The 65,815-nt window shown below is 40.6% G+C and overlaps 3 protein-coding genes across 7 annotated transcripts; all 3 read left to right on the plus strand.

Moving 5' to 3' along the window:
• The first annotated feature begins 6,892 nt into the window (after positions 1-6,892).
• mast3b (microtubule associated serine/threonine kinase 3b) lies at positions 6,893-38,253 on the plus strand. Of its 5 annotated transcripts, XM_034530188.1 has the most exons (29): positions 6,893-7,012; positions 7,578-7,717; positions 10,213-10,302; positions 17,687-17,775; positions 19,766-19,838; positions 21,643-21,663; positions 22,249-22,327; positions 23,212-23,369; positions 24,652-24,727; positions 24,900-25,109; positions 27,705-27,806; positions 28,375-28,507; positions 28,782-28,849; positions 29,322-29,413; positions 30,291-30,499; positions 30,653-30,791; positions 30,953-31,085; positions 31,194-31,359; positions 31,666-31,767; positions 32,135-32,257; positions 32,475-32,587; positions 33,046-33,212; positions 33,445-33,566; positions 33,750-33,950; positions 34,245-34,471; positions 34,665-34,787; positions 34,912-35,048; positions 35,480-35,664; positions 35,858-36,936. In XM_034530188.1, exons 2-29 carry the CDS (start codon positions 7,671-7,673, stop codon positions 36,934-36,936), a joined length of 4,464 nt encoding a protein of 1,487 aa, XP_034386079.1. In that variant the 5' UTR covers positions 6,893-7,012; positions 7,578-7,670. The 5 variants fall into 5 exon arrangements, with proteins under 5 accessions (XP_034386079.1, XP_034386080.1, XP_034386081.1 ...); XM_034530189.1 differs by lacking the exon at positions 6,893-7,012 and having other exon boundaries at positions 7,342-7,717; positions 35,858-38,253; XM_034530190.1 differs by lacking the exons at positions 6,893-7,012; positions 21,643-21,663 and having other exon boundaries at positions 7,342-7,717; positions 35,858-38,253.
• A 2,245-nt stretch (positions 38,254-40,498) lies between these two features.
• ndufa7 (NADH:ubiquinone oxidoreductase subunit A7) lies at positions 40,499-42,911 on the plus strand. The gene is made up of 4 exons (XM_034530913.1): positions 40,499-40,583; positions 40,833-40,882; positions 41,783-41,920; positions 42,714-42,911. The coding sequence occupies exons 1-4, from the start codon at positions 40,533-40,535 to the stop codon at positions 42,799-42,801; spliced, it is 327 nt and encodes a 108-aa protein (XP_034386804.1). The 5' UTR covers positions 40,499-40,532; the 3' UTR covers positions 42,802-42,911.
• A 1,229-nt stretch (positions 42,912-44,140) lies between these two features.
• LOC117729971 (low-density lipoprotein receptor 2-like) lies at positions 44,141-60,221 on the plus strand. The gene is made up of 13 exons (XM_034531396.1): positions 44,141-44,237; positions 44,839-44,973; positions 46,341-46,721; positions 48,809-48,928; positions 49,108-49,233; positions 50,112-50,277; positions 51,917-52,132; positions 52,641-52,759; positions 53,057-53,196; positions 54,294-54,435; positions 54,566-54,694; positions 55,468-55,628; positions 58,272-60,221. The coding sequence occupies exons 1-13, from the start codon at positions 44,153-44,155 to the stop codon at positions 58,299-58,301; spliced, it is 1,950 nt and encodes a 649-aa protein (XP_034387287.1). The 5' UTR covers positions 44,141-44,152; the 3' UTR covers positions 58,302-60,221.
• The last annotated feature ends 5,594 nt before the right edge of the window (positions 60,222-65,815 follow it).

Here is a 65,815-nt window from a genome sequence, read left to right on the forward strand (position 1 = left end):
TCCAAGTTTCAGACTCAAAGACGACATAAAAAGCAACTTGTCTTTCAAGAAACAAAGTCCCTAATATTATAAATTATCCAATTTTTACAAAAACAATAAACAGCCCAACAACGTTTAATAACGCCTACAGTTATTGCTATGCAAATGGTTATAGTATAAGTATACTAATGCACATGCACACAAACACACACACAAACACACACACAAACACACACACAAACACAAGGCAACACTTTAACCATAAAAGAGCAAGTAGGTGTCTTTGAAGTCACAATTTGATGACTTTAAGACAACACATCGATATTGCTGGTTGCAAGTTTTGGTTTCAGTGGTTGATGGAGGTGGTCATTTCCTTGCACTTTCTGTTCTCACACTTCGCACTGCACAGGAAGACCCCATGCCCTAAAACCACTAAAGTGTAATGTTAGCCTCTCCACCGCTCTCAACATGGCTGGTTTGACAACAAAAAAGCACAGAAACATGTCCATGTTCAAAAAACGGCTTGCTGTCCAGACCAGGTGTTATTGAGCAAGACCTTAGGTGTTGGCAGCTAACCTCTGTAACCAAGATAGCAGCTTTTCCTGTTGCTGCTACAATCAAAGCAGTGGTTTGTCAGTAGAGGGCATTGTAGATGAAGTAGCATCAGATGGAAAACGTTGGTTTGTGTTAGCAGTATGAACAGCTTTCCTCCCAAGTATGAACAAAGAAATCCTGTGAAAATCAACAGTCAAACAAGCTTAGGTGAGCTACAGTGGGCAGCATTGGCCTATAGCAGCTCTTCTTTATACCGCTTAGCTAACCATCATCTAAAATAAAATCCAGGACTAATGCTTCTATAGAAGAGAGCCTCTTCTCACATTATACTTCAATCAGGAGATACTTGTTAAGTGATCAAAAACATTTATTGACAAGGTGCTAAAGTTGTTTAAATGTAAAAGGTATTTGTCAGTTAGACCCCATTGTGCCGTTATCATTTTAAAGGTGTGTGCCATGACTGGAACAATAATATTTTCCGGATGGAGTCGAGACTGACTGTGCGTGAGATGCGGAGCAGAGCTTCTGATGAGCTCAGTGGAAGGAAACACTGAAATGACCACTGACAGCAGCAGAGAAAGGAGCAGTTTGACAGCAACAATATGATTGGCTCAGGACAGGTAGTCCGTGGACACATGGTGGTTTTAACTGAGAGTGAACGCCTGGAGTCTGCTGATTGAGTAAAAGAGAGAGAGAGAGAGAGAGAGAGAGAGAGAAAGCATAAAGAGTAATTCTTACTAAACTTCCATTTGTCAGTTAATCAGGCATTTTTTGCATTTCTATTTTGTTGGATTCATCTCGTTGTTGAAGTTTTATTGTCCCCAGTTTCACCTCTAAAACTTAATTTAACTGCCTTATTTGCACCAAGTAATTTATTTAATTAATTAATAAATTTATTCAATGCATCATAGAAAGTATCAAACTTAAAGCTGCAGTATTATGATTCCGAAGGCCACATATTAGATTCCTCTCCATCAACGTGTCTATTAAGGGCCAATGTGTCCTTGAGTAAAAAAGAGTTTTCTCTCTTACGTTTAGTTGGAATGTACATTTTAGATACCTCAAACTCTAGATGTAGATGATGATGGTATTTTGCCGCTGTCAGTATTGTATTTCTGCGCCACCTTGTGGACTGAATAGTACAATGCAAGTCACTTGCAAAGCCCCAGAACAGTGATCACACACACACAGGGGTGGGCTGGTCGACAGGGTTGGGTTGGTCCAATACCGGCCCACCTCCATCACCATCACATCCCTCTGACATCGCCTGCCCCGACTATATTCTATGCTTCACAGAACAAGTTCAATTTACTCTAATAACTAAAGTCAATAATCACTGACTGACATTTACTCCTCGCGATCTGTATTCACAGTCATGGTTTCCATCTTCTTTACTCGTCTAATCTCTTCCATCAGTCTAACTTTGTTTTCGGTGTTATTAAATGACAATCACTCTTGCCTACTCAACACAGACAAAGAAGTTTTTGAGCGCGAGCCGGCAGTATGGCACCGGCACCAAAACGTAAATTCTTTAAAAAGGTGGAGCTGAAAAGCTCAGGGAGAAAAAGAAGAGATGTCTGGAGGAAGGTGCATCAAAATATTTACAAATCTCTGACTTATTTGGGAAACCACTGACTGGTGACAGTGATATGATGGTAAGTTGTGGCGTTGACTTGGCCAATGTTAGCTTGCTTTTCACAGATGAGGTAACATTCCCTACAAGCTAGCCTAGCTAACGTTATACATAAATGTCCACAATTGAGACCGTTATGATCTGGTCAAATAAGCAAGCTGGCGCTGTTGTCATCATTGAGATGATGTAATTTAACATGTTAGCCGTAGTCACTTGCTTACAATCGATGAGCAAGCTCTACATGGTGGTAGTTGTAAAGAGGGCAATCTTATCATTTATAATAACTTATGTCAAATAACACTTAAGTTAACCAGCGAGTATGACGTCTGTCTCAAGGAACACCTCACTCTCTGCATCGAAAAGAGCAAGCAGATACACCAGTCTAGTTCAAGAGGAGGTAGAGGTGCCCTTGTCACTCTCCTATCCAAAACGACCATTGACTACATCATCACCACCATACAACGCCTAATGAAAACTACCATCACTGCTGAAGTCCGGGAATCTGGAACGTACTCGGTCCAGATCAGTGCTCTGTTGTCATACTGTATGTGAGCGACTAGTTGCTGTGATCAGATGTGAGTCATCCACTGGGTAGTACATTGCCCAACTTGTGAATGACGTGCCGGGGACCATGGATCTGGATGTGAAGCGGTGTATTGGAAATTCCACTGATGGGGCCTCCAATATGGAAGGCCAATATAAAGGCGTCTCTGCACTGCTCTCCGAAAGTAATGTATGTTGATGTACTCCACACCCTCTCAGCCATTCAAGATGGAGAGACCATCAATGCCACGGCACGAGTCAATGCACAGGGATACATCAGCCAGCTTCTGAAGTATGAGACTATACTTACAGCTCAGATCTTCCTGCGAATTTGCCAGGTCACGTCACCAGCCTCTAAATACCTTCAGACAAGTGGAATGGACATCCTGACAGCTCATCAGATGGTTGTGGCTGCAGAAGCAGAGCTGAAGGATATGAACAGAGATTGTCAAGACAGTGGCCGACAAATTTGTCCAGTGGGCCAACAATCAACTACAGGAGCAAAGCTAGGAGACTGAGCTGGAGGTGTAGACCACTCTGTTACAGAAACAGGGAAGAAGGAAGAAATCCTTGCCTGCAGAGATGGCCCGAGATGAGGCTGTGACTGATGCCGAAGCATCATACAAGATTGAGGTCCACAATCGAATCATGGACACAGTCGCAGGAAGCATTCAACAGCGTTTCCTCAAGAATAGCAGTTTGTATGCCGATCTAGCAAAAAAACTTCAGCCAGTTAACATCGTACGGCAATAGTTTCCCAGAGGAAGCACTCCAAGAGTTGAACAAGTGGTTGCTGCCATTTGATGACAGAGCAACAATGGCCGAGTTACAAAGCGAGCTCAAAAGTCTGGCACGACAGTGGGATAGACTGAAGGCATCAGTATTTGAGGAGTACACAACCAAGACAACAGAACCCTGGCCGGAGGATGCTGAAGATGAAGCAGAAATGCTTTACAAAAAGTGTTCATCTTGCAAGGACTGTCCAATCTGTTGCTACCGAGTTTTGAAGCAGTACAACCTCCTGACAGGCCTTGCATACAGGTTCCAGCTTACCCTCTCTGTCACACAGGTAGCATGCGAGCAAAGCTTTTTGACGCTGAAATATATCAAAAACAGACTCAGGAGCTCACTCTCTCAACAGCACCTGAAGGCTGTTATGTTGATGGTTACTCAGACAGATGTTTTGCAGATGCTGGACAGTGAGAAAATCTAAGTGAGCTGCTGCATAAACTACTTGTGTAGTGAGGTAATAATAACACATGAATATACAGATATTGTTTTCTTATTACCATGTGACTATAATGCACCTGGGCCGGCAGAGTTAGTTTAGGTTCTGTTACTTCACTTATTTTTTTATTATGCACCTTCAACACCCCTACACACACACACACACACACACACACACACACACACACAGCATGCACCACTACTAATACCACTGATGTTCACACCCCATCCTTTTTTCTCTCATAGAGAAACACACATGACGAACATGCCACTCACTTCCCCTGTGATGTTATTTTCTCATTTCCTCATTTCCTGCATCACAGTTTATTGAAATAATTTCCCTTTTGCAATTCTTACACTATGTTGTGTGTTAAAATCACTTCTGTTTATATTATCCAGCAACAAGTGTATAACCTGTTGTGATATTCTTTGAGTTCCATTACTGTGGTGAATGTTTCTCTTGCTCAATTTACAACAATTGTTCAAATTCTCATACATTTTCTTTCACGTTGTTTATCGTTAAATACAATGTTTGTGAACATCCTTTTCATCCGCTCTCAATCTTACCAATATCCTGTTGCAGCATCTATTTGCAAACTCACTCTACGGTGTTTGCAGCAAATACTCAATAGACTAGCTTTCAGTGGTTTTGTAATAGAGTCAGTGAAGAAATTAATGAAGCCCTCAGGATAAGTGCTTCCAGTGCTAGAGCTGAAGGCTGCAGCCATTATTATGGCATCCGGAAAGCATCTTCAGTTCACCGTGTGTGTATATCTGGCATTGCTGTGACATAAACTCATGGAGGCTGGAGGCCATGCTTTTCATACTGAAGGCATCAGTTGCATGGTAGTAAAGGAGGGCATTGACAGGAAAACCTGCATGTGGGTGCTACCGAGAGGTGTAATTGATGAGTGGCAGCTGAAGGACATCAACAGAATATGTGATTGCAATGAAAATGAGGATAAACAATGCAGCAGTGGTCCAAATTTCTTGATTGATTAATGTTAAAAACTATAAGAAAGAAGAAAACGTTTTTTTTCTTCATTTTTTCTTCATTTGTTTATTAGATGTTCAACATTTCCAAAGGTCCAGATAGTTACTTTTCTAGTATTAATATAGAGTCAAGTAAAACATACATCAAGATCGTACATAAATATTTCACAATACAGTAGAAATAGACGTCACCAACAAGACAAAACACCAAACAAACAGAAAAAAATACATACATGTTTGTCACCCAGTATTAATCAAAGACAAACTAATACATCACAAGATTGAGAAGAAAATAAATTCCAAAGCTACTGAAGATAAATATTCACATAATGTTATTCCAGAAAAGCAGCAAACACCAACCTCTTAGCATGTGCAAACAAAACTACAGTGGGAGACATTTTTCTACTTATCTTCTTACCATCTGTGAAAATAGGTTAAATTTATTTCCTGTTGTTGTGGTACTCATTTTGGTTACAATAGGCTGGTTTTCTTCCAGGAGAGATTTCCTTTCTCCATTAAAAGTATGTAGATTGTGTGTTTGCAAGTCATGTAAATGAAACTCAACTGGAAGAAAACTTCTTTTATATGAAAAATTGCCCTTTGTGCTAACATGAAAACCTATTTAGATTGATGTTGCATACATTACATTGTACTCCATTGCACCATAGCTATTTATATTGTATCAGAAAGATTTACAATTGTATGCAGTATAACTTGCCTTTTGGAAAACTATGTTGTCGTTGTAACACAATTGAGGGTAGTCTGTATTTTATGGGTGGTTCAGTCGAGCAGGCAAAACAAAACATGATCTCATGATAAAACAGTCCAGTGGATTAAAAACATATTCCTCACAAAATCTGACTTTGCTGAGGGGCAATTTGTTAAACGAACTTTCACTAAGCTTCATCTCACAGCAGGGATGGGAGTGTGTACACAGGCTGATAGAAAATCAGGAAAGCCCTCATCACCATGGTAACTGAGTTACTGACTCCCATTAAATACTGCTGAACAAAACAAGCTCCCCCCCACAGGTGGTTTCAGACACACCGATAAAGCCCATGTTTTTAATGTTATTACTGCTACTCCTACCAACAATAATGAGAATAATAATATCGTGGATTATAATGTAACTTAAAATATTGCATTCGAGGCAGTGACATATTTAGAGATCCTCACATAAACACTGATAAACACAAGCATAGTAGTTGATTTAACACGTAACACTGTATAATGTCAGTCATGTTTAAGGAAGACTGTGTGTGTGTGTGTGTGTGTGTGAACATGCAGGTTGGTCGCTCTTGTCCTAGCAAAAATCATCATCAGCCCATAGCAACCAGGAAGACGCCTGATGTCATCGCTGTCACCAGTTGCCGTTGGAGATCCAGGCATCCATAGAAACAAACACGCAAACAGTGCCCCCCCCCCCCCCCCCCCCCCCCACACACGCATAAACAACAGATGCTCACAAATTGACTTTCAAGTATGCAATTATTAGATATCACACACATACTTGCAGTATAAGTACACACATATATAGATTTTCTAGCACTTGCAAACACACACACACACACACACACACACGCACACACACCACACACGCTTCTACATGGGAAATCTACCTTCAAGCATAATGTAAAAAACGTGTATATGCCTCATGCCCGCACGTGCGCGCAGTCCCGAGGAGCCTGGAATAAAGCGGATGCATATAGCACATATACACGGTCGCTGCATGCACGTTCACGCGCGCACCCACACAGTGATTCCATGGGGAAATTGACTATCTGTACAATTAATGACTTCGTACATCACTGTTTGAAAATAAATCCCCCCCACACACACAGAGAGAGAGAGAGAGAGAGAGAGAGAGAGAGAGAGAGAGAGAGAGAGAGAGAGAGAGAGAGAGAGAGAGAGAGAGAGAGAGAGAGAGAGAGAGAGAGAGAGAGAGAGAGTGCGCGCAGCAGAGTGAGAAACGCACCATGTGTGGCAGCTGTCACGGTTTCCAGCGGAGGTATTCCCCAGCCTCATCACGACCAGCAGCCTGCCAGTGTTCACGACTCAGCTTCATTTTGTTTCAGCGAAAAGGTAGAAATATAGGCTAATGGATTCATAGAGGAAGCAGACATCCCATCAAAGAATACAAGTGAAAACGTTGACTTTGGTGTCGTGTCATTGTGGTATTGCGCAGATAAGCAACAAAAAAAAGAGGCGCAATGAAAGAAACACATACGAGGTCTACAATACGCTATATGATGCATTATGTTATATGAAATGGAATTATTAGGTTTGTGAATTATATTTCAGCCCCAACGCGAACTTTTCCCCTCGCCCTCACCCAACCTGCGTTGACTGGCACCCACAGGCCAAATTGATTAAGCCACCCCTTCCAATAGACTCCCCCTTTCTCCCTCCCTTCCACCAGTCACATGGAGGTTAGCAGTGACCCGTTGCTCCCTCGGTTTTGTGGCAGTCAATCTCTGGTGCGCCTTGGAGACAGAAGAGAGGCGAAACCGCGGAGAACTCCATGGGCGCGTCGCTTTTTCTCTTTTTAGACTTATTGCATTTTATTGTATCTATTCCTACGGGAAATCTCTTCGGAATCCACTGAAGACGCTGGTAAACGACACTCTGTTTAATGGTTTATTTTTAGTCACCCAGCGCAGCGATGAGTGTCTGGAAGCCGGCCGTGAGACCGATTGGTGCCGTGCGGTGAAGGGAAGCTCCGGCTTGGTGATCAGCAAGAATGAAGTCGAGAAGAGATAAACTGAAGATCCCCTCCCTGACGCTGGAGTAAGTTCTGCTTTTTACTTTCATCTTCTGGTGCAGGTGTCAAACCACAAGCTTTCATATGAAACTGTTGTCAATTTAAAGTTATAATTAGAGTGAACTAATAATTGTATGTATGTGTCCATATTGTCTTAATGTCAACACACTGGCTGCAGTTCAAGCCATGCCACGCAGTCACCAGCTCTGCTATCATAACAGCCTGTATATGCTGATCGAAATGTTTTCTTCCAGGTCGATGACATTTTCTTTCTTCAGTATCTTGTAAACAACTCACAGTTTATGTTTGAATTTAGTTAATTTTTAAAGCAGGAATGTATTATCGGTATTATCCCGATATAACTCCCTGCAGTTGAATCAGTTTCTCTGCCTGTCTGTTAATTTTTTTAAATAATTGAACCCACTGGATGTAGGGAAATCCAGCTTGCCAGTCGTGAAGTGAACCTGTTGGCACACTTCATGTTTTAACTTGTAAAACCAAACCACTGACAAAAATGAGAACTTGTGAAGATGAGGAGGTGGAGTTATTCTTTCTGACGTTTTAGGCAGTTTAAATATCGGTGGGAACACTGTTCAGTTTTACAGATCCTTCCAAATGTTTCTGAGGTAAAGCTCATGCCTCAGTGTAAGTTCTGTATTCGTGATGTTTTGTGTTTGTTTTACTTCACATGAAGTCCATGAATCACATGCTCCCCCTCACAGCACCAAGACAGACACATGGCTCTGTCTTTAGAAAAACAGATATTTTATTTCCATATATTTGGCAATCTGTGAATCCTATCTCCATCAAAGGACATGGCTGCAGTCTTATGTCCGCCCACGGCTTCCTCCAGCTTGAATGTAGTCCTTTTTTTGTGGAAAAGGAAGGGGGGGGGGTACCTGCTGCCCACTAGATGCTGATCCAAAAGGCGTAGGAGCTCCCTCACATCCCCATTCTCTGATCCATCCATCTTCCTCCTCCGTGGATGATCTAAGCTAAGCAAGTGCTGATATTGTTTCAATTTAATTGTTAGGCTCTTATAGCTGCTCCCGCGCAGAGATACAGGGGAGGATTCACGCTCGGCAAGCAGGGAGGGGCTCCTCAGGGTTTTATTGGTGGCTGTTCATGGACGCATTAGTCCAGACACATATCTCCTTGAAATGGATCACTGATGTAGGTTTTAGGATGGGCGGTTTCACCCCCAGCAGTGCAAAAACGACAAGCATGGCATACAACTGTTGAATTGTATTCAGACTACTTACTACTGAAAATTGTGCTTTGCAAGTATTCAGGGACACAATATACTATTTTCAAGACGCACATGTTTCGTAAAGATGTCTTAAAGCACCATCATTGTTTTGAGATTTTTATTTAAAATTATAGTATTTTATTCATGCAACAACGTGACTAAAGTATCTTGGAATTTGATGATACTTCTAAATACAATTCTACATGTTCTTGCCATTTTAGCAGTAAATACAATCCTGCCACTATCTTCCCACAAAAGCCTGAAGCGGCCACTGTACTTAATTTTATTAAAGCTACCTGTACAACTTGAACATCTTTGCACATCAGAAATGAAGTCACCAATGATTCAGTCTGACATTTCGTAATCAGTTTACACTCTGGACAGGAGTGTCGATGAAGTGCCGACAAAATGGAAATGCAAAAATGAAAATGATGGACGATTTACTTACTCAAGCGCCGTCGAGAGCTTTGGTTTATGTTTCTGAGGGAGAGATACAACGTAATGAGTTGCATGTGTTGTCGAATTATAAGCAGACACTACAGAATAAGGAGTCTTTGTGCAAGGAGTTGTTTTCCTACCATCCTTCCTGTATTACTATGACAACACATTCATTAGTGCTTTTGGTAGTGCTGTGTTTAGCACCGAGAAGCCTCTGCAGCACTGAGACAATAGCAGAGCTTAAATCTGAGCAGGAAAATCAATAGAAAACAGCTAATGCGCTGGGTCAGCATCAGGAAGCTATAGCCTAGGATGGCTAAGAATGCATATTTTGATGCAGAAATAGAGCATTAAGAAATTGTAGACTGTACATATTTTGTGCAGGACTCCCCCTAAGCGTATTGTTCTTGGGGAGCTGAAGTCAAGCCCCAACATCATACCATATAGTGGGGTTGTCAGATGTCAGACACTCCCAAACACTGTTAAAGGTTGCATTAGATGTTTAGTAAACACGTGCGATTTCCTTTCTGGTGTGTTTACACCCATCTGCCAACTTCCTATGGTGTAAAAGCTCAGGAGAGGTTAGAAGCCGACAAATCAGATGCACCCAGTGTTGCAACCAACCAGCCTGTAACAAACACTGCTAACAGAGAGGCCGCAGCATCACCCTGCACACAGCCGACGAATGTCTGTCACCGTTGGCTGTTGGTGTCTGCCAACGAGAGGCAGGCAACAACCTCTAACCCCGGACTGAAGCTTTGCTGCTGACAGACGCTGGTGTGCTGAGGTGCTGAGTCAGCGCACTAATCCATGCAAACATGTCTTGCCTTACAGTTTGTCGCCCACATGCCAGAGCCCCACTCTCCTGAGCCCATGCAGCCCCTGCAGCCCCTGCAGCCCCTTACAAACCCTTCATCCCTGGAGGTAAGACAGCCAGGTCACACACAGATCGTTTCTATGTACTGAACATGTTAAGTGCCTTTTTCTTTAAAAAGTCTCTCCTCAACGTTCACTATAAAACCAACAATACATGTATCCACATAACAAGGAGTCTGTGTAGGTAAAGCCTAAACACATACATGTGCCACATCTTTGCACTGGTGGACAAGTCTTGGGCTGAAGTACATGAAGTACAATTTTAAAATCTATTCTTAAACTGATTACTAATGAAAAAAGGCTAAAACAGGGCAGATATATATGTTATTCTTCTAGTTAAACGTCGAGCAGCTGCATTTTGTAGAGACAGAGATAGCTTTTTGGCTTAATCCTGACATTATTTATGTCACAAGAAATGTAGGACATTCATGAGACTTTGGTCCTGGCTGTTGCTTCAAAATAATATATTTTTATTATCTGGTTATTATTTAAATAAAAATAAAAATAATGATTGACTCTTGTGCTTTGAAACCTGTCACACGATCTTGTAATTTGAACATATGACAGCTGGGTTAAATCTGCTGAGGAACACAATGTCATATGATCAAAAGCTCCAGCACAGCTACTAAATGGACCATGTGGTGTGATTGTAATGTTAACTTCATTGACATTAACACATTTTAACAACAACCTCAGTGGTTTTATAATTAAAGATAAAACAGAATAACTCCATAAATATTGCGGATCATAAATGGAATAAATATGGATAGAAAGGAAATATGCAATAAGTCTGAGTTGTTCTTTGCTATATAAAGGTGGCTCTGTTTCACCGGTGAAGACCCATCATTTATTAGTTGTCTCTAAGTCTATGTAGGTTGCTTGGCAACGGTGCTGGGTGCTGTGGAGGAAGGCAACACTGCAAACAGAGGCGGCTGCATCCAGCATGTTTCTGGATGTGTGAGCGGTGCTAGGGTGTCACACCCCACACTGTACAGTAATGGATCCCATTTTCACAGTTGAAATATCAGCAAATATTTAGTGGAAATGCAACAATCAAATGAGATAAACATGAATTCCTTCACAAAACTCAGTATTTACAGATTTCTTCTGATTGCACATTTCTTGGCATCATTCTTCACAGCATTTTGCATTGAGACCTCCCTGTGTTTCAACATCCAGAAACATGTTCATTCTTATGCATCAGATTTTATATTTGTATGCAAGTAAATTGCTTGCCGGCATACAACTTTTATTCTGATACAAAACCTCTTGATGGCATCAAGGACACAACTGGTATTTGGTGCAGAATTCATATAAAGTGTTTGGGGAGAGTGAAGCATATAATACACTTTTGGTATTTTAATGTTATGGCAACTTAAAGTAGCAGTTGTCTAAAATATAAAAGTGAGAACAAATGAACACGAGTAATCATTTACATCTGGGTTTAAAAGATAATGAGCTGTACTGTTTGCAAAATAAGAGTGAACCCAACACTTAAAATGCACCTCAAAAGTGAAGGCCTGGGCAATTGAAAGGCTGGACTGTCTGTTACTTAAACAATAAGGTACTCGAGGCAGTACTGTATCATCAATAATGTACTGTCAGGCTTAACAACACCCTTGAACAGTACATTATTGACGATACAGTACTGCCTCAAGTAGCTTATTGCTTTTATAATACGGTTGCCTATGACATTATAAATAGTAAGTAAAAAGTAAGCTGCCTTTCAGCACAAAATAGTTTAGCCACCAAATGTTGTGTATCGCATTTCAGTAGCATAGAGAAAATAGTCCCCGTATGTGTGGCTGTTGCTAGGCAATAGACAAACAGCATTGGCACATCACGTTTGTTAGCCTAGCTAGATCTCACACCATCTCATTCATTCACATTGCTCATTTATAAAAGTTGCCATTAAAATAACAAAAATGACAATGGGACACGTTCAATAAAATAATATTTAATTTAAACATTAGGCCTAAACATTCTAAATCAATCATAAATGCTTCGTAGGCACTGGGTATAACAACGTTAGGTTAATAAACGTAACCTAAATAGCCTATGCTGTTTAAACTTAATAAACTAAAGTAACGAGTTACTTGGGTGTCGATAGACTAACATTAGGCTGTTTTTAACGTTTGTTCATGTTGATTTGGATATCTCCATTAATTGTTTAGCCGTGGAAAATGTTTGTCATGTCCCCTTCCTCTCTGATTATATCGACCACTCTTGCTCTCTTTGCCGGTGGCTCGGTATTGGAAGTGCCTTCTCCAGCAAGGATATTACTCCAACGCTGTCTTTCATTGAGATTTTGTGCCCAGTAGCTTTGAAGGGAGCTTTCGGATTTATGTCCACTAACTGACATGATTTATCTTGCTTCCAACCCAGCATTAGAGAGAGTTTACACCAAGGTGATTGCAGTGATTGCTTGAAATGACAACTAACGGTCGCGCAAAATCTACCCGTTATTTTGAGTGTGCACTGATATGGAACGCTCAGATGAATGTAAACAGGTGTACAGGACATACACCCTGTGACTCCCTCTCAACCAATCAGAATGCTTGATTTCATCTACCCGTATTATAAAATAAGATATTAGGGAGTAGTTGATGGCAGAGCCCACACAAGAACAAATAGACCATAGAGCATTTTTTTTATATTGTTAATTTCTTCTAACCAGGGGTCTAGTTGATGGATGTTTACTACTCAAATAGTCTTGAATAGACACTGGAACTGTTGCAGAATGGTAGAACGAGGGAATAAATTAAGATTCTTATTATGTTTACAAAAGGAAAGCTAGTGAACTCCACAAATGTGCAACATTTTCATCATCAAACCAATCACACATACAGTTCTTATCATTTTGTGATATGTACATCAATTCAAAAGTGAGAGACTTGAACCTAAGAAGACACTCCTCACAACTTATAGGTGTTGACCTCTATCAAATGTTTGCAGAGCAACCAACCATTTGAATAATTGGAGTTTCAGTCAAATAAATAAAAGCAAACGTCTTTTGATCTGATATGCTTCTGCAGATACAGCATTCCACTAACTATGTAGAGGCATGATGTTTTTTGTTCTGGTATAGAATTAAATTTAAGTACTGACAAACTGGGTATAAATAGTCTTCATGACCACCAGAGGTACCATGTGCATTGGAATGTACCACTGTATATAAGTTTTGCCAGGATCCTCCCTCTGACAGACTCCTCATGGTATCACCCAACAACATCTTAAGCTGCTTTCAAGTTCTGTAGGAAATTGAATGCACATGAGTGACTAAAGAAGTAAACGTAAAGACTGTTTCTATAGCAATGGTTCTGACTCTAATTTATTTTTGACAAATTGCTCTGCAGGTTTCCGCACAACCAAACATTACATCACGGCTTGTAGGCTAGGCTATCCTAAAAATGCCCGGCCTTAACGTCATAGCCTAGTGTAAGTCAAGTTAGTTTTCGCCATATGTCACATTTCTCTGCTAAATGTAATTACAAATAAATATTGTCAATGTGTGAAAAACAAGCAACATCCCATTTGAACTAGACTGGTGTAACCAAGTGCATTGTGTGTCACGTTAACACCGTAACTTGTGACGAGCATTCGTTTGATAAATAATGGTTAGTTGGAGTCCTAAACTTTCCCACTACGCTGAGGAACGAGCAGCACTTGAACGCAGCATTGTGCTCCAGCTTGCTGGTACAGAAACAGACGCAACCAGCAGCGCGTGCTTTGGCCAAACTTAAGTGTGCTGCTGTGTGTGTGAGCGTGAGTGAGTGTGAATGGTTCAACACAAAACAAACCTGCGTCGAGGAGGCGATGTGTCGGGGACAGGAACGAGGAGCCGAGCGGTGGATGTAACGGCAGCTCCACGAGGCAGGCTGAATACAATAGGAACCGCCGAGGAAAGATGACGATGGTGGAGAGCGGAGCAGCAGCAGGGCACCGGGTTTCACATAGACCCGAGCTTCGGTTGTCTTAAACCACCATTCACTTTAAAACTGGGTTTTAAATGCAAGAAACCCCCTCCAGCATGTCGGATCCGAGCCACTGGTCCGCGGGGCCAAACCAGAACAAGTCCCATTTTGTTCCGGGAGCTTTGCTGAAGCGCTCAAAAAGGTATCAAGAGTCGGGATGCGGAGGTTAAACACCAGCTAGTTAAACTGGTTATTTCGGCTGTTTGTTGTTGTGTTAAAAAGCTATCGTGTATCATTGAATCAGCGGGTCCTCCCGAGCTTTGAAGGTGTACGCTTTCATGGGGACGCGGTGCTAAAACACCCCCAACAGAAGCTAACGTTAGCTCCGGTCTCGTCCCTGTTAATCCTGTTGGTTCATCATGACTTCGTATGGATTCACAGCTTTTGTCCGGGAGAGAACTGAACGGAGAGTATCGCATGCAGTTTCCTCGTATTTCCTCTAAATGTAATATTCTCAAAGGTGATTCTTCAAATACCAGACATCGCATACACTTTCCTTTGTTTGAATTGGATGTAGTTTTCATTACATCAGGTCTATAAAGTCCTTTTGGATGGACTCACTGAATCACACCAGTGGAAGTTATATAAAGACACAAAAGGGTCTTTTTATATGAAGTAAAGCCCATATTGTCACTTTTCGCTTTCTCTTGGTGGTTAGTATCTGTGAGGATAGTTACTGGCTGCAGGGCTTAGTTAATACATGTGTGTCATGTTTACTGTTCACTGTCTGATGGAGGCCACCACACTGGATGAATGAACTGACCTTTACATAGATGATGTTCTTCGTTAGTTGTGGACAAGGGCGGGCTGCTAATAATAATTTGTTATTGATTAATGTCAGAAATTACATTCTCACAGAGCTCAATGCAAAGTGTAGAGATAGCTTCTTTTGTCCGACCAACAGTGCACACCCCACAATATGTAATCAATTAATATAAACCTGACAAAAATAGCACATCCTCGCATGTTTTGAAGCTGGAAATTGCAAATGTATGATATTTCTAGGTCTGCAACCAATTATTGAGTTGTGAGTTTGAGATCTTTAAATTCTTTGTTTTGTCCAACAAGCCATCGAAAACTCAAGTATATTCAATATATGAAAATGGAAAATATTTGAGAAGCTGGAACCAGACTATGTGAAGCATTTTTGCCTAGAAGATGACATAGATTCATAAATTATGAATACATCATTTCAGCGCCATTGAGAACCGTAGAATCTGCTCTGTGGATTGTTTGAATGGCATTGGTCAGCATTTGCCCCCTCTTTTCAGGACCACAGGATTATTTAACACTCCCTCCCGCCCTTTACACACACACACACTTGGACATCTGTAGCTCAAGATGGTCCTGCAGCTGCTGTAGGTGTGCACACTCCTTCAACCTCAAGTCTGTTGACAGGAGGTTTTCTCTTTTGTATTTTGTATTTCGTCAGTTTTCATCTTCAGCTGACATGGCCATGCTGGTGTGTCATGCATTTGCCTGCAGATTAGAGTTTAGTTACGTAAACATCTCAAGGCAGAGCTGCTCTGAAGGCGGAAATAATGTCCTCAGTGGAGTTAAATCTCAGTGGGCAGAGACAAAGACATCTTGGTTCTTCTTGCTCAGTATCATAATCTGTACGAGACCATAACGTGTTTTTTTGTTAACTGCAGAAATAGCAAGTGTTCAAAGGATTTTCAGAAATCTTTTGTCTGCTTGTGGTTGATAACTGAGATGAATGAGCTCGACCAACTGGACCATAGTGTGTAGCTGAATGTGATGATTTATGGGACGCATTTGGGTACTAGTCCGAAACGGTCTCACTGTTATGGTGTCTATGTCGCAGACATAGAAAGAGTAGCAAGCTGAGCACTAACTGCAAACCACTAACCTTTCAATACCATTAATTGAGTAGAGCTGGAAGGAAAAAAATCAAACTATTTTCAACAGTAGTGAAAAATGCTGCACATTCTCAACTGGCAAGACTGCTTCTCTTTTTCAAATTTAGTAAACTGAATATCTTTTGAGTTTGGACTGTTCGGCTAAAATGAGACATTTCTAGATGTTCGCTTAGCCTCTGCGATGTTGCGATTGGCATTTTTGCTCTTAAAAAAACAAAAACATTATTGAACAAACCAAATCAATGAATACAAAAATAAATTATTAGAGAAAGTTGAGAAAGTGATTCATATTGGCATATCTTTCTAAAATACAATATATTGTGACTTGTAGTGTGGCACTGCCAGAACTGTGTTAATTACCATTCACACCCTTGTTTATCTGGGCGTCCATCTGACGGTAAACTGGTCTGCCCTCTTTTGAAGACCGGTCTCTGTGGTACATTTTATCAATAGTGCATTAGAAAGTTTTGTGAACACACCTGCAATAATCCTGTTTATTAATTAAAATAATTATTCTAAATTTAAAATTGAACTGAAATACAACAAATATGATTTTAATCTGTTACCGTTCTTTGTAAGGCATATCCAGTCTCCTCTGGTTAAAAGCATCATCATAATAATGATGATGTACACAGTGTTAAATTCTTCTCTGCATCTGACCCATCCGTAGTTATTAAGGAGCAGTGTGCTGCAGTGAAGCGCCCGGGGAGCAACTGGAGGTTCAGTGTCTTGCTCAAGGACACTTTGACAACATGTTGTGGGAAATGCCTTTGTTTAAACGATAGGCTTCTAACAAACTAAAATATAGTCAAATTAATTGCAAGTAAACTAAATTAGAACAACATTTTTTTTTAACTGGGTTATGGGAACATTTGAATATTTTTTCTGTAAAAGTCAAAATGGCAAATTGTAGTGCTTGAACCACTGGACATCCCCACCTATTTCCACCACTCCCAGTTCATAGCCATCATACTTCTGGTTGGCACACAAACACTGATGTGTTTTGGTGTTCAGGCTAATTCAGTTCCATGACAGCGGATGACAGACTGACGTGTCTTCTTAATCGGCCCTCTGTCATACAATGTCTTCTGTGTCCTTAGCCTGCTGCTCAATAAGCACACAAACACACACTTAGATATAAATACAAGCTGAACCAATGTATGACTCAAATGTTTAATCATAGGTGGATAAACCAAAAATGATTACACTCGCCTTAAAAGAACACAGGTTCATGTTGTTGTGCACAAGGATTAGTGTAGAGATAATGAATCTAACAGAAACAAATAGCCGGACAGAAACATGATCATAACCCTCCATAGCTTAGTTTACCCATGTTTCCAATGGGAGGCTGTTTTAAGTTAACCGTGGGGGGGAAATCACAAACGTATTTTCTAATTGTTTTTTCTAATGGTTAAAATTCCACTGTGGTGTTGGAACAGCTTAAACTAGTTCACAGGTCATGAAAATGACCACTAAGACAATTTCATCCAAGTTGTGATAAGAGATGCAGATGAGTGTTGTGTGATGAGGCTGGCAGTCAGTGTTGACGTCTCTCTTTTTTTCCTGTTGGTGCTCCAGCTGTCGCAGCAGCAACAGGAAGAGTCTCGGTGTCGGGACCCCGTCACCCACACTGTCCCGCCCGCTATCCCCGCTCTCACTCCACACTGGTAAGATCTTCTTGAAAGAAACCAATCTGACAGCTTTGTTTATTCATACTTAGCAGGATGGACTCATCTGCTCTTCTGCGTGCCCATACTGTTTAAGTCCAGTCAGTATTCAATGTTCATGTGCCTTGTTTTTATTAAGTAGGTTTAAATAGACTTTTTCTTACATGGAGATGAAATTGTGAGCTTCACACAGGTTTTATGTGAACACACACTCAGTACTAGAACTTGTGAGGTATTACAATGTTGTTATTTAAGGTTAGAATTTGGCAGTATGGAAGCTTTGACTGTTTGATTAATTACATCAATGAAGTTGCAAGTAAACATATCACTGTTTGAGTCATGGAGCATACTGCTAAAGTATCAGCTCCTCTCATGATAATATTTGTACGCTGTTGGGCGTCTTACTGCATGCTCACTAATACAAGATTAAGCTTGTTCACCTCTAACTATTAAGCTGCAACACAGAATAATTAGACATATTCAGATGACATGGAGATAGGGCTGGACGATATGGCTTATAAATAATATCTCAATATTTCTTTGGCTATGCCGTGATATACAATATATTTATTTCATATTAACTGTATGATTAAACTCTTATGTAGATTATCATTACCAGTATATTTACCTGAATGCTCTCAAGTGCTGTACTGTCATTTTGAAGTCAGACTGATCTTTGGAAATGTTTTCATAAATTGGACTAATTATCCACACTTAACCAAAAAATGTCTTTTGCAGGTGGTTGTTTAGAATAATTTATTTTTTATTTAATATTTATAAATTTAATAATATTTATTAAATGTTGTTTCATTTTATTATAGTTATTATTGACAGGCTGACTGACTGACTGACTTATTAAATGAATGAATGTGAAATTACCCATCGTGTTCACCGGAAGGTCACCTTTATTCTGAAGTTTGTCCCTGGTCGCGTTTATATTGAAGTCAGTTCTTGCACACTCTTTTCATAATGTCTAGTGTATAAATGTAACAACAGAGCAGTTAGTTTGACCGTCTTTTTTACAGAATTGAGGCTGTCATTTTCCATCACCGTTCCGACCTGAACATGTATAAATTTGCTTTCGCGCTTCACTTCTTTAGATCTCTCGGTCTTTCCCTGTTCCCTATTTTTTTCCAGATCCAAAAACATACATCCTGTATGCACATCCGTGTTCATGCTTAACACACACTCACCCTGGGTAGTGTGTCTGTGAAAGAGAGAGTACCACGGGAGAAACCGATGAAAGTATTAGCTATAACACAAAATACACAGTGTGAAGTTAGCAATAATTAAGCGAGCTGCGGCAATTTGCTTCTGGACCTCTGTAGAACATCTGGACCAACCGTCTGCATTGCTTCATGTCGCCAAAGGAAACTGTTTTAAAACTTTATGATTATAGCTTATCAATTTGGACTTCAGAGACGTTCAGAATTAATATCCGATCGAAGAAATAGAAGTACAGAAAACATTAAGATGGTTGAATGTCGAAACGGTTGTCTTCGTCTAACTTTCTGAATCAACAATAGTGCAGACAGTTTACGGCCCCTTAATGCCATGAAGCAGCTGCACTCTATGAAAAGAGTTTTGCTCAAGAGCTCCTCATACCAGCAGTATGTGGATGGGCTCCCTTTTGAACTCAATCATGCCGAGGCTTATCTAATCACAGAGTGCAGTCAGGCTCTAATTAGGTCTCTCGTGTTGTAATTGGTACTACTCAACCACTTGCATGTAAACGAACCACAGTCTCCAGTGAACCCAGACATCCAGACTCTGGTGGGACCAAACTGGACTAGGCTTTGCCTTGAATTAAGACGGTTTGGGGTGCTGCTTAATGCCGCCCGGTTTTGCAGTAATTGAGTGTTCCTGCATAGACATGATGTCATCCTTCCCAGAACAGTTCCACCATGTGGTTTTCTCTTCTCTATTTTCATGCGTTTATAATTACAGTTATGAATAGTACCGGAAGTAACTTTGTCTTTTGCTTTTTCAGCTGCGAACAGCCCTCTAGACAGCCCTCGAACTGTGTCGACCAGTGCCTGCCTCAACTTCCCATTTGCCCGAAGGTATGTCAGCACTTATTATTTTCCCTCAGGAGCAATATATTTGTTTTGTCACATTTAAAGAATCTCGGGGGGGGGGGGGGGGGTGATCAAAAATAATCGTGACTTTTTCCCCCCATTTAAACTGTTAATAACACTTGAGTTCAGTGGTCTGTAATGTTCTTATGATTATTTAGAAATCTATGTACAAATATGTAACTTTAGGGTAAAATGGAATTTCCTTTTTAAAATAATGCTCTGTTTAAACATTATGAATTGATTTGTAGGCATTCAAATGACATTTGTTTGCATGTTCAGCAGACCTGCTGTGCACTGACAAAAATATCTCTTTGTTAGGCTGCACTGGCAATTGTATGGAAATAATTATTTGAAAATATATAATTGTTATAGTTTCCTAGAGACATCTATTCACTGTTTTACTTTACTAATTACATAAAATAAAGTGTTACCCTACAGAATGAGAAGTTTTGCAGAATACTTAAATTTAAATAAACCAAAAGCAGCACTTTTAAAACATTTTTTTTTTTAATCACATTTAGTTATTTATTTGTGTGGCATCCCTGCACAATCTCTTTGATTGATCAAATCCTGTTGATGAATTGCTAAAGTTACAGGAACTACTGTCCAATTTGATTCTACAGTCAATGTAACTATTGTTTACAAACCATTAATCATTGTAGTCTGACACTGAACCCTTATTGTACAAATATACATTTAAAAAGAATTATAGCTAATTCAATTCGGTTTATAGCCCAATATCATAAATTACGAATTTGCCTCAGAGGGCTTTACAATCTGTACACATACGACATCCCTGTCCCAGGACCTCACATCGGATCAGGAAAAACTCCCAAATAATAGGAAAAAAAAGTGTGTGTGTGTGTGGGGGGGTCTGGCAGATGCAGAGAAACAGCAGTAAGCGTTCACACCTTCCTCTCGGCCAGGCCTCCTTGTAGCCGACAGCAAGATGAGTGCAGTTAGATAGAGGGTACCCCCCGAAGCCCACTCGCATCATTCAACCTGTTTCCCATGGCAACAGGTTTGTCTCGCTCCAGGCTTGTGTAGCCTACAAGTGAGATGGCACCTTGAAGACTCCCAAGAACAGTTGTTAAAAACTCATGAGCAGTTCAGGTGCTTTGTCCTAAAGTACGATGGGAACAAGAGAATTGGAAATAAGCATGTTTTGGCCTCAAACGTCCTGCATCCATCAGCTGCAGTAATAAAAACGAAAAGCCCTGCAGAACAACCAGTAAACAATCTCTTTTTATATATCGTTGTTTAATGAGGCTCTTAAAACTCATAGAAATAATGTACATATATTATTGTGTACGCAGTTAAAATGCACGTTGTGAAGTTGTCCTGGTCTATTTAACATCACTCCTTAAATTGTTGCTCATTCTCACAGCAAGTGGTTACAGATATGGATAGTTAGCACTACTGATGCTGTGATTTGTGAAATAACTTAATTGTTTCTCTGCCTGCAAACAACATGCCAAATGTTATAACGCATAACCGTGAGCTGGTTTTTCCACTTCAGTTGTGTTGTATATTGTGGAGAGGAGATCCTTTCTCTAGTAATGCTTTTTAGTCAAGATTTGTCTCTGTTATGTAAACTACATCCTCAAATTAATTTAATTTAGCTTGCTTGTGTCTGGGCAAATGAAAACTGGCAAGGAGGGCAACATTGTCAGTACTAATCCCTCAGCTGAATGCCAGGGGTCACAGGATCACTTGCGTAAGATTCCCAAAACTCACTGAAACTCTTTCTTTTGCTTTTCTCTCCTCTTTGTTGCTGTTGTGATCTCAGTCACTTGGCTCGCGCTGACAGGTAGATTCTTTTAATTTTCTCTCACTCTGTCTGTTGGCTTTTAAAGCTTGTTTAATATTTATTTTCTGACAAACAAAGTATTCTCCTACAAAATGTCTCCTTTTATGTGAAGGTATCACCTGCTTAAAGAGCTGCTTTAAATCAATTGAGGAAACCATATATATATATATATATATATATATATATATATATATATATATATATATATATATATATATATATATATCCATCCATCCATTTTCAATACCATCCATCCATCCATTTTCAATACCGCTTATCCTCATTAGGGTCGCGGGGCGCTGGAGCCTATCCCAGCTGACATAGGGCGAAGGCAGGGGACACCCTGGACAGGCCGCCAGTCCATCGAGGACTGGCGGCCTGTCCAGGGTGTTTTCAATACCGCTTATATTAATTTTAATTTAATTAACATAAATTAATGAATGATTTGGATTAAAGGACTTTAATTTAATTCTCTTGTAGTCAGGACTTCTCTGTGGCCTGTTATGTAATGAGTTTCACATATGAAATGCTAACTAATGCCAATGCTGCTTAAGCTTATGTAACATGCATGTCCGTTCCTATCAGAGCGGAGGGCCGGAGATGGTCCCTGGCATCCCTCCCCTCCTCTGGCTATGGAACCAACCCGCCGAGCTCCACGGTCTCGGTAAGTCATCCCAAAACATGTCACCTCCCTCCTCGGACTATAGCTGGCCAGGCGATTCTAACACTTCACTCAGTCTAAATAGCATGTTCGTTTATGCAATAAGGGACAGCGAATGAAGTCTGTGTTCCATCGCATTTATAGTTATTAGATTCAATACTTAAAGTTACATTATTTTTGGTCAATTTTTCAATAAAACCACACAACGCATGTTTGTCACATTAGAGAGTTTTATGTTAACTTGGCCTTAAATCTGATTGTTTTGTTTAGTATTTCTAAAAGCTTGTATCCTGAATTACTTAATGCTTTTTGGGAGGAAACATGTCAAAATATGTGTTTTGCAGACCAGAATTGTACTCCAAGTCAAGTAAACATTTAAATGAACAGTTTGCAGCGGGGGGAGAGTGTACTGGGTCGTTGGTTGAAAGTCTGCCATGTGTAGCTATTGTAAAGAAGTTTATAGGCTTGACCCTGGTGCAGCCCCAGACGTCAGTGGGGACAATAGGGCTCTTCAGTGGCCCTCACTGCCCTCTTTATATTGAGGCATTAGAAGGAGACTTCACAGATGTCGTCCCTCTCGCATTCTTTGGTTCAGGACACATGGGCCTCAAAGTTCAACAGACACCACGTCCTGTCCAGTTTGAAAGAGTTTACTTGATGCCTCAGGAGACATTAAGAATGACGTATTTCTCTAAATAACGGCGGCTCTGTTGGCCTCATTGTTTCCATCATTATTGGAAGAAATACTTGAATTATCGTCCGGAGGTGTTTAGGTCATCTTTCACTTGATAACTATTCTATGAATGATGAAGGTGAAGAGTTTAACCTGTTGAATGTAGAAATTAAATTAATTAGATCAACTGATGGTTCCTTCTTTGTCCTTGCAGTCCTCCTCGTCCTCCCAGGAGCGCCTTCACCAACTTCCCTACCAGCCGACTCAAGATGAGCTGCACTTCCTATTCAAACACTTCCGCAGCACAGACAGCATGACCGACGAGGATGGGCGGCCCTCAACCCTCATACGACCTCGATCTCGGAGTCTTAGGTAGCTAATCCTGATTTCACCTTGCAATGGATTGAGTCTTGTCGGCAAACAAGTATTCTTACGTCCTAGATCCCCTCTAAGAAAGGGGAAGTGTTAGTGGATTACAGTTGTGTTGACTATTTTAAATATTTGTTTTACCACCCAGTCTGAAGCAAGTATATGCATCTGTTTGATATTATTTCTTGGCCCGTCATTAAACTACTACAATTAATATTTTCTACATATGCAATGCAGTAATCCTTCCTGAGAGATTAACTACCTCTTTGTTGCCGATAACAACGTTTTAGATTAATTCTGAACAACGACTGTCTGTTTTGCACTGTTCATGAGGTCTTTGGCGTCGTTAAGTACTGGTTGCTTCTTATATGTCAACATGCCTGTGCTTCAGTATGACCAGGAAAAATTCACAAGAAAACATGGCATTTGGCGTCTGAAGTGCCTCGGATGGATCACACATGCGTGTTGGCCGGCAGGCGGGTGGAGATCTGACTGCCGAGCTGTGTGCTTTTGACAACTTTTGTCTGTTGGCTCTGCTCTGTGCTGTTTGTGCGATGCCTGAGTGCTCTGTGTTCTGGCACCATGGTGTGCCGTGCGTGGGCATGCTAGCTAACAGCGCCTCAGGGATCTAGCTGCTGAACTGTAGTCAAGGGGTGGGGGTGGTTTAGGGGGGCTGATGCAGAGAGCCACGGTGAGCTGCTGCAGTGTGTGTTGGGCAGCAGCCATCTAGTCTAACAGAGGCGTCTTTCATGACAAAAAATGCCTTAGGGAGCCTGTTTGCATGTGATAGGTTTACACCATCTGCTCTGTGTGATGCTTCATCAAGCAAGGTTTTTTTTAATTTTTTTTTTTAATACACCCGTCTCATCGGCCTAAATACTGAAGTGGTGTTGCAGTAAATGACTAATTGAGGGATGTTGATGATTCACACTGTTTGGCCAGAAGAAACCTCTGCTGTTGGTGTAGAAACATTAAAACCGAAATCCACTCCGATTGTAGCTTTAACACCTTAAGAGCTGCTGAATCAATATTGCTTTTGGCAGGTTGAGAAATAAAGTGTAGATGTTGACCTCGAACAACTTCTTTCAGTCTAACCAAATTTGTGATTTTAGATTCGATGCGTATATGTTTGGGTGGGCTGAACTGAATTGACTTTTGATCATCTCTAGATGACTGTGATGGCCTCGTTGACTTAACCACTTTCACACGCCATTCTAGCTTAGTGGAGAGTTGTATTTGTTGATCGATTAAAATATACTCATCCGTTGTTTTGTTTCTGCTGCAGCCCCGGGCGATCAAGTGTCTCCTTTGATAATGAGATTGTCATGATGAACCATGTTTACAGAGAACGCTTTCCAAAGGTACACACAAGAACACTGTTGAACATTTGTGTAGCAAAGACACTGTACATTGCTCTCTTTCCAATTTGTTGCACATGTGTAGTCCCACTTTAACAAAACAAAGCTTGATTAAAATACTGGTCCTTTTTTTAATTGCCTTAACTGTGTGTTTATGTGCCTGTCCTCCCTGTAGGCCACAGCCCAGATGGAGGAGCGCTTGTTTGAGATTATCACCCACTGCTCCCCAGACAGCTCCCTCCCGCTGGCTGACGGGGTGCTGGGCTTCATCCAGCACCAGTTGGTCGAGCTGGTTAGAGACTGTCTGGACAAGTCCCAGACAGGCCTGGTTACTTCCCGCTACTTTGCTGAGCTGCAGGAGAAGCTGGAAAAGCTGCTTCACGAGGTGGGGAAACTGCTAGTCCAAACGGCTAGTCCAGTAGCACGGATGTAGTAATCATCTGGGTCATGTCGTTTTTGCTTTTCGGTAAAAAAAAGACATAACTTAATTGTATACTACAGCTTTAAGCATCAGCTGATGAGCTGCTGCTTGTGAGCTCTTCATCTCTGGACACTCATGTGATGAAGTTATGAAAGGGGATTGATTGAGCTGGGGTGAATTGTGCAATCGGGCACGTCACTCAATAACCGTCTGATAGCTGAAGGCACACAAAATAGATCTGTTGGTGGAAATTGTCAGTAATGACGAGAGGTGCTTTTGTCACAGATCTTATGTGTTGTGAAAAATGTTAGTTTCTATAGCAACGTCTTCCCCTGTTCCTCTGCTCGCTATCAGACAGAAGGCATGACCGACTCGCTGAACTGATAAGTCTGTTCCCATAGAGTGGAACAAATGTTGTCGTACACACACTCAAACCTCAAGGCTCACTTTGTGAGCCAAGGCACTTTGTTTAAAACATGTTACGATACATTTTCAGTCATCTAAATCAGCGGACCCCAACCTTTTTGTGCTACGGGCCGGTTTCGTGTCAGACAATATATATTTTCAATGATAAAAATAAAAAGACACGACTGAAAAACAAATACCAAGTGTATAAAAATACACAGAATTATTGGGAACCCTGCGCTTGTTTCTCTGGAACGAGCCGGTCCCATCTCGGGTTGATGGGAGACAATGACACCCGACGTGTGTTCTTTATGTCCATTCTACTCCGTAACTTAGTTTTGGTCACTGTCACTTAGAAAACCTGCTGCACAAAGACAGGATGTTGGAAAATGGTAGCACGGTTTTCAGTGCTTTTTTTGGGGGGATCTCAGGATCTTCTGATCTTTGATTTTAATCCATAACACCAGTAGAGTTGTTGTCTGAAACATACTTTTAAGTCAGCCACTCATTTTTGCTAGCTTGTGGGTTTAATTCTTGACATGTGTCAAGAGGCTCAGACGCACAGAAGGATGTATCTGGTCATCTTTCCAAAGAAAACATCTTTCCGACTTTGATAATCATTCAACATTTCTTTCCTTAATTCTCTTTTCTTTATTCTTTCTGCGGACCTCTAGCTCTAGCTCTCTAGCGCTCTCTAATTAGCGGTCCCCGGCCACCGGGCTGTGGCTATAAAATAGCTACTTTCAGTTGCTGCACATTTTGAACATTCTTGTGTCATACACTTATCTTGTAACTCATGCCTGGAAAATGTCCTCTGGTGTACATAAAGTGACCGATTTTGGCAGCAAAGGTTGGAAAAACTAAACATCCTTTTGTGCACTGCCTCTCTATCTTTGCAACCGAATTAGCGTTATTAAAAACAACCTTTTGATAGTCTACAGGGGATTTTTATTAATTTGTCAACCTTCGGCCATTGCCTATATGCCTGTTACCTCATCTGTTTCTCAAGTGTGCAATAGCTCTACTGTTTGACCTTTACATCACACAGTTTGTAATTAGCAGAATTACTTTCCCTATGTTACCATGAACATGAATGTTGAAGAGTTCCACCTCCAGAAACTTCATCGTGAGAGAGCACATGGTTTATTACTAAAGAGATACTATGCAGCAATTCTTGCTAGCATTCAAAGTTGGCCGCTTCTCTTTGAGTGAATGAGTGAGTGGCGTTGGCGAGAACAAAGTAGTGAAGCCATTATTTTCTGATTGTTTCACAGCGGTTACTTTCTAAAGCACAAATAACACCCAGAAACATTTTGAACACGGCAAAATAAGAAGAGATCAAATCAAATAATGTTTCCTTTGTAGAATGACTTATATGCTATGCTATGCTAAGCTAACTTTGTGCCGTGTCTTATATTTAACGGACAGGAGAGATGAGTATTAATCCTATCATGGTCCTATCACAGGACACAAATACATAGTATACCATGTAGCCAGTGTTTAACTAGTACATCGTCACTCCAGTCTTCAAGAAAGGCCGTCGATGATTCATAAGAGACGACTCCCACAGTTATTATTCAAATATTTCCTCTTGGTGATGTCTTCTCTGAGGCATTTCTGTCAGCAGGCATCTCTTTTCATCTGCTTTGAAAACCCTGTTTTATATTTCCTGTTTCAGACTGAAGCAGTGCTTCTGCATAAATAAAAATATACACATTAATGTAGTATATTTGAATTTTGTATTATATATATGTATGTTCTATGATGCATACATGCCATCTTTTATCCCACATCTTGAAAGTGCCAACATGGAAATCACCAACTTTACCTTTTGTCTTTTACTTCTATTTCCCTTTTATATTACAAATATGTATTAACAGTTTTATTTTAATTCCACAATGATGAATACAGCAAGTTGTGCAGGAACTGAAGAGTGTGCAAAGTTTTACACAGATTACATATTTGGTTGGAAATGTTGTCGTATCTAACTTTTTAAACATCATCCTATCTATTAATCTATGCTTTTTTCCCCCCAGTATGACTTTAAATCTCTGTTGTAGTGTTATGTTCTCTCTTAGGTATTTTGTGAAAAACTAGTTGGTTGCATAAATAAACTTGTCATTTTCATCCCCCTTCTTCCATACTGTTTGTCAGGCCTACGAGCGCTCTGAAAGCGAGGAGGTAACCGTCATCATCCAACTGGTGAGGAAGATCCTCATCATCATCTCACGGCCAGCCCGCCTCCTGGAGTGTCTGGTAAGATGAGGAGAAAATCTCCTCTTAATTGAAAATAAGATTACTGTGACAATAATGTATTACCGAAATGAGGTGCTGACCTTAATTCTCTTAGAAAGTGGACATGAAGCTGATGAAGACAATATTACTAACCGTTAACTATGTCAGTAGATAAATGTTCCAACTTAAACTGTCATTGAGTTATATGGATAAGCCAAAAGTAATTTGTACATTGTTGTTGAGCTCGTAAACATTTTTATTGCTTTGAGCAAAAGGTAGACATTTTTAAGTAGAATTCCATTAACTTCCAAGAAAAAAAAAAAAGATCTGCATGTTTAACGATCACTCAAGTCTAATTTGATGTGGTTAATTTGACCATATAAATCACCCAAAGACAAACCCAGTATATCAAGTGTAATCCAATTGGGTTTTCTTTTTCATTTCCTCTGTACATTGATAATTTGAAAAGCTAAATGAAATTGGTGTCAGGTTTAAATTGGGATAAGCCCAATCTGTCTAAAAAATAAAAAAAAGTCAGCATATTGGCTTCAGCCCGTCCACATTAATGACACTTGGATGCTATTGACAGGAGTTTGACCCAGAAGAGTTTTATCACTTACTTGAGGCAGCAGAGGGTCATGCCAAAGTCGGCCAGGGAATCAAGACGGACATCCCGCGCTACATCATCAGCCAGCTGGGTCTGACGCGGGACCCGCTAGAAGGTAAAAGAGTTCTCATAAAGTGAAGTCTTACATTTTGTTCACACTTCAGGTTCATTCAATTCAAGAACTTTTGAAAATGTTACTGTCACATAAACAACATGTAGGAACCAGTTTCTGTGCAGCTAGATGTTAAACCATCTGAAGGTTGTCATTGTAAAGGTTTTACAATGACAACCTTCAGATGTTTTAACAGTTCACCGAAAATGTCCTAACTGTGTGAAGAGTTGAAGATTCTTTGCAGACATATTAAACCCTGTCTTTCTGTTATTTTTAGAAATGGTACAGCTTGAACAGTATGATGCCAGTCCTTCAGTGTCAGTAGAACCAGGTGCTAATGTGGAGGTAAACTTTCCCTTTGATTATTACTGACTACCTGTTAGTGTGGACAGCCTTTTATATATTCAGATTAGAAATTAAGAGTAGAAAAGAACATTTCTTTTAGCCACCACTGATTGCAGAGACCCATTTTAGTTTGAAAGGACACCATAAGTATTTTTTAATCAGTGTTTTTTTTCTCCGGAAAGCCAAGATGTGTTTATGGTAAAAGTAGATCTTAAAATTCCTATGAAATCTGTCACTGCAAATTTAAGTAGGTTTTATTTATATTGCCCCAAATTTGTATGTATTTGTCATTTCGACTACAAGTTGGTCTACTGGAAATACTTTATGTAGCAGACTGCAGAACAGTTCCTGGAACACAAACCCAACTGTAACAATCATAATCATCATAATAACCGTATTGCTTCTATTGTGTTGCATCTTTAACTTGTCCATAAATAGCCACTAGCATAACGTTTCTGCTTCCTCTTTATAGAATAAGGCCCCACAGACGCTGACACCGACTCGAAGGAAACCTTTTGAGAGTGATTTTGAAACAATCAAACTCATCAGTAATGGAGCTTACGGGTAAGACCAAAGGGCCGTTTAAGTTTTCTTTGCTCTTTCATGGCATTGTTTATTAGTTTTTCATTGTAGATTTCATTGTATCTACTGCATGCAAGATGTTCCATGAAACCTTTTAATTAAACTATAACAACTTCATTACATTAAATAAGTATGTTTAATGGTCTTGACAGAAACCTATTTCATACTTTCGATCAAACTAACCAAAATATCACCTTCTAAAATAATATTAGTTGAAATATGTTTTTCAACTAATTACGCAGCAGCATGTCGTCTTAGTCTTGCGCTGCAGCTTAATAGACAAAGATTTTGGTTACTCATTCAGACTGTCAGAGCGCTGCAGTTAGCCTGCAGTTAGCTGCACTTAGCCTGCAGTTAGCTGCACTTAGCCTGCAGTTAGCTGCACTTAACCTGCAGTTAGCCTGCAGTTAGCTGCACTTAACCTGCAGTTAGCTTGTAGTTACCTGCACGTAACATGCAGTTAGCTTGTAGTTAGCCTGAAGTTAGCCTGCAGTTATCTGCACTTAACCTGCAGTTACCCTGTAGAGACCCTGCAGTTAGTCTGCAGTTAAGTGATAAAAGGTGAAAATCCCACAGAGAAAAGTGCCAATACTTGACATTTGCCAAATGTCTTACTCTTTGGCTAGAATGGTGGCTGTGATTTGATCATGGGTTGAATTAGCATACAGTGAAGGGATTCTTCATACTTAGAAGTAAAAGTCACCCTTCTTGAATCTGGCAATAAATAGCCAGTGAAAGATGTGCCCACACGTCAACCCTGTGTTTGCCCATGTTTTCAAAGAGAATATCCCTTGATGTTGTCTTTACGCCTTTTTACTGTTAATTGTGTGTCTAATGTGGCTCATGTTGTTTTTAACAGTGCTGTGTATCTGGTCCGTCACAAGGAGACCCGTCAACGGTTTGCCATGAAAAAGATAAATCGTCAGAATCTGGTCCTGAGGAACCAGATCCAGCAGGCTTTTGTGGAGCGAGACATCCTGACATTTGCAGAGAACCCATTTGTTGTCTCTATGTTCTGCTCTTTTGAGACACGACGTCACCTCTGCATGGTCATGGAGTATGTGGAAGGTAAAATAGCGAACGCCTGCTGTGAATGATCTATGGTTGGACACTTTAATCTAGAGTAGTTTACACTGAATGATAATGTAAAACTATAACTAATTAATCCGGGCAACAGAAATATAAATGATCACAATGCGCATGTTTTTCTCTTTCATGAAGGTGGAGATTGTGCCAACTTGCTCAAGAACATGGGCCCACTGCCTGTAGAAATGACGAGGTTGTACTTTGCTGAAACGGTCCTGGCCTTGGAGTACCTCCACAACTATGGTATTGTGCATCGGGATCTCAAACCTGACAAGTGAGAACACAAATCAACTTTACTCCTGTTGTAAGGTTTTAACAATACAGGTTCTTGCATTTGCTTGCAGAATTCATTGAAAGTGTTGACTATTCAAAAGTCGAGTACATCAGGGAAAAATGTCTCTTGTTGATAATGGATTGTCTTATTCCTCTCAACAGTTTGTTGATTACATCCATGGGCCACATCAAGCTGACGGACTTTGGCCTGTCTAAAATTGGCCTGATGAACATGACCACCAATCTGTACGAGGGTCACATGGAGAAAGACACAAGAGAGTTTATAGACAAACAGGTGAACCTGGTTCGAAAGTAAAAACAACGTAGACAAATCATAGTTTTCCATGCAAGACAACTAACTTATTTTTCCCCAAAACTCACCTGTGTTGATATGCTTGTGCAGGTGTGTGGCACTCCGGAGTACATTGCCCCCGAGGTGATCCTCAGGCAAGGCTATGGGAAGCCAGTGGACTGGTGGGCGATGGGGGTCATCCTCTATGAATTCCTGGTCGGCTGCGTTCCATTTTTTGGAGATACCCCTGAAGAGCTTTTTGGACAAGTTGTCAGTGGTGAGTGCTGGAATCAATCATGAGAAGAAATAGTAATAATCTTGGGACTTAATTGGTTCCAACTCTGGAAGAAATAGGAGTCTCTTATTTTTTTAGTATAAATTCACAACTTTGTATCATTGCATATTGTTTTTATTCCAAATGCCATGTTTGTGAAAAGCCAAGATACAGAAATAATGTATTGCCAGTTGACTGTATTTGAAGTACAGTCATTCCATATATTCACCATCAGAAGCTATGTCGTCATTATTTTGTGCTTTTATTTGTTGTGATCTATCGTGCTTGTTTTTCTGTTTGTTCTTGCAGATGAAATAATTTGGCCAGAAGGAGACGATATGTTACCATTTGATGCCCAGGATCTGATCACCCGCTTGCTCAGACAGACTCCTTTAGAGCGACTTGGAACTGGTACTGCTCAGTTCACTGCTGATTAACGCATGAAAAAGCCACTGATGGTGTTTGATAAAGACTGATATTGAAAAATTAGGATGTTTACCCTCCATACAAAGCAGGAGGAAATGTGGACTTTCACCTAAACACAATTGTATTAATAAAGTACATTCAGTATTTACACATGTAAGAATGAATAATTCACCTTTAGATTTTTGGGGACCTCCTGTAAGTAAGAGATACACATATAACTCTTTTTATGTGCAGATATATAGATATATATTTTAGACCTTGATTTAAATGCATGTTGCCTCTTGAGTGTCATTGAAGTTGCAATTTCTTAAAACTTAATATTTGATTGGCTGTGAAAAATGTGTCGTTGTAGGCGGAGCCCCAGAAGTCAAACAGCACACATTCTTCCTGGGTTTGGACTGGAATGGACTCCTGAGGCAGAAAGCTGAATTCATCCCTCAGCTGGAGGCGGAGGACGACACCAGCTACTTTGACAGTAGGTCACATCCTGACTTCAGGCTCAAAGAGTGGGTTTTCTCCCACGTTAAACCAAAATACTGTATCTACTGGTGTCACAGCAAAGAACGACACTTCTAGTCCTCGGTTGTGATGTACCACAGTTGACAAATGGAAATGATACAGACCAGGTTCTCTATATTTTCTAAACAGTTTTCTCTGAACATCTGAGAGTTTTCTCCTGTTCCTGTTTTCAGCTCGTTCAGAGCGTTACCATCATTTGGCGTCTGACGAAGATGAGGAAACCAATGATGAAGAGTCTTCCTTGGAAATCAGACAGTTTTCTTCCTGGTCCCATCGCTTCAGCAAGGTTAGGTTCAAAAAGTGGTCATCCCTTTTGGTACGGAAGAAACTTCCAGCTATATCTCTAGATGTTTAACATGTTTACTTAACTTGTTGCCGCCAGGTATAACCAGGAAAATAATCACAAAATAATATAATGATGTTTCACATTAAATTACACAGCACAACATGAGCTGCAATAATTAGTAAGCCGTTTTCAAATTGTACAAACACACAATACTAAAATAAGGAGGGGAAAAAAACTTGTAATAACTTGTATGTATGTGTATGTATATATATATATATATATATATATATATATATATATATATATATATTGTGTGTGTGTGTGTGTACAGCCCGCTTTTGAGATAACAAAGTCATATGTTTTTTTTAAAGAGTCGAGGGTCTCTTGTGCTGCTTGGCGGTGAATTACACCATTTGAAAGTTTTTCAATACTCAACTCTCTTCTGTTTAACCTTTCAGGTTTACAGCAGCACAGAACATCTGGCAACACCGTCCAACTTGAGCTTCTCCTCTGACCGCAGCCACAGTGAGGAGAAGGAGGACCGTGGGGACATTGGACGGGTGAGTGCCTACCTGAGCCCAGAAAATGGCAGCGTGGAGCGCAGACATGCAGGACACATGGCCAGGTAGGCACAAGCTGCATAAACTGCTTTCATCTCTCAAAGCTTTTTTCAGTGCTTTAAGGCGTTTTGTTGATTTCTTCTTTTTTTAGCACTTTGTATAATTGCTGCAGAAAGAGTAACCTGCCATATCAGCAGTCTCCTGAGTAAAATCAGCAAGGATTCAAGACAGTGTGGTGTTGTGTGATTACTTGTACCAGTTGATTTATCCACTCAACTGGTCTTTGACTGTTTGCAGCCTTCGCCCTCGGGCTTCCTCCAGCTCCTCCCAGTCTGAGAGGAGCACCAGTCCTCTGGTGATAAGCAGCACCCACAGCCTGGAGACAATGCCCCGCTTTGCCCTCTCCACTGATGATGAAGGTAAATCCAGACTGAATTCATATTTTTGACCTTTCTGTTCACAACGTGTGTCCGTGCATCTGTTAGAGGAGGCATGAACAGTGATCTCATATATATATATATATATATATATATATATATATATATATATATATATATATATATATTTTATTATTTTTTTTTTTTAATCTATGATAACTGCAGCTGAGGTGGTTGTGTCAAACCTTCGGAGGATCAGGATTCGCAGCAACAGCACTGGGGCCAAACACTCGTCCCCCAAGGACCCAACCGGCCCTCGACGCTTCGGTAACCAGCTGGAGACACCGGACAGACAGAGGCTTCCTTGTGGTGGGAAGGTTCCCAAATCAGCCTCCATCTCAGCCTTGTCTCTCATCATCACTACAGGTAAAGATGGTTATCATCAACACAACTTAGTTGCAATCAGAAGTAAAACAGGCCCATATTTAGAAAATAATAATTGAACTGAAACCTTTTTGTTATTTATGCAAATACACCTCTAATTGATATGGTCATGAGCATTTACCAAAAAACACTTTTTTTTTTGAACAGATGAATACTCATAGCTCTAATAATATTTAATTTGGAGCACAACAACTTAAAAAAAGGCCCTTTCTGAGCCAGAAAGCTGTGGATTGTTCTGTCGGCATATTTATAGGGAAACGGTCTTGTTTGTTTCAGATGACTTGCCTGGTGGCCTTCAGCCTAGTCCCATCTCCCCACGCTCTCTGTCCTCCAACCCGTCGTCTCGTGACTCCTCCCCCAGCCGGGACCTGTCACTCAGCCCTTGCAGCCTGAGGCCTCCCATTGTCATCCACACATCAGGGAAGAAGTACGGCTTCACACTCCAGGCCATCCGGGTCTACATGGGCGACAGCGATGTCTACACGGTGCATCACATGGTGTCGGTGGGTGTCACCACAAATACAAATGGTGTCTGTAGAAAACACACAGCTTGAACTAGTCCTCGGGCGTTTTAAATGTCATGTGTCCATGTCAAGCAAAGTACTTTACTCTGTTGACAGAAAAGAGAGGTATACAAATGTGGTTATGTAATGCTCAACATTAACTCCTCACACTCGCTGTGTTGCTGTTTAACAGAGTGTGGAGGAGGGCAGCCCAGCTCACCAGGCAGGTCTCCGCACTGGAGACCTCATCACCCATGTGAACGGAGAGTCTGTCCATGGCCTGGTCCACCCTGAGATGATAGAACTGCTCCTGAAGGTACAGCAACTCACTCAGACTGCTGTCGCAGGTTATCACAGTGTTTGGTATTCGGTTTTAGCTTAGTTTTTTTTTGTATTCGTAACACCAATGTATCATCTTTTGCTCCCTATGAAATGTGCAGAGTGGCAGCAAGGTGGCACTTCAGACCATAGCACTTGAGAACACGTCAATCAAAGTGGGTCCAGCTCGAAGGACCAAACACAAAGGCAAGATGGCTCGTCGCAGCAAGAAGAGCAAGAGGAGAGATAATTACGACAGGTGAGAACCTGAACTTTGGTTTGCTCGTTCTCTGCAGTGTTACTCTTGGTTTGTTTACTTTGTGAGGTTGTTAACTGGTGAATGTTGGCAAGTCAGTGCTCGGTCTCCCCCCAGTGTTAAGTAGCAACTTAGTATTACTTTATTACATACACTGTTAGGTATGGTGGTTCTATTGTTCTGGTTCCCCTCAAACATGTCAGTGCAGCGTTATGGACTATACTACTATTAACTTGGATGTATTCATCAGCAGTATGTATTTTTTAATTCAGGATGCTTAAATTATCATTGAGTTTGTGAAACTAACGGATTCCTTAACACTCTGCAGCGCCATTAGAACACACAGAATACGCCAGAGCTTGGAGTCAGTGCCACTGCTCAACTCGCTGAACTACACAATATCGCATATCTGACTCTTGTTCTTCTACCTCCAGGCGACGAAGCATCTTGAAGAAGCTGTCCAAGCAGAGCACAGTGATGCACAGCAGTCGCAGCTTCAACTCAGGCCTCCACCACTCGGTTTCCTCCAGCGAGAGTCTTCCAGGCTCCCCGACACACAGCCTTTCCCCTGGCCCTTCCACACCCTGTCGAAGCCCCGCACCCGACCATCAGGCTTTTGGTGAGATCAGTGTGGAATTATTCATAATGAAATTACATGGTTCTTGACTCGAGCAAGGCTTTATAGGTACTTTATTTTAAATCTCATAACATCCACAGATGGTCCAGTCTGAGTGTCTCAATGTGCTAAAATATTGAGGTTTCTGCAACTTGTGAAGTACAATGTTTGAAACTGTTTTACTTCTGCTTCCCAGACAATAACTCTCCTCAGAGCACGTCTCCTTGTTCCAGCTCTCCCAGTTCCCCCGCTGCACACATCCGGCCCAGCTCTCTCCACGGCTTAGGCTCCAAACTCAGCACGCAGCGCTACACCAAGGTGGGTCGCCGCAAGTCAACCAGCAACATCCCCCCCTCGCCCCTGGCCTGCAACTCATCCTCCACCCAGCCTCTTTCTCCGCAGCGCTCTCCCTCTCCACTGTCGAGCTTTGCCAAAACCCTCCACGGCTACCACGGCAAAACCCTGTCCCCACCTACCATCGTGAGACACATTGTCCGACCCCGCAGTGCCGAGCCACCTCGGTCTCCTCTTCTTAAGAGGGTACAGTCAGCTGAGAAGCTGTCTGGTGTGTATCATGCGGATAAGAAGTTGTACACCTCTCGCAGGCACACGCTGGAAGTGCCGTTTTACTGTGAGGGGGACCTGCTGGGTGACTCTGAGGCAGAGGGCTTCTGTGGAGGCTCCTACATCGGAGCCGATCTCAGCAGGCTGGGGGGATACATCGGCAGTCAGAGGTTGAGGGACTCTGGGCTTGAACGATCTGAGCAGCTGGTCGTGATGCGAAAGCTCAACCTATCAGAGCGGCGAGACTCCTTTAAGAAACAGGAGGCCGTGCAGGAGGTGAGCTTTGACGAGCCGGAGGAGAAAACCAGCACCACGGTTACAGTGACCCCCACAGCTCCAGGAGCCCAAACACAATATCAGCAGCAGCACAGGACAAACTGGATGGTCACTCAACCCCAGACCAGCGTGGAGGTGGAGCTGGAAGTGCCGCTGGTGAGGAGGGTCACACTGGTGCCCCAGATTGCTGTGCAGGGCTCAACAGAGAGCGAGCAGGATGAGTGGGAGCCGTGTTCAGATGGAGAGGAAACCAACGAAGCACCAGGGCTGGAGGTGGGCATCACTTCATCTCAACCACAACAGGCAGGACTTCCTGTTGACCACAGCTGCAAGCTGGCAGCAGGAACCACCTCCACTGGTCCTCAGGTTGGCCCCTCAACAGAGGAGACTGAGTACAGAGAGGAAACTCAACAAAAAGGGCATCTGAGAAAGTGACAACTCGCCAATGCACTCATTTCAACTGCTCATATCTTTTCTTTCAAGTCTTTCAGAAGTTGTAAACTCATTTGCAAACTCTGGCTGATAAAAGTAGGAGAAGATTTTACTTGAATTTTTTATTTGTAAATATTTGCCTCAAGGCATTGCAGACATTCTGGTCTTATTTATTACTTTTGGTCAACTATAATGAGTTAGTATTGGGGCAAGAGGGAAGTTCTCATTGGTGAATAGCCAAGGCTTAGCATTTTTCTATCCCTAAAATGTGGTTTTATGTCTTTTTGACTGGACAGTTTTTGTATAAATGTCTATTTTTTGAATAAATTGTCACGGTACATATTATTTTGATAATGCTGGGCGTAACTGTTGTAGGACCAAAAGGTACAACAATTTTTTTTTATTTTTTTTTTTTTTTTTTTTTATAAAACTGTCAGTTTGGATCTGAACAGTGCAGTGTCCAATGGTGTAATACTGCTATTATATTGATCTCCATGAATTTAAGAATTACCTTTTGGTTCACACTGTAAGGAACATGGTTGAGCCTCGTCTTTTTTTGATCAATTGTCAGTATAATACGCTTTTTTATTTTATTTTTTTGGTCAATGCTACCAAGCACTAATTGGCATGCAGGAAAAAAACTGCTACGACACAACTATTGTTCATGAAAGACTCATTGGTGGGGAAAGAATCGGCACTGAATTATGGTTGTCGGACGGACGTAAAATGGATTTGCTATCTGTGTTACTTCGTCAAATTTGTAAAAATAAATGAAGTTCTTACATTCACTGGTTGAACATGTTCCCTGCAGTGTGGAATCGGTCAGTGCAGAGTAATATTTTACACTGAAAGTACAATCTGTTATGGAGACGAGATAAAGCTGACTCAAAAAGGGCATTTTGTGCCATGAATCTGATATCAGTGCAATGTCCTCAACGCCATATCCTTGAAGGCAGAACTGTCAGTTGAAATGTGTAATCTCAACTCAAGCAGACGTTTCTTAAGTGTGCGTTTTTTACCCCCACTGGTATCGCAATGTTAACATCTTTTGAGAATTTTGGTTGGGGATGAAGTCCTGGATGTTACCGATTATGTCACTCTGCTTTATTCAATATGAACTTAGTGTGATTTCATATCATAGGAGTATCTCAAATGTAGTGTTTTCTTTTCTGCCCACTTTTTGACATCTGACGACACACATTCAGCATGACTCTACATGTCTCTGTTAGCTTGTTCTACTCAACGCATGCAATTTGCAGGTCAAACATTGAGCACACAAATCAAAGTCTGTCTTCTTCAGAGCCGGGAGGGAAATATATTTTTCTTCAAAACATTTTGGTTTATTTTTTCCTATTCGTAAGATGTTTTGTACCTGAGGTGGGGAGGTGGGGAGGGGGAAGTGTCGACTCATTGTGTATGTTTCCTGAAACCGTAGCTTTCGTCATTGTTTTTTCACATGAGCATGTAAGAGACACCATGCCTAAGATCGGTTCCTACTTAATTTACTGTGTAGTGATGTTTACATCAAGGGGAAACGTGCACTAATATATTTTTTAAGTGAATGTTAAAGGTACATTGAGAACGGCAGAGGGAAACCCTTACATTGAATCCAAACCCAGGGCTTCTCTGAACAAATGTTTTATGTCTTTGTATTGTACAAATATTGATGTATATTTTGATAACAAGGATGTGTATAATACAGATATGTTGAAGGACTTGATATGCACAATGACAATTTTAGGCACCAGGATTTTTGGAAGTCTGACGTAAGGGAATAAGCTGTTAGTATTTTGGATGTACTTCCCAAGTTTTTAGGTATATTGTCTTATTTGTCTGTGGCTTTTGTACCAATTCTCTCCTATTTCTAAAGCATCAGAATTACTGATGAGTTACTTAAATCCTTCTTCCTTCTCAAATCTCATGACAACCTTTTACAGGATGCTTTCGTCATGTCAGTGCACCGCACGGAGTGATTATGTCGCTGAATGGCTCCGTTATTTTTGCAGCGACATAATTGTTTACAACAAACAAACATGCTATGTACTGTGCACACATTTTATATTGTGTGGCTGTATATGATGTTGCTCCCTTCTTTGATACCAGGAAAGAAAACAAGTCATAGAAGTAACAGCTGTTTTGTTGTTTTTGAATGTTCAGAAGAGTCATTTAGCACCAAGCTGAGAAGCATTCAGTGCTTTTACATGCACTTAAGTAACTGTTTTTTGAAAATACATGTTTTCTTTGATGGAAAGGAGAAACACCCTTGTATTACCTGGGCTAAGGGATGAGAGCAAACGAGGGTAACACAACTAGATTTTTGCTGAGATTTCTGTGTGTGTTCTTTTAATATTTTTTTGACGTGCACATTTGCATGAAAAATGTCATACAGGGAAAGTAATGCTACAGATGGATGTTTAAAGAAATAATGACTCTCGAGCTATGTTTGTGTAACACCTGTACTTTAAACTGTACTGTAAAAGGCTCCTTATTTAAAGAATGCATCATAACACATAAAATACGCGAGTCATACTTCCAAAATGTTACGGGAAAACACTTAGCAGTGCATGGATACCTGATTGCGCCAAATAACCTGGTTTCTTATGTGAATGTAAATGTAGTCGATGCTTGATTGATCTCTACTGGTTGAAAGCGTCGATCCCGTTTGGCGCCGGTAACCACACCGACAGTGACGTGACAGCTGTAGGCTGCAAGGTTAAAGCTAAAACAGCCACTGGAGGTCAGCATAGATTCTCAGCTGGTGTTAAACTTGCTCTTAAAGAACAAACTGGCAGGTCAAACTCCTGTGCATGTGTTCTCGTATGGACTTCTCTGTTTAGTGCATGCTGCATGAGACAAGCACACATCTGTAATACTTGATTGCATGGTATACCGGCGTTGTAGCCCTGTACTGTGTTTTCTTGTGCAACAAATAAAATTTGTATTTCTCTCATTTGACTCCTCCCTTAATCTGACTCCACTGGTCTTTTATGTACTTTATCATTCAAATTTAAACTTTTTATTTCAGACTCAAGGTCCAGATAGTACAAAACATGAACTAGAATAAAATACATACATAATCACAAGTAAAATACATAGATATACGAATGCCTTTTATAAATAGACAGCTGTACTGGTTGCGTGTAGAACTAAACTTTGTTTGATAAAAGCAAGATTATTTCATTTTTACACTTTAGTCCTCGTTGGTTCTACAGATCAGGATAGCACTATTACTGGCATTGCATTTTATATCATGTTCCACACCATATACAGTACATATAGTAAGGAGCTGCTGAAGACCAGCACTACATGTGCTAAGAATCACAAGATAATCTGATTATCATTGTTCACCACACAGGGAGGTTTTATTTTGTACAAGGAAGACATGTTGAAATACAAAAACTGAACATTAATATAAGTATAATTCAATATAGATGAATTTCAAACAAGTCAATTTCCCAGTGATTGATTAAGTTACATTTCTCGAATAATCACTTTAAAGCTACTGCCGGTTCTCTGTCTAGCCGCCAGGGGTCACTCACGTGCTCAGAACCGTTGTTTTCCGTCACAGAAGAAGTCCGGTGTCCTTCACAACAGCAAACATGGCGACTGCTACCAAAATCATCCAGAGAATTCGAAATTTTTTATCAGGGGTGAGAGACACAACCACAGACAAACGTTATACACATTGTGACAGACATGATAGATTATCGTTGGGTTATTCCTCGCGAAAAGAAAATTGAACAGGACTGATTTAACGGGCAGGAGTTGCAAAGTCTAGCTAGTGTTAGCTTTGAAGACCGAGCCCGAGTTGGATGATAGCTAACGTTACTTAAGAAAGATGATTAACTAGCAGGTGTGTTTTTATACTGTGTTATTCAGCAACGCTGTTTCTTTTCCAGCACAACTTGCAAGTCAAACTGCAGCTGAGATATGAGGAGATTGCAAAGAGGTAAGACTTCCTCCACTGTGAAAGGAAACTATTAAGGCAGCTGTATTACTTCAGCTTCTCCACAGTGCTGTTTCACCCTAAGCTAATGACGGTTGTATTGTTTCTTACACAAACGACGCAGTTAATAATGATATTTAAGTAGCATGATATCAGCGCAGGAACTGGCTCACCTGCATCGACACAGGTGAACTATGGCAGCTAATCACGGGATATGAAACTGAATTTTATAAAATTCTTCCTGCATAAAAGTGGTCTTGTTATGGCATTTATGTGCCTTGGAATTTGGCTCTCAGCAGCTGTCTGACCATGCACTGTTCCAGGCCATCTAATTAAATGTTTCTGACTGTTCCAAACCTTTTTAATAATAAATTTTTTGTTAGTGTTTTTGCATCCAATAAGCCCTCAAAATCAGGGATCTGTTACTCAAACTGACCATCCTCAATCCCCCTAGATATTATATCATGATATATATATATATATATATATATATATATATATATATATATATATATATATATATATATATATATATATATATATATATATATATACACAGCACAACATGAGCTGCAATAATTAGTAAGCCGTTTTCAAACTGTACAAACATACAATAATAAAAAAAAGGAGGGGAAAAAAACAACATTAATAACTTGTAATTAATGTTGTAACGTGTGTGTGTGTGTGTGTATATATATATATATATATATATATATATATATATATATATATATATATATATATATATATATATATATATATATATATATATATATAATGTAAGTAGGTACTGGTGCTGCTAAAACTGCACTAAAATCCATCTTATCACTTATGGACAGCTGGTCGTACCTGTTTTCACTCCAGAGGTACAGGTACATTCTGATCAAAATGTGTTTTCTACAGGACGCAGCCACCACCCATACTGCCAGTGGGCCCGAGCCACAAGTTTGCCAGCAACTACTATTGCAGCAGAGATGGACGCAGAGAGTCAGTACCTGCCACAGTCATCATGTCTTCTCAGAAGGCTCTAACCGCTGGCAGGTAAAGGATTCAGTCAGTGTGTTTTCATGTACAGTGATTATAACCAGATCAGGAAATTATTCTGATTATTACAAATTATTAAACAGCTTGATTAAGGTATAAGGAGAACTTGATGAGCAGGTCTGTACGACTCACCAATACATTTTTTTAATAAAAGTGCCATTATTTCTGTTTACAACCAAAAAGGTTATATGTTCAAGGAAAACTTTTTTTTTTCTATGCTGCAATATGCACCTGCAGCTCCTCATTTATATAACCAGTTACCTATGTACAATCATTAACTGTTGGAAAACCATGGAAAATATACTAATATAGATTGAGAGCAACGTTTAACCTGCTAAAAATAACTCACTTTTCAGCAGAAGCTTATGTTAAAAGCTTTGGTCAATTCTCTTTGCTGGAACTTTATTGTTTACAAACTGCACAGAAAGTGTTGAGTTTGCACTATCGCACCCTGATAAGAGGAAATATTGTTTTTACATGAAGGAAGCCAATAACTATGGCAGTAATGTGAGTAATATGTTAACAATCATAATCAAATTATGTTAACGCAGCTATATTCATAGTTGCTGTATCTATCATCTAGTTTTGCGAGAATATGTGGAGTAACCCATTTTAAAACATCAGATGCTCCAATGCTTAAATGTATTGATGTCTGCTCATGTGCTAATGTCTCTTGCTGCTTCAGTGTGACTGGATTGCATACTTTTACTCCTTGTTTAGTGAAATATTCTATTTGTAGTCAATATTTAAGTACTGCTGCAATTTTCTTGACCCCTCTGATCTCTTCTAGTCAAGTTGCTGAAGTCCCAAGGCTTCCAGTGACCCCAGGTCCTGTGTATAAGGAGCTAGAACTCTCCACAGACCAGCCATACCTCTGAGAAGCGGGATCAACAACCTAATTTCTCCTTCCAAACCTGCTGTGGAGGCATGACTCTGTGTGTGTTGGTTGTACAATAGAAAATGTGAATAAAATGTGTTCTATTTATGATTTATGTGGTTATTGTGGCTGTACTGTATTGTGAACTGAACCAATCTGAAATATTTTCTAAAATTCTTTTTTTTTAACTGTTTCAATTTTCTTGCAAATAGTTGACAGAAAGGAGAACCAATGGTAAACTCCCATTACATTTAATATAAAATCAGGCTGTGTCATGCATTGTTTTAATAATTGAATTGCCTATTAAGTATCTTTGTCATTTCAAACTAACATCAGGTTTGAGAAATGAAGGCCCACAACATGTTTATGATGAACCTACCAGTGTGTCCATAAAGGGAATGCTTCTTGTCATTTTACATTATTTTGGTTGTTGCTGCTTTGCTTCTGTGAGTTGGACCCTGGATTACGTCACACATACCAAAGAAAAATTCTATATTTTTGTATAGTAAAATTTAATTTAAAGTGTTTATCAGTGAGATTCGAGTCAGTACACCTTGAGTTTACAATCATAGCTTTAGTTTACTGACCCATGAGTCTTTTTGTTTGTCCCAAATGCTTCTCGTAGAAGTAAAGTTTGAGACACTATAATCTTCAAACTACAGACCTTCGTACAGCTGCAACGTAAAACGAAGCATCGATACACCTGCACAGATTATGTAAGTGTATTTTCTCAATAGGTGTGAGCCTGTTCAGACATCTCAAAGACATCCACTTCAACCTGAGATTAGGTCTAATCAGCTGATGCAAACATTTAATATGCACTGATAAGTCGTTTGATTACTACAGTTAGCGAACAATAAATACACTTTAAAAGGTGAGAAGTTGTATGACACAGGAGTTGTGTATCCAAGACGTTGTGTAATGTAATACTAACTTTATTTATATAGCACCTTTAAAAACAGGGTTTACAAAGTGCTCTACATATAGTATAATATAATATATACTATTTAGTACCAGAAAACTACTCTGAAAGTACACTTTTTAGTGAGAGAATATTGTACGTGTTTCAAGGTCATGGTGACACACTCAGCTGCATTTCAGTGTTTATCAGCGCAATAAAAACACTAATAGATGTTTAGGAAGAAAACCAAACGATATTCGTATCACGTAACGTTATTAAATCAAATTCTATCCATTTTTTTATTTATTTTTTTAAAGGTGAATTATTCGACGTCAACTAAACAAAAAAAAATTGTGTAAACTACCTCGACCGTTCTCGTAACTTTGTCTTCACCTACAGACAGAATCAGCTCTTGCGTCATATTTCCGCGCCGCGTGCGAGCGAGCGAGCGATGCGAGCGTGGAGGACATCGAGCATGGGACACCTTAGAGGGTTATTCCTTCTGCTCACGCCTTTGAGCTGGTGTCATATTTGGGGTAAGAGGCTGAAGTTGCTCGTGCATGTGTGGCTCTAAAGAGCTGCTTGTATGAAGTGTTTGTTTGTGTTTTTAAATGGAAGGACGTACTCGGTGGGAGTTTCCAGGCGAGCAGTTTGAATGAAGTCCGTCTACCATGCAAACAGTCAACTTGGAAAACACTTGGAATGTCCTCCTCGTTTCAGTGTTGCTTAACAAATGTATAACGTTACAGGTAGCCTGTCTAAACCCTGCCATTTTATTTGCGTGAAATATACGTGCGAAACGTGCAAATAAAGCTGGAAATATTTTTTTTAAAAGAAGAGGGATATTCCCGATCTAGGTTGCGGATGTTAACTGACCCCCATCGTTACATGTCACCTCATGCCATATCCTCATAGGATGAGCACATCGCTTTGTTGTTTGACATATGATATTTGTTGTATATGCATTGACACCATTATATAATTATTTATAAGACACAGCATACTAAAAACTAGAAATTAATCATATCCTTTTGTCTATTATGGAATTATTGTATTGTCCTTTGTGATGCCTTTGACTATCTTATCCACCGACACTCTGCACTTTAACAGTCATTTGTCTGTTTTTACGGGTCTCAGGTGCTGCAGTTCGTTCACTGCCCGCCTGCCACCAGCAGCTGGAGTTCAGGTGCAGCGATGGTTTGTGCATCCCGAGACCGAGTGTGTGTGATGGACACGCAGACTGTGAGGACGGATCAGATGAGCATCGCTGTGGTGAGTACAAAGCACATTTCTAAAGCACATTTGAACAACAAGGTAATTCACAGTGCTTTATGTAAGAGATGAAAGAAAAGCAAGGCAGTATAATAATATTTTTCCAGTTTCTGCTCAGTGCATCAGTGGCTTCACTAACACTAACGTCTTAACAGGTTCACACAATAACCATCTCTAATTATTGTGTTGCCCTTTTACCTTATGTCTTACATACAGTATTGTGTAATGCAGTGTTAGCTGATTATAACCAACCCTTGTCTCACTTTCCTGCACTGTGTGGGGAAAAATACCATTACAGATTTTGGTCTTATAATCCTGAAGAAGTAATTAGAGACTTTGACATTTAATTCCAGAGGGATTTGGTATTAAGCATGAACCTCAAGCTGCATACCTTTAGCAAAGAAAAAGCCTGCAGGAGAAAGTGTTCTGTGATTAAACATCAACACTGTTGATGTGTGGAATGACAGCAGGTATTGGCAGAGTTGCTTGAGATGTTAGACCTGAAAGTTGCTGGTTTGAATGGCAGCCAGGAAAATGTAGGAAGTGAACAAGATGTACTTTCCCTCACTCACAAGTGCATTCGATTGTGGTTTTACTGGGATGCAGTGAGAATAGAGCAAACTGATAATTGCAGTATGAAATTATTATTATTATTATTATTATTATTATGAAGTTCATTCAGATTAGAATAAAGAGTTAGTACATTTAGTAATTATGGGTGTATTATGATATTGTAGTATTGGTAAAGCATCACTGCTCCAATGTGATGGATGAGTTATCAGTCGTTGATTTGCTGGGGTCATGAAACACATGTTTAACCGCTTATTTTATTCTTAACAGTTTCTAAGTTGATATTCTTGAAAATGTACTATATCACAGTATACATCAATGATGTGTTGGGAAACTTCATATGCCATGAAAGAGCATTTTAATGAATATTTCTCACATGAAACCAGATCTGGATAGTTGTGATCTTCAGGGGCATTGCTTAAGAACTAATGTGATGGACCCATTCAACAGCTGGTACTGATGGAAACATGTATTGTGATTCATTAGCCTGCCCACATAGATTCGCCCCGACCAAACTTTTTTTCCCCATATTCTATTTGATCTTTTTCTCAATTTAGTTCTCTCTGATGTCGCATTTTTCACTTGGTTGCTATCTTGAGTTACTCTGAAACTGCTATTAAATATTTATTACAAACTGAAACACTCAACAGACATTAGATGCCAAGATGTGGGAAGCCCTGTTGTATAATGTTAGTGGTCTGAATAAATATTTCCTTAACTATATAATGTAAAAAAACACTTCTCTGGGCTTTACAGAGGTAATTGTTGATGTAACTTGTGACTCTCACCCTTCACAGGTCACCTTTTGTGTAAGAAAGATGAATTTGCCTGCCGCAGCAGACGGTGTATAGCTCCACGTTTCCGTTGTAATGGCGTGGACGACTGTGGTGACTGGAGTGACGAGGCTTCCTGCCAGAACTGCACCGCCCCCGACTCTTTCTTCTGCGGGCCGTCTGACATCTGCCTGCCTAGAAACAAGCTGTGCGATGGGCGGACTGACTGCAGAGACGGACGGGACGAGGCTCGACAGTTGTGTAGTTTGTCTCGACCACGCCCGCAGACCGCTCCGACGTGTACGGCGTCTGAGTTTCAGTGTGGAGATGGACAGTGCATCCGCCAGACCTGGAGGTGTGACCACTCACCGGATTGCTCCGATGGCAGCGACGAGGACAACTGTGGTGAGTGACGCAGCTTCACTTCTGTGATCCTTGAATTTTCAAAACAAAAGAAAATCAGTGTCAAGTAAACGATACAAAAGTATGTAGACAATCTAATGCAAATACTTTTCTGAACTTTGGGTCTGAGGCGGTTTCTACATGGTTTGGACTCTTAGTCCCAATAAGGAATAATGAATTCATACTGCACACAAAATAATTTGTACTAACAGTTTGGTGAAGGCCCTTTCCTGTTCCATTGTGACAATGCCCCTCCACGCCCCCCACTTCCCCGGCCCATGCACAAACTCACACAAAATGGTTTTCCCAGTTTAGTATGGAGGAGCTTTTCTGCTCCTGATCACAACGCCAGGTTTTTCCTGATCCGATGTGAGGTCCTGGGACAGGGATGTCATATGTGTACAGATTGTAAAGCCCTCTGAGGCAAATTTGTAATTTGTGATATTGGGCTGTACAAAATAAACTGAATTGAATTGAATACCATCCAACAGCTTTCGGAGGAACTAGAACACTGAGCACAAGCCAAGTCTTCATCCCCCAACGTCAGGGTCTGAGATAACTAAAGGCAGTGGTGTGCTCGAGCCTATTCAAATGAGGATAACGTAGCACAATTTCTGACGGTCTCTCCTCAAAATTATTTATGCTGTTGCACTCTGTCGTTCACATGAAAGCAACAGGAGTAGAGCGTTGTGGAGGTGAGAAGGTTTCAGATGCTGTTGGAACATCCAACGAGCACTTCTGTTGCAGACTGATATCCTGATTCAATGCTGCTGTGCCTGAGAACAAACCGGTGCTGCCAAGTTCCAATATCTTGTGAAGGTCTTTCCTCCGCGGTTTAACAAACGCATACTGTTGTCGAGAGCCCACATGGAGTACTTGATTTTGCTAATCTGCCAGCAGAGGGCAATATGGCACCGCTCCATACTGTGCCGTGGCTTTTCAGAAAAGCTTCTAGCTCTTCATCTCTCCAAGTTTGCAAATGACACCACCCTCTTTGGACTTATCTCTGGTGAGGAATTAGTCCACCTAGAGGTGGGAGATCGACCATCTGGTCAAAACAACCTGAAGACAGTGGAGATGGTTGTGGGTTTCCAGAAGAACGCAGCCCCACCGCCCCCATCACCCTGTGTGACTCCCACTTCAACACCGTGGAGTCCTTCTGCTTCCTGGACTCCACCCTAACCCAGGACCTCAAGTGGGAGCTGAACATCAGCTCCATCACCAAGAAGGCTCAGGATGTTCTTCCTGAGGCAGCTGAAGGACCCTGAAGCAGGCAAGTAAGATTGTAGCCGTCAGCTCTCACCCTGGACACAAACAGTTAGAGTCCCTTCCCTCTGCAGGAGGCTGCGGTCCATCAGGACCAAGACCTCACCCCACAGGAACAGTTTCTTTCCAGCTGCAGTCGGTTCATCAACGAAGCCTAGGACCCCCATTGAGTCTGACTCTCACATCCCAGGACAACTTAAAACACCCTTGCACATCTTTTCCTCTCTTATGAATATACACTTGCCACTTTTATTTTCTAATATATACTTGTTCTATAGTATTGTTATCTGCTTGTTTATCATATGTATCTATTATTGCACTGTTTGTTGTTTTATTCGAGGTCTATGTTTATTGTTATGCACCCTTCACCCAGTCAAAATCCTTGTATGTGTAATGAACTTGGCCAATAAATATATGATTCTGATGATTCTGATTCCTCACCTTTTATGTATGTAGTTAGTCCAATAAATATTTAATTCATAAATAAGGTGATCATTTGATTTGTGTGTGTGTGTGTGTGTATATTAAATAAAAGATTCCTGTACACCTTGAGAAGAACTAAGAGATTAAGATTTAATTGATTATCAAATGTTGACGTTTTCTCTTTTTCTAAATGATTCATTTAATCTGCTACCGGCAACAACACTACACATTTGTTTCATATAACTTTTTATTTAGTTTTTAACCCACCTGAAACCATTTTTTAAATTTAGGATGCCATGCATGTAATTACAAACACTGTTCTGTACGTGAGCATGAACAAAACAAAGCTTCACATTTATCATGCTGCTCTTGTAAGAATCCACTGATGTCTGTTTTCGCAGATCAGAACGAGTGTCTGGTCAATAATGGCGGCTGCTCTCATCGGTGTGTAGACCAGCCGCTGGGTTTCCACTGCGACTGCCCCAACAACATGAGGCTGGTCGGGGACAGCCAGTGTGAGGGTGAGTGGCAGCCTGATGGAGCAGCTTGGTACCTGTTTGACATTAACAGATTTGTCCTAAACTATCGCACCGTATTTGCTATTGAGTTACAGGAACCGTACTTCCATGTACACAGTTTTTAACATATTCTTAAGCTGCATCCTTGAAACTCTTTTTCAAATGTCCCTTCTTTCATCTAGAGGTCGACAAGTGCCTGGAGAGCGATGTGTGCGATCAGCTGTGTGTTCACACAAACAGCAGCCTCACCTGCGACTGCATCAAGGACTACCAGATGAATCCAACAACCAGAGAGTGCAAAGCCAAAGGTGAGAAACTAATTATCAGGGACACCATAACAGCTGTTACTCTTACCACAGAGATCGTGCATTTGATCCCAGGACCTATCTGCTTGTATTTGTAAGAAGTAAGATGGAATAAATGGTTGGAGGAAAATACAAGTCAGAATTGTATTAAAAAATGGCTAATAACAAACTATTTTGATGGACAAGGACTCGTAGATGGTCTGGTTTTATAACAACAAAACATGTTTACATTGTTGAAAACATTTTCACTAAACGTGCCCCTAATGTCCCTCAAAACACGATGACTAGAGCACATGGTGTGAAGGGCTGGGGAGCCGAACCAGAAGTGCATGCAGTCATGATATTTCTATAAGATCTCACCAGAATACATGTTGGGTTCCTTCAACATTCTTTTATTAAAGTCTTATTTGACACTGATGTGGCTTACAGGTTGAGCTGCTTTCTGTTTCCACTTTAATTCCATATAGTTTAGCTACTTGTTCCACTTTGTAAAATCGCACGCCTCATTGCCACTTGTCAAAGATGTTAGTTTGATACTCGTCTGAGAACAAGCATTGAGGGAAAAGGGGCATTTAGTCTTTGCATTTAAGATCTTTTATTTTACTTCATCAGGCGAGTCCTTAAGAACAAGATCTAATTTACAATGGCTTCTTGGCAAAAGGCTCAGCCTCTGGAATGAATGCGGGTCAAATCAAAAGTCAAAACAACAGAAAAACATGTGCAACACACCCATTACTGGCATACAGTCACAACAAACATTACATGTGACAGCAAGCATTGAATAAAGACATGAAGACGGGCACACAAGCATCAGCTCAGGACATCTTCAGACAAGACACAAAAACAACTGTGTGCTTTTTTTCTTCTGTGTCTCCTTCCAGGGGATGAGGCTCAGCTGGTTTTCACCTCTTCTAAAGGAATACGATGGATAAGCATCCCTGACTCTGAGCACAGAGAACCAGCTCTACATTTACTGGGACCAGGCCCAGTGGCGGCTTTGGCCTTTAGCCGAACACTGTACTGGGCCAGGCAAGGCTCTGTATACAGGTAACAGCGGGTATATAATTCATCCAGGGTCTTCTGGGTCTCTTCTTTGGTATATTTTGTATTTTGTTTTAGTTGTTAACAAGGAAGGGGAGTTGTTGTCTGCAGAGTATGTTATTCCTGGCCAGATGTTAAAAAGACAACAAGACAACATATCTATTCAAATACACGTCATAATAAATATGTGCATTATAGTACACCTCTACCATTAAATACAAATTTAAATAACAGCAATAACGGAGAGAGATCAAGACACACAGCAAGATTGCAGCAGATACAACCGCTAATAGTGTAAGAACTAAAGAAATTATTATTATTATTATTATTATTATTATTATTATTATTGCCGCCTCGTCTATTTTACTGATGTAAAGCTTTCAGACACGGTCTCTATCTGAGTTTATAATCTGAGCTCTGACAGATAAAGAGACACAAACTCTTGGTTCGTTGTGCTTTAGTGTTCTTTTGATAAAATTGTTCACTGATAATAATTTAAAGGGTGATTGGTGGTCCTGCTAACAGAGTTTCTCTGTGTGTTGTTACCCACGTGAATCATTTGATTCCACATACAAAATTCCCTTATGGGTAGTACATTTCAGTTTAACTGTAAGTCTTTTGACATTTTAAACGACAGATTCATTGAATAAAAGGGAAATTTAAGGTTGTGCACATCAAGATGACAATATTCATTGTATGTGTATGTTGCCACAAAAAACTGATTATAAAATAGTCTGACCTGCATATTCATATTTTTGTGTTTCTTTGAAGGAGCTTTAATTGACAGCGAGGCTCCAAACAAACTTTCTTTTTACAACCATTTGGACACAATAACTTCAGTTATTAAGTAAACCATCAAACATTCTAAATGTTATCTTTTTACTGATCTCATCTATGGATGTCATTTGTAGTTTTAATGATCTATTACAAGCACCCATGTCATTTTAAGACTAGTGCACACTTATAAAGGAAAGTCTTTGTATTTTACCCCCTTGTGCTGAACATTACTCTCATAAATCGAATTAAAAGAACCTCATGATTGAAAATAAACAGCCAATCAGTTAGCAAATGGATGCTTTGGATCCTTGCCTTGAACCAAATGCTCACATGTGCTCACGCTAATGTGATCACAATGATGATGCTAACATGCTGATGCTAACATGCTGATGTTTAGCAGGTATAATGTTGTTTACCATGATCACCATCTAGCATGTTAGCATTCTGGCATTTCCCACTCAACGCTAATCACGTAGTACAGCTGAAGCGGATGAATCTCATTTAGTTTTGCATAAACAAAAACAAGAATGTCATTTTTGACCTGATGATGGGTGATGGATGAAAAGTCAAGGGATCACCCAAGTCATTAGGCTTCATCCTCCTAGGGGACTTGAATATCTGTACACAATGTCTCAATCCATCCAGTAAAGATATTTCTGTCTGGGTCCAAAGCTGGCTTAAAACAACACTGATTTGTAGTAATTTAGTTGCATTTTGCTATAAAGTTTTCTGAGTTTACAATCCTAATGGGAAGAGATAAATGAATCCATTGAAGAATGCAGTCATGTATTGTCTTACTCAGTATTTGGATGGATTGGAAACCCTGTTTTGTTTTATTGATTATAAATACTACCTGGGTGTTTTTCAGAGTTTCTATGGATGGAAAGAGGGAGGATTCGGTGTTAGTCCTAACATTTCAAGGTTCAGCATCGGGTCTGGCTGTGGACTGGATCCACCAGCTCCTCTACTGGACCAGTATGGAGAGCGGTTCTGTTAACGTTGGCCTGCTGGACGGTTCAGCTCAGCGTCGGCTCATTACAGGACTGGAAAAACCTTCTGCGGTGGCTTTGGATCCTCTCCAAGGGTAGGATGTCCCAGGTGTTTGCTTTTCATTTGTATCAATAGCTGACGGCATCATCAAGAAGGTTCAGTGTACTCGAGTCAACACACTGTCCCTATGATGAAATATTGTATTGTTTAGTCTTCTCTTGATCTTCGGATTGCTTTGAAGGTTTTCCCGTATTCACTTACAATAAGAGGTGGTTAAATACAACACTTTTGTTGACATGTATTTACCCAGGGAAGGGTGATATGATAAATGGAAATTCAATAGATTTTTGTTCTTAACTCAAATACATTCAGGTCCAACCACATGGGTTCAGGTTAGTTTGAGTTTGAGTGTATACATTTTATCTGTTTGTTTTTTCTTTTTCATAGAAAAGATGCAACGCAATGTGTTTCACACAATTTAAAAAATACACATAAAAAATAAAATGCAAGAAACAGGAATTTATAGAAGAACCTTTTAAAAAAAAACGCAAGAATGTATTTGCAAAAACAGCATTTTTCATCCGCTGCGTCTGTTTTCTCAGGCTCGTCTTCTGGGCTCAGTGTGGCAGCGCCCCAATGATTGAGAGAGCTAGCTTGGACGGGAGGGACCGGATGCCTCTGGTCATTTCCTCATTGCGCCAGCCTGTCGCTCTCTCTCTGGGTATGTTCTCACATTTCACTGAGATAATGATAGTGAGTTTGTTGAACTCGCCAAAAGTGTTAAAATCTATGCAGATTGTTTAAAATTATTTAAAGAAATTAATTATTTATTAATGTGCACTGTCCCTTATCAAATAAACTAAAGTAAAAACAAAAACAAAAGAGAAATACCCTCAGCTTCCCTTTTTTTAAACGGGAACCTTATGTCAAGGTAGCAGAAGTTAGAGGGCTGATGGCCATCACAGTTCAGTGTTGCTGAATGTTGCCCGCTCGTAGTGCAATTTTGTTTTTTCCCTAGATATGCCTCGTCAGCTGCTGTACTGGGTTGACCAGGGAATGAGAAGCATCTCGAGAGTAAATCTAGAGGGCCGTCATCGCAAAACAGTGGTAGAATCTAACGGTTATCTTGACCGGCCCTTCGGACTGGCTGTGTTTGAGGTAAAGGAAACACTTAACAGCCCTATAATGAAATGGAGACTGGTGCACCCATGTCACCCAATGCATCTGGGCTTTAGCCTCCTATTAGCTTAACATGTATTGAATACTGTAGAATAAAAGTAACAAGTCATATACAGTGTGATGGGAATCTCATAACCATTACAGTATGCAGGACAAAGGGAGGAACTGCCTAAAAACAGGTTTGCTACACACACTTCAAGTGTTGAAGACCGAGCCCAAAACAATTGTGTGACTGTTCATAAAAAGAAAAGATGCAAGAAGAACATGCGTGTGTTTGCCAATAGTATGTGAATCCCATAACCCTCATAGAGCAACACCTTCACAGTCCTGTCTCGGTCATGTCATTTAATTTACTCTTAGAAACAAGCTCCTTTGTTCATGACACCAAGATATCTCAATGTTATTACATTGTTCGTAATCCTTTTTTAAATTGTTTTCATTACTGACAACATACAAATGTACATGCGCTACAGACACATATGCATAGACAAATACAGGAAAATAAATAATGTAAACTTGGTTTCCTCTTTAGCTGATGTTTCAGAATCAGTTTCTGCAATCCCATATGTGCAAATCTATAACCACAAGCTATAAAGAAATCTATTTATTATATCTTTTTTTACCCTTTCTTTCTTTGCTTCTCACCTTGTTTTTATTTTCTGTACGAAGGGAGAAGGGATTGTTTTTTGGTTATTTTACTAAGTCAAGAGTGGAGTTCTTGACTACTAGTGTCATTATGATGCAAAGAGTTTGGGCAGACAAATGGCTGTAAAACTAAGCTAAATATAAAATCAACCAGTGTGATGGTAAATTAAACTTGCATTTGGCATCCATTGGTTTCAAGGAAGACTATTGTTAGACCTCAAGCCTCGGCACATTGTATGTAGTTGAGAATATAAACACAACTGTTGACCACAGAGCCCCTTTTAGCTCAACCTTCAACTGATAATGTGTACAGATTGTAAAGCCCTCTGAGGCTAATTTGTGATTTTGGGTTGTACAAAATAAAGTGAATTGAATAATACAAGTAATTGATCCAATTGTTGCCATGTAATAACGGCTCCATTCTGCTTCAGGGTTTTGTATATTGGAGTGAAGAAGTGACACGCTCCATCTGCCGAGCCAGCAAACACAATGGCGTCAACCTGCAAGTACTGCTGTCAAACATCACCTCACCGGGTGGGGTGGTTGTCATTCAACCTGTTCTCCAACCGAAAGGTATGATCCGTCAAAAAAATGAAACATGCATGTCTCACACTTAACGAAAGTATTTGTTTAGTTTGTTTGCTCTTGTGGCCGTTGACTTTAGAGTCACAGTTATGATATCTTACCTTCGCCTGGTTCTTAGGGCCTTCTGAATGCGGACAGACTGGGACGGCGTGTGTGCACCGGTGTGTTGTAGACCTGCTGACTGAGAGCCTAGAGTTCAGCTGCAGTCCTTCTGACGCTACATTTGCTGGAATTCTCTCTCTTATCGGTAAAAAACTATTTATTATCCCATAATATTTTGTCAAAACCCCCTGTTCTTATCTCTCTTTTTATTTTTGTTATTTGAGCTGGAAAACTCTACCGTTAAAAATAGCCACTTTCCTGTCACACAGGGAGAGTCAACACAAGTCTGCCGAATGAAATGGTGAAACAGAAATGTGGACGCACTTTTCTGCTGTAACATGAATCATGCTCAAATATTGACTGTAAAAGATAAATGTTGTTGCGATTTTCACACACGGATTCAGTTTTAGTTACAGTGTCGCTGCTGCATTACATTTTTCTACTGTGAAGTACAGGCTATAACGGTAACGTCACCGTACACTGAAGTCAACATGGTCCCTCCTACCCGATGAGTCATAAACATGGAACAGTCGGTAATCAGGGCATTCCCACTGTTGATCAACTCATTCCTCTTAGACAGTCATTTAGGATTCAGGAATATGTTTATAGCTACTTTATTACAAGCCTGTCCGTAGAGGCTCTATTTTATTTTATTTTATTACTTCCTTAGTTTAAGCTACATGTATGTTTACTTACTTAATCTTTCATGTAATGTGTCCTTCAGTATGTAGAGAAGCACATGAAGTGTATAAGAATGATTGTTGTTGAATAAAATAATTTCTATTCAGTCATAACAAACATGTTTTTGTTTGTCTTCTCAGAGGATGTGAGGGGGCAACATGCAGATGTTTATAGATAGCCTCTGTCAAGTCTCCAGAGAGTGATTTTAAAGTGTGTGTGTGTGTGTGTCCGTCCCAGTGTTTCTCAGTGTGCTGCTGGTGGGAATGGCTCTGTGGCGGTGGAGAGTGGAGTTCAGGCCGTTCAAGTCTCTCAATGAGCAGAGCTTCTCCCTCAAAGAGTCCCAGGACCCGCTTATCATCCAGGGGCCGCACATGGGTCCAAATGCATGTCTCGTCAAGGTAAAATAAGTTTGGACACACGCACACGCACACACACACACGCACACGCACACACACTGACTGATAAAGTTGTAGTTAAACTGAAGTTTATAGCTTCATTAAAATGACAGGGTATATGTGGACGAGGTTTTGTTAAAAAGTGGGCTGTTATAGTAAGATAAAGGGCTGTAAAGAAATATACTGTGCTTTATATACTGTGTACTGTGCAGAACCGTTGTCTGACCTTAATAATAATAATAATAATAATAATGCATTTAATTTATATAGCGCTTTTCATAATACTCAAAGACACTTCACATAATTAAAACATCCTAAAAGCTAAACATAAATAAATAAGAATAGCTAAAATACAGGTAAAACAAATAAATAGGGACTTTCTGAGTCGCTCGGACCCTGATAAGAAAACAAAAACAAATAATCACACATTAAAAGCAGTTCTGAACAGGTGGGTTTTGATTTGCGATTTGAATAAGGAAAGATCAGTGCAGTCTCGGATGAGTTTGGGGAGAGAGTTCCAGAGGGAGGGGGCAGATATGGAGAAGGCTCTGTCACCCCACGTCCGGTGCTTGGTCCTATGTGGGATGGACAGGAGATCATCAGAGGAGCGGAGCCGACGGGATGGAGTGTGGTGGTGGAGCAGGTCGGTGAGGTAGGAGGGGGCCTGATTATGGAGGGCTTTGTGAGTGAGGAGAAGGATTTTGTATTGGATCCGTTGTGGGACGGGGAGCCAGTGAAGGCTCTGGAGAACAGGGGTCATGTGATCACGGGAACAGGAGTGGGTGAGCAGGCGAGCAGCAGAGTTCTGGATGTATTGGAGTTTGTTTAGGATTTTTGGAAGATGTACCATAAAGAATACTATTGCAATAGTCAATTCTGGAGGTGATGAAGGCATGGATTAAAGTTTCAGCAGCAGATGAGGAAAGTGATGGGCGGAGACGGGCAATGTGTTTTAGGTGGAAGAAGGAGGTTCTGGTGATTTGTTTGATGTGATGTTCAAATGAGAGGTTGCTGTCAAACATAACTCCACCTTCATCTTCAATAAGTCGCTCTGTCACTTACATCTTTTGTAATGAAAACCTTTAAAAATGTTTAGAAAAGAGGAGCTTCTGGGTGCAACCCAGACCAAGTTTGAGCCACTCCGATGTGCTCACAGGGCAGATGTTGAGGAGGCCACAGGTGGATAAACTGGACAGTGTAAAGAATTTAGTTGTATTGCTTTTTATTGACTTCTCCTCAGCTTGTATCTAACCTTTCATCTTTGCAGATGGATTTAGCATCATTCACAAAAGATACACGGTCAAAATCACAAAGTAGAACCAGTCTGTTTGTAATACTGCTGGCTCGGCAACATATTGCCCCCTGGGGTTAATAAATATTACCTTACCTCAACCGGATGGGTGGTTGTGAGGCATGTGCCCCTGCTGAGCTGGTTATAATGTTTATTATAACAAAATTACATTTGTAATCGGCTGTTTTCTAACTATTTTTGAGAGAACAATCCATAGAATCCCTTCTTGGTAAAACCAGTGCAGTCGTCAGTCTGCAGGAAGAAAACCTGATGTTTTCATTCTTCTGTGCTCTAAGAACTGATGTCGGTGCAGCCATTGTCTCTGGCTGAAGAAAAGCAGCTGCTCCTGAAGTCACAGGATCCACAGGTGTTTCCTCCTCAGGAAGTCACGCTCGCAGCGTGTGACATCATGAGACATTTATCAATCAGGCAAAGATCATTTTTAAAGCTGTATTGACTTCTTTAATACATTATCATTATCAAAATCACCTCTGAGACGCACTAGAAATGATCATATTATTGGTCTTAATGAATTGCACTTTATCTTGAGGGGGAGCTTGAACTTGTGCAGCAAATTCCATGGCAAAGCATCCCATCAGTAATATCGCGCAACCTGTCAGTTGGAGCACCAAAGGCAGTATGATTCATCCTCTGGGGACCATGAATGTCTTTCAATGTTCATGTCGATCTAATAGTTGTTGAGAAATGTTAGACCCGAGTCACGGCCCAAAAGGCCAACATAGCCCTTTTTTACTACGCTCTGAGGAGATGGATTTGATTTTGGAGTGAAGTCACTTAAATAGAGCCAGTAAGGATATTTAACTGCAGCCCAGACTTTTCCTCTCTTCCTCTCTTCCTCTCCTTTTCCTCTCCACACTCACCACATTTCCTGCCTTTGTCTCCTTAAGGGTAGCTTTCGATGGGATTTGAGGAGGCCTGAAAACCTTTTGTTTTCCAGCTTTTAAAGAGATGAATTTGTGGGTCTAATACATGTGTTAACACAGCTTTACGATCCTGTTAAGAGGTGATGAATCTTCAATTCAGTTTATTTTGTACAGCTCAGAATCACAAATTACAAATTTGCCTCCGAAGGCTTTACAGATGATTATTTGAGTGATCAAAAGAATAATCGGTAGATGAATTGATAAAAGAAACGCAGCCTTCACTATTAATATTCTTTGTAATCTCAGTTGTTGTTCATTTTTAAGTAAAGTTTATTGCAAAAATGTTAGTGTTTATCAGCTTTGTGTGATTTTAAATATATTTGCAGCTTCCCAGATAAAGACTCCCATCAGGTTAAAAAGGCGTATTGTGGTGCAGCGTGTCAACTAAGCCGCATGTTTCTCTCTCGCCAGGAAACTCTGCTTAAGCTGGACGGCGAATGAAGAAGCGTGACGCACACGGCCGACAGACTGGTTTCACCCAACGACTGGTTTCGCCTGCTGACTGGTTTCGCCCGCTGATTGCTTTCACCTGACGATTGGTTTCACACGCTGACTGGCTTCACCTGACGACTGGTTTCACCGACGACTGACTGGTTTCACCAGACGACTGGTTTTACTCGCTGACTGGCTTCGCCCGCTGACCGGTTTCGCCCACTGACTGGCTTCACCCGCCGACTGGCGTCACCAGCCGACTGGCGTCACCAGCTGACTGGATTTACCAGCTGACTGGATTTACCAGCCGACTGGCGTCACCAGCCGACTGGCGTCACCAGCCGACTGGATTTACCAGCTGACTGGATTTACCAGCCGACTGGCATCACCAGCCGACTGGCGTCACCAGCCGACTGGCGTCACCAGCTGACTGGATTTACCAGCCGACTGGCATCACCAGCCGACTGGCGTCACCAGCCGACTGGCGTCACCAGCCGACTGGCGTCACCAGCTGACTGGATTTACCAGCTGACTGGATTTACCAGCCGACTGGCATCACCAGCCGACTGGCGTCACCAGCCGACTGGCGTCACCAGCCGACTGGATTTACCAGCTGACTGGATTTACCAGCCGACTGGCATCACCAGCCGACTGGCGTCACCAGCCGACTGGCGTCACCAGCTGACTGGATTTACCAGCTGACTGGATTTACCAGCCGACTGGCGTCACCAGCCGACTGGCGTCACCAGCCGACTGGCGTCACCAGCTGACTGGATTTACCAGCTGACTGGATTTACCAGCCGACTGGCATCACCAGCCGACTGGCGTCACCAGCCGACTGGCGTCACCAGCCGGTTCAGATGGTAAACGGTTTTCAAACGGTAACTTCTGTTTTGAAGTTTTGCTTTCAGCCCTCCAGAGTTCACCTCTGTTGCTGTTGAGGATTTTTGTTTTTATCCTTTTGAACAAACATACATCACATTTTTGTTGTGCTTTGAATATCAGCACATATGCCATGTTTGCCTTATTTTAAGAACCCTGTTATGTACCATTTACCTCAGGAGGTTACTGGTTATGTTACAACTGAATTTCAGTGTGATGGGTTTGTATTATTTGAGTAATCACTTATTCATTTGACAGAAAATTTAAAAGAAAGTCAAAATGTTATTGGCTAGATTCATGCTTCTCCTTGTCTTTTTCTTTTAAGACAACTAAATATGTTTGGTTATTGGACTGTTGATCTGACAAATCAAGCACTTGAAAACTGCGCCATCAGGCAAGAGGAAAATGTCACAAAGCTCTATCCTCTTTTTCTGTCTTTGAATGTTGGTAGAAATAATCTGGTTCTACAATGGGAATGAATGCTTTGTCCAGAGATGAAGATCTGTATATGCAATAAGTGAGAGATAACTCTGTGCTCAAACTGCTGAATTGTGTGGTTGGTATTTATTTCTAACAAAGGGTTTTATTTATTTTTGGTCAACATTACAAGAAGTGTAGTACTTGACTTGTACCTTGGATAAAACTGTTAAATGCTGTAAATTAATGAAATAAAGTATTTTTTTTCCCTACAAATGTATCCATAAATCATTGTTAGATGTTGAGTCTTCTCTGAGACTTGATACAATAACAGTGCGTTACCTTGACTGTAACTGTTGTTGATTAACCACTGTGTAAACACAATTATCTGAATAACCACGCAAGTTGTGTTTGCCCAGGGCAACAATCCAGATCTTGTTTGTTTCTAAAATGTAATACCTAATTAATTTGTCATTGACTATTCACAGTGAGCAATTTATCAGGTTGACACAATCAAGGAAGGTTTTGATAAAAAAAAATAAAAAAAGTGACTCATTGTCTGTTTTCTGCTGTCAAAGAATGAATAACAAATGGCATAACAATAAAATATAATTTGTGTCAACCCTTTAAGTCCCCCTATTTTGTATTTATTACCAGTGTCTTAACATTCAATACATTGTTCATAACATACTATAATGTATGTATTTCTCAACAACTATTACTCCTATTCAGGCACTCAGTGTCTGGTGTATTGAAAAAGCATAGTAAAATACAGTTGTAATCATTTAACATGTAATGTTATAGGAAAAGTCTTAATTGCTGACAAACACTTAATGTCCTTATATCTACATTACAGTGTTTTCTTTTAAATGTTTGTATACTGCTTATAAATAAGTTTATGATTAAAACCACATATCATGTTCTACCTAGTTCAATCAGTATAACAGTAATGTAACTATTATGAATCTACAAAAACTAACCAAAACACATTTTTAAGAAATAGAAAAGTTAAAATCTAATTGCTGTCACTTGTTAATGCTCACTAACTAAACAGAAAGAAAATAAACAGGTTTTTTTTCCAGTGGTACAAATATTCAAGAGCCAATAAGATGAGCACCGATGAGACAATCATAGAATAACATTTGTTGTCAACATGATGGCGAATCAAATTCCATGTTATGAAGCATCTTCTCTTGACATTGTCAGGTTGGAGATGTTGCAGACTAACGCACACACTTTCCGTTTCTTGGAGCAGCGATGTCACAACTTTAGATTGCACAATAAAAATACAGTCAGGAAATGGAGCATGTCGTTTTATATCTTCCTCCTCCATTCGGTTCAGGTTGTGAAAAGTTGTAAGTGACGCTGTTTATTACCACTATCTTAGTGGAACATTCATTCTATTTAAACAGCTTTGAGACAGCTGTCCAAATAAGTCAGAGGGATCATCTTTACTGGTATTCTGCCTTTTGACCTGCTGGCTCTTCTGTCTGTGTAGGGATGTCTTCATGTGTTCACTCTGAGATGTGAGTTCACAGTTGTCCATTAAATATGAACGGTCCGACTGTCCCGTTAGGACAACTGTATGTGACGACTAGACTGCAAAGTGTTATTAAACATGTATGAAGTGTGTTTTTATTCTAATTCATCTAAAAATATATATAATAATGTGTGTTAATGGAAGCGGCTTGTAGGACAAATCTGGCGCTGCTCCAACTAACAGATTTGGCCCTTTTGTAGTCTGTATCAAAACCTTTACATGATTTATCATGAATCCACCATTTATAACAATATAAATACAAGGCTCATGTGATCTGCGCCCCATCGCTGATCCCTCATTGTGATCTCGACCATGAGCTAATTTAGCATATCAGTAGAAGAGAGCATGTGGTAAACGGCCTATTGTCATACGTGAGAGATATTTCTGCAGGCACACCCAGCATAAGTGTTGTGAGCTGAGAACAGTAACCTGAAACGCCCGCTTGCTCAGTCGCAGCAACCGCTGCTGCACTACAAGTGTGAGCAAAGTTGCTCTTACTGATCGCTGTTGTCTTTTAGCTGAAGCTGGGGATGAGACTGTTCAACATGATCTTAAAACCAAACATGCTGTGCAACACTTTTATCTGTGTTGGGAGATAAACACATCCTGATCCCTTTTCAAGAAGGCACTCAAACCATGAACCTTATTTAAGACCTTGTTATTTATGGTATTGTTGTTGAGTGAGGTCTCAACAAGACCGGAGTGTACATTTCCCATCACAGCATCACATTTCATAACACACAGATTTAGTATGGTTTCTAGCAAGTCGGCCACAAGACGAAAGGCCAGAAAGCCTTTTCGTAGGAGCCACAAGTTCTGCAGCTTGAGCAGAGAAGTGCGACAGCAACATGAGTCATATAATGATATATGATATAATGAGGAAACCCGACTAACCCTGCTCCTGTATCCAGCGAGCAATTCTAAATCAGCAATCTACGTCTTCTGGTGTAAGAAAGAGAGTGGCAGTTATTAAGTTATTATTAGTCAAACAAATACGATTGTGTGCACTGTGCAGAGAGGTGAGATGTTTTTCTGTGTGTTTGGGATATGTGAAACCTTAGGTGTGAGCTCACAATAAGCCACAATGTCACATGTTGCCACTACTGCGCTCTCTGTAGAAGCCACAGCACACTGACACAGGAAGGCCAGCTGCTACAGGGTCTAGTTTAGTGGAGAAATATGCAACAGGTCTTTGTTGTCCCTCATGTTCCTGAGTCAAAACTGATGCCTCCTAACTTTCTTTTTGTTCAATGTATTGTGTTAACGCTGTGTCAAGTTTAAGGAGTCCAAGAGTTCTGACTTGAAGTCAGTCCAGGTGATGAAGATGTTTACCGTGAATCATTAAAAAGAGAGGGGTGTTTCTCTTTCTGAGTAGTTTGGGATCCACATATGATTTTTTTCTTAGTTTGTGGTTTAGGTGCAGTTTGAGAGAGAGAGAGAGAGAGAGAGAGAGAGAGAGAGAGAGAGGGTGTTTGCCCTCTGCTGTGATCACAAATCCCAGATATGAAACTTTAGGGAGAGCAAATTGCAATTTTGACTCAAATACACCAGTGGGTTCTGAATATCCCTGGGGACATTAGGTCCAGGCCCCTCTATAGTGTCTAAACCAGACTTGGAGAGACTAATCCATGCGTTTGTCTCCAGCAGGTTAGACTACTGCTCATTGGGCTCTCTAAACGAGCTGTAAGACAGCTGCAGTACATCCAGAACGCTGCTGCTCGAGTCCTGACTAGAACCAGGAAATACGACCATATTAGTCCAGTGCTCAGGTTTTTGCACTGGCTTCCTGTTGCTCAGAGAATAGACTTTAAAACAGCTCTGCTTGTGTACAAATCTCTTCAAGGTCTAGCACCAAAGTACATGTGTGACATGTTAGAGCCATATGAACCATCTCGGGCTCTGAGAAGCTCAGGGAGTGGTCTCCTGCTGGAGTCAGGACTAAACACGGGGAGGCTGCGTTTCAGTTTTATGCTAAAATCTGGAGCAGTCTTCCAGAAGATGTGAGACAGGCCTCAACTCTGACAATGTTTAAATCCAGGCTGAAAACGGTTCTATTTGACAACTGAAAGTATTTTTAATATAATTAATTAATGATTATTTTTATGTTTTTATGGAATGATTTTATTTGATGGTGGATGAGTGACAGAATGGTGTGTGGATTAGAAACTTAAGGTGCTCGCAGGTGCACCAAAGCTTTACCTGCTTGTGAATCTGACAAAACCACTCAGACATGTCGACAGATGTAACACAAGTTTAAACCATGTGTGTGTTGACCAAACACAAGTTGAGTGACATGGTATTTCTATATACAGCCCTGTTTACTTTACAGCCTTCTGGGATCCTCCTTTGTGGGACTGAAGTCAGTGAGTGGAGTCCGCCTGTGCGGCCAACCAGTCATGTCCTTCCACTCCCTTCCTGGCACTTGTGCCAATAACGCACATAGGAAATCCGGCTGAAACAACTCAACTTGGCAATACACACATTAAATATTTAATGTATTTTTAGGGCAGTGATCAGACAATAGGAATGAGTGTTTGACTGCATCATTCTAGAGCAAAGGACAAATGCAATGCTTCACTGGTTTATATGCCTCATCATGAGTCAACAGCCTTGCAATATCTGCCACTCTTCTTGGGAGGGACAGCTAAAGCAGATGTACGCAGAACTGAAAGCGTGGCTCCTGAATCAACCAAAAGTGAAACATGTTTGCCTTTAATAGTTAATGTCAAATGTAACTTGCAGTAACCTTAATTTTCATTTGAATACATTTGGTATGAGTGTGAGTGGTGTTTGTGTGGTTTCTAAAGTGTGTAGGCTCTGCTGCCTCTTCTTTGTCTTTTCATCCAATTCCTTACTTATTAGCCACATTATTTCAGTCATTTTGGGTACGTACTCCTGGACAGAGGAGGTGAAAGTTTTCTGGAATTCTGCGAAATTGCCCTTTGGACTCTCCACATGAGTGATGGTTTCTTCTTCTTTACGTCTTTCTCTGTTGTAATGACGTATTGGTCTCGCGTTCCGATCATCCAGGTTTATATTGTCATCAGTGTTCATTGACGGGGCTGCAGTCGTTGACGTGGGGCCTGTGGATGTCGAATATACGGTGGCAGTGCAGAGTCCAGGTCAGGATCCACTCGACTATGTTCCTCTGGGAAAAAAGGATCAAGTTTAGCAGTATATTTTCCTTTTTCCTCAATTTTCTTGCCGTTACCTATTTCTGCGTGTCTTTCGTTCCCTTTAGTTTTGCTTCCTCTCTCCACATACTATATGCGTTCCAGTCCTCTTTAAACAGTTTTTATATCTGCTTTCTTTCCCTCTTAGACATTATTTCATGTTTTTTTGCTTCGCTGTTCTCTCTCTGCTCCAAACACGTTCTGAGTTGATCCAATTGTTATAGGCTAAAACTGCCTGTTGCAATTGTTCGACAGACCGGCTTTGTCCCACATAGATTTTATTATTGGAGGTAAGATTTTGGCATCGGGCTGCCCAGACTTGGACTTACTTTGACTTTTACCCACCTTGTCTCTCGTTAATTGTCTCCCTTATCTTCAATACAATCTGGTCCAGTCAAAATTTAGTTCAACTTTGAAAGGACACACCAAACGTCTTAAATACTACAAGTTAACCAGGACACTTCTGTCCGACACCCTAATGTGTGACAATAACGGTTTACAACTTCGAAGTGTCTGTTCTGTATTTGTCAATCTTTTAATAAAATAATTTCTCACCGGGTAGGTGAGATTCTCTTTCCCGATTTCAGGATCGGAGAGGCAATCTCGAACCTCGTCTAAGGACAGACTCTCGCCTTCCGGTCTGAGGACAGACTTAGGCCTTGGCAGGTGCTGCTGTTCCCGCCATTGTGAGAAAGCGTTAGTTTGTGAGCTCTCACAATCATCAAGTCAGACATAAGATACATTTGTTTGGTGGTGAGATTTGCTTCTGCAACTTCTGCATGCACACAATGTTCAAAGTTAAGCAATACAAGTTACATCTAAAAAGAACATGAACACCTTTGACAAACTTAACTGCTTCTTCCAGCTGCACGCTATCTTGCTTGGTGCGATTTAAAGCTGCCCCTGCTTTAAGCTGAAATATACTGTATATTTGATATTCTTAATAAAAATAAAAAAAGTTCCCCTTTAGAGTGAGCAATTCATTCTTCCCCTTTAACAAGACTAAAAGTATTCATTTTGAATAATTTCTTTACCCGAGTTAAGATGTATGAGAGTAGTGTGAGGAAATTTAAAGCATTTAGAGCCTCAGTTGGCCCTTGGTCTCGGCACTTAAAAATCCTTAAATCAACATTGTTTCCTAATCCTGCCTTCGGTCACGCGGCGGGAACTGTGGAGGAGGACTCGGACACAGAGTGGAGATTTAACTAACCGTATATTTATTCCATAACAAAAAAATCACAGGGAAAAAACCTGGAAACAACTAACAAAAAAATCACAGGGAGAAAAAACCTGGAAATGACTAACACTACATTCCTGGTCATGGCTATGACTAGGCGTGTGTGCAGGACGAGGGATCAGACACACTGGCACAGGACAAGGGGAGACACAGACTATAAGTACACATGAGGGAAGTGGGGAAACAGGTGGACACAATCAGGAATCAGGGAAGACAATCAGACTGGTGACACAAGAGGAAGGGCACGGAACCTGAAACGAAAGGAGAGTTAATT

The sequence above is a fragment of the Cyclopterus lumpus genome, chromosome 4 (assembly GCF_009769545.1).
Source record: "Cyclopterus lumpus isolate fCycLum1 chromosome 4, fCycLum1.pri, whole genome shotgun sequence".
In the NCBI taxonomy this organism is placed as follows: Eukaryota; Metazoa; Chordata; class Actinopteri; order Perciformes; family Cyclopteridae; genus Cyclopterus; species Cyclopterus lumpus.

Bases quoted from the DNA above. Each gene is read 5' to 3' on its own strand.
- LOC117729971 (XM_034531396.1), top strand. From the start codon at position 44,153: ATGCGAGCGTGGAGGACATCGAGCATGGGACACCTTAGAGGGTTATTC. The intron at 44,238-44,838 runs GTAAGAGGCTGA...TACGGGTCTCAG, and splicing joins GAGCTGGTGTCATATTTGGG to GTGCTGCAGTTCGTTCACTG. The intron at 55,629-58,271 runs GTAAAATAAGTT...CTCTCTCGCCAG, and splicing joins CAAATGCATGTCTCGTCAAG to GAAACTCTGCTTAAGCTGGA.
- mast3b (XM_034530188.1), top strand. From the start codon at position 7,671: ATGAAGTCGAGAAGAGATAAACTGAAGATCCCCTCCCTGACGCTGGA. The intron at 24,728-24,899 runs GTACACACAAGA...TCCTCCCTGTAG, and splicing joins ACAGAGAACGCTTTCCAAAG to GCCACAGCCCAGATGGAGGA. The intron at 25,110-27,704 runs GTGGGGAAACTG...ACTGTTTGTCAG, and splicing joins TGGAAAAGCTGCTTCACGAG to GCCTACGAGCGCTCTGAAAG.
- ndufa7 (XM_034530913.1), top strand. From the start codon at position 40,533: ATGGCGACTGCTACCAAAATCATCCAGAGAATTCGAAATTTTTTATCA. The intron at 40,584-40,832 runs GTGAGAGACACA...TTTCTTTTCCAG, and splicing joins TTCGAAATTTTTTATCAGGG to CACAACTTGCAAGTCAAACT. The intron at 41,921-42,713 runs GTAAAGGATTCA...GATCTCTTCTAG, and splicing joins AAGGCTCTAACCGCTGGCAG to TCAAGTTGCTGAAGTCCCAA.